This window comes from Cinclus cinclus, chromosome 3 (genome assembly GCF_963662255.1).
Source record: "Cinclus cinclus chromosome 3, bCinCin1.1, whole genome shotgun sequence".
Classification (NCBI taxonomy): domain Eukaryota; kingdom Metazoa; phylum Chordata; class Aves; order Passeriformes; family Cinclidae; genus Cinclus; species Cinclus cinclus.
Genome location: NC_085048.1, coordinates 55,217,302 through 55,278,249, shown reverse-complemented (window position 1 = coordinate 55,278,249; position 60,948 = coordinate 55,217,302). Strand labels below are relative to the sequence as shown.

Below are 60,948 nucleotides of genomic sequence, written 5' to 3'. Positions count from 1 at the left end.
GGCACTGCCAAAACCCAAACTCTGCAGTGGAAGCAATGCCCCCGTGGCACCCCTGGCAGTCCAGTTTCTGAAGCTGACAGGGAGGCAGCTGTCAGATGGAGCAGTTACAATGTCTTTCATCACATTTTTTCTTGCTAAGCAAACATCGACAAAGGGCTTATTGTGCCTGCTCTACACAAGGAAAAGATGTTGAGGAATTCTCCTGTCTGGAAATACTGCAAAAGTTACCAAGTTTCTACATCTACCTTTCCCTCCCATGCTATCTGCAGGCATTAGTGTATTACAACAAAATAAACAAGCAAGAAAGCCGTCAGAGAGCACAAACAAGAAGCCTGCAGCACTGCCAGAGTATACAACAGTGATTCCCACTGGGGGTAACTTGGACAGCTTGCCTGATGGAGGCAGTGGGTCTGCTGAGAGCACTTGGAGGCTCTCCCACCAGGACTGGGACAGAGCAGGGCAGGCAGCCTCTACAGGCAGCTCACCTGCACCCACTCCAAACTTTCCCTGCCACTGCTGCCACGGAAGCGAGTAAGGATGGACTGACTCCCAGCAGCAACCAAAATCAAATCTTTGACTCAATATAGCTGAGACAGTCTCAGTTTTTCTACAAATAATTGTCACAGAAAAGAGGGTGGGTTGCCCTGCATTTGTTTGTAAAATACCATGTGCATCTTTGCCATGTGAAGTCCTGGTTCCTACTGTCACAGGCCTTTGCAGGGCTGCCATGGTTGTTTTCCTGTCCACTGCTTCTCACCATGACTTGCTCATAAATTGCAAGAAGGAAGCGATGCTGCGTGTGTGTGCTCAGTGCCCTAACTTCAGCTGACAGAGCAAACACTTCGAGCCCTCCCCTTCAGTGCGCCTTCTCTGCTAAAAACCTGTGCATATGAACCACAGGAAGAGCAGGAAAAGATAGACGGGGGGGAAAGAGAGAGCGAGACCCTGTAAGGGAATGGGTAAGGAATGTGCTTGGAACTGTGCATAGATGTTTGATGTCTCAACTACTTGTTAAAAGGCAAAAGCAATACTTCCGACAGACGGCCCTCCCCTCGCCTGCAATAGGCTCCCCAGAATAGCAACAGCCCGTGTCACTGCAAAGGGCAAAGCCTTCTGAAATAGCAACAAAGTTGTTCACAAACCACTTTGTGGTTTGCATTTGGTTTCAGCCGGCTTTAGGAACTTGTCGCCATGAGGAAAACAACCTGCCCTTTTCTGGCCGGCCGGGGAAGGACCACAGCCGTGTGAAGTGCTCCCGCCCAAGGTGCGAAGGGGGCAGTGATGGTACCTGGGCAGAGCACGGGGGATCTCGGCCAGCAGAGGCAGGAGATGGGAGCAGGCGAGGATGAGGAGCGCAGCCGGGGCTCCCGGCTCTCGGCTGCAGCAGGTAAGGAGGCAGGAGCTGCCCGCTCGGCTAATGCTCGGGGCTGGGGGAGAGCGGCCCCGAAAGCCGAGGAACCCTCGGGACACCCCTTCTCAATTTCTGAAAGTGCAAGAGGGGAACATACGGGTAAGGAAGGGGACTGCCGGCTTCAGTTTTGAATGAAGGTTTGTGTGATGCTTTCCCTAAAAGGCCTCAGTCCTCCTGCTCGTGTAGGTGTTGTCTGTTTTTTAAATCCTTCTCCTTGATGAAGATCAGCCGTCTGAAATATAGGAGAAGGTGCTGCCCTGTAACAGCAGTGATCTGGTCCTTGCACACTTAGGGGCAGTTCAGCCCTTTTCACCGGAGTGAGTGGAGGGGGTCCTGCACCTGCCCAGGCCCTCCTGTTTGTACTTCCCTAGCATTTCAGGAAGAAACAGGGTTTCTGTGCTGACACCCTCAAAAATCAGATGTAACATTGATTCTGCCAAAAGTTTTTAAGTGCAGAAATGGAATTTCATAGCTCTTCTTTGCTGTCCTACCCAGCCAGTTTTTCTCAGTTTGCAGCATGGTTTTGCATTTTCAAACTCATTCCCAGGTGATGAAAGGGGATAATGCCCCACAGTCAGGATATTTCTCAGCTGTACCCAAGCAGGTCAGGAGGATCATAAGCCAGAAATGACTATGTCCCAAGCAGATTTTGTTCACTTGGAGCTGAATGAACTGATTAACACAGGAACAATCAGAAACCATACACAAATGCTTTGTTGGAGTGTAGTAGTGATCTGTCAGGCAATGTCTCGTGATATTGGAATCAGAGGTTAGCCAAGAACAGAAAGTCAGTAGTTGTGCAGACATATTTAACATTGCCTTAGGGACTGAGGAGAGCAGTGCAGATGGTTATAGGATAGCAATAAACAGATAGCAAAGTTTCTGCAGCACATGGGTTAGGGTTAGAAGAGTATGTGCAAATTACACATCTGTTCTTACCCAAAAATTAAAGCAGCAACCTGAGAAATATATAATTACATAGTTGGAAATTAAAAAAAACTTGTTGATTCTTACTAGAAATGAGCAAAAAAAACCCGAATGCCATTTCATGTAATGAGGGGATAGGCTGCCTGTTGATGTAATGAAATTACACCGTAGAGCAGTAAGAGAGGACATGGCCAGGGTGGGTCTGTCCAGGGTCTGCATTCCCTGTCTTTCCATCATTGTCAGGGGGCTTTTGTTCATGACATTTAAATATTGTTTAAAAAGTACATTAATTTGGCTTATGCTGTACAGAGTATTCAGTGCTTCCCACCACTGTAAGGTGGTGGAGTTTAGATGAGTGGTACATCAGTTTCCTTCCACCTTCTCTTTTCGATCAATTTACGAAGTATTTTGGTTGGGTTTACCTTTCACACTTGGGTGGGAGGAGTCCCATTTTTCAAATGCTTGTGATCCCATATGGCCCTGACATTATTTTTGGTTAAGTTAGTATTTTCTGAGATTTTCCAGCTCTGCTTGCAATACAGCTTTGTCCCAAAGCTGCCATTTGTTTCATCCTGTAGGATCTTGTTGGGTAACTGTTTTTGATCCCATGCCAGACTCATAGAGGGACAGGTATCCTAGCTAATAGGAGAAATCCACCTACTAAGCAGCTACTGGATCTAAAGAAACCTCAGGTGTTGAAACAGAGCAACAGGGTAACATATATCTCTTTGTACCAGACAACTGGATGAGATATAGTGACTGTGGCAGCACAGCAAAGATCATGATAACATGAAAATGGGAGAACTACCTTTTATGAGAAGCAAAACCATGATTTAATTATGCAGCAATTCCCTATACATTCCATCAAACGTTCATCCTTAAAAAAAAAATGCGATCCTCATGCTATACACTTCAGCAAAATCATTCTTTAATGACAGTTTGGGAAATTTATATACTACATCCCTTGAAAGACACACTTTTGTATGTCAGCACTCAGATGGAGAAGAAATATGTTATTAGAGATAGCTTAAAATATTCAACAGCAGATGCTGTAGTTTTTAAATTTATTGTAGGTAAAAGTAGATGTCTACTGAACAAAAATAAAATATGTTCCATGCTGTGGATATATGTTTAGGCAATACATTCAACTCATTAGGGTTTTCTACCTGTACTTATTAACCAATGGTTGAAAGAACTTGAATTCACTTTCCAGATATCTAAATAGATAAAAAAAATTGCAAGGATTTGAAGAGCTTTCGTGACAGGAAAATACTTTCCTTTCCTTCCAAACTGAGACATTTCTCATCTCAAATTAAATCAAAGTAAACAGAAGAATGTACCATGGTGGAAGAGATTGTTGAGTCCCCTCCTATCAAAATAGATATATTTGCACAGGTTACATAAAGTAATCTCCCTTGCCCCCTCCCAGTAGTTTTCTATATGCACACTGAATGATCTCCTGGGAGAAAGCAAAGAAAATCTACATCACAGAAATCTCAGTGTCTGGACCAATGTGGAGCGTGGTATTGCCAAACTGAGCTGGAGAGGGCTCCTTTTCCATCTCTCTCCCTCCCATTAGGTGGGTGAAGAGTGGTGTTTCCCAGATCAGCCTGCTTGCAGATGTTCCCTGGCACTGATCATTTACCTGTAACGCTCATAAAATACATGCACAGACCAAATACTGTGCCTTTGGAAGGACTGTATTTTCCCAAATATATGCTTGAAAATAAGTAAAGGGGCACACCCTCACTACTTGGCCTCGTCCAACCTCATTGTCAGTACACTGTGCTGCTGTACTACAGCTGCAGATGCTCTCCTTTTCAGGAACCAAGCATAAACACTTCCAGCGAATGTTCTTAAAGACAGGTTTGTTTGCCAAGTAGGGCTGCTTTTGACTTGAACAACAGTTGTGAGAAACCACTTTGTTTACATGGGAAACCAGAGAATAGACTTTCCAATCACTTGTCACATACCAGCCACACACTCATTAGCCATGGTGTTAGTGGCAGACAGAAGGAGAGAATTCTCTGGAAGCTATCATTAAAATATTTTATTCCCCTGGGCTGTATACTGCCATATGTTTTGCTGGCATCTCATAAAAATAAATGAAATATATATAAAGAAGCTTTTCATAAAAAAAAAAAAAAATTGAATGCCTAAGAGCTGCCAGCAGCATCATTAAAAGTGACACTTAAAAGGATTGTGAGTACAACTACTGCAGCATTCTTTATCTGGAAATGTTAAAGCAAAACATATGCTGAAATCAGAGGGAATTTTGCGTAGAGGAAGGCCATGAAGGGAAACTGAGCATTGATTTCAAGGTTTAACTCAGCAGGCAGTTCTGAGCAGGCAAGTTTTGGGTACACCAGTTAAAACAAAACCTCAGGGTGATATAACAGTGTTTTTCAGTGGAATAGTGCCTGTGAGGGACAAGAGACACCAAGTTAACTACTGACTTTGCTGCTGCTAATGCAGAAGGACAGCGTGTCTCCCCCTGCATCACATCAGGATCTGCTTTTAATTTGGGGGTGCTCTAGTTACAGCCCTCCACTATTTCTGTACGTCTTGGGGTATGTATCACTGGGCACATGAAGAAGGAAACTAGCTGACCCAGTCAAAACAAATGAAATATACATTGAGACATTGATCAAGTTGCTCTACTTGGATAAGCAAGAAATAAATGTGCTTGAATGCTCCCTTATCAATTCCTAGGTGTCCAAGCTCTACATCCAGCTTGTACAGACTCTCAGACTATAAACAAATAACCATCTCAGTTTCTCTGATCTAAGGACCACAGTCTAATGTGAGCACAGTCTGGATTGTAAAGAACAGTGCTGGTGGTGGACTCTATCAAGATATTTGATTTGGCACTCTCATTCAGAAAATGAAACCATACAAAAATGATACTCCAGCATTTTAAGAGTTAAGAGCTGTTCAGGACACAGACTTCAAAGTATCAATAGGTTACACTGTCCATGCTGCTGTGTTTCTGCTGAAGAGCCTTAAACTCAGTTTTTCCCCTCTGTTACTTAATATTTTTCTTGGTTTATTGGAAGAAAATAAGAACAAATTATTTAAACGGGTGATAAAAGTGATGGGTGATCAATAAATGGGATATGTCACTGGCTGAATGCAATTTGGATGCCTTGGCCTGCTGACTGCAAGTGAATGTGCTGCCTGGGGTTCCTCTCTGCTAACTTTAGACATCTGCATCTGAGCAAGCTGCACAGTTTCCTTTTATAGTCAATGGAGGGAAGTAGGCATCCAACCTGATTCAGACATCTAGAAGTGCCTATTGGTCTCAATTGGTTACAATCCAGAGATGATGTAGATGTCTCACAGTTAGGTAAGTTGAACTCATCCTAGGTATTTTAATACAAACAAATGTAAAGTGATTTGCATTCCTCATTAGGATGCAATGGGGCAGGTCTTATTAAAAGGCAGGGAATTGCCTTGGAAAGAATCCAACCAGAAAAAAAGTAGATTTTCCTGAAGGATAGCCAGAAGATAAGCTTGTATAGGTATTTGTGAGAATCCTTGGACAAGTAGAGAGGGAAATGTCCACCAGGACTGGGAAAATCATGTCCAGTTTCTGTTGGCACTATGTAATCACTGCAGGAGTACTGGGTCCAAATCACAATTTACTGGAGAAGCTGATGGTCTGGAAAAAGTTCAGAGAACAGGGGTTTGAATACTTAAGGGATTGGTGAACTTGTAAAGCCTCACAGGGTAAGTAGCTGAAAAGGAGATGTCTATGAGATGACTCAATGACAGACTCTATGTTTGTACTTGGTGAACACAGTTAAGAGTGGGGAAATGGAGAATGGGATCTGATGGCTGGAAATTGAGGTTGCAGAAATCAAGTTTAGAAATAATTTAAATAAATGAAGTTTAGAAATAATTGGGATGACTTATTACTTAAGTCATAGGTTTTTAATCGCTAGCCATTTTTAAATCAAAGCTGAATGTTTTAGATCAGCCAGTTCAGATGAAACGTAATTGAAGCATGTCTGAAGGATTATATTGTGCTGTTTGTGAGTGTCAAACTGGATGAATACAATGCTGTCTACTCCATAATATATAAACTGAGGTAAAGTCCTATGTTGAATAAATGTGGCTCAATGGTATAAATTACAGAGCTATTCAAGAAAGCACAAACATTAGCACTGAACTCTGATTACTGTGATCAAATTAGCAGCTTAGTTTCTGATATGCTCACTCCTTCAGTGCAACACTGTGTGGTTATTAGCCCAGATTTCCAGCCAGGAGTAATTGGAAGGGTGTATTCTCCAGATATAATAATATACAGCAAGCAGACAACTCAAAAGTATAAATTGGAAGGAGAAATTATGTTTTGAAATGGTAAAACAAATATTGCACATGTGCATTGCAGGATGCAGCACAAAGCAGCTTAGCTGTAGTTAGCAGTACTTCCATCAAAGTACTGTTCAATGGGTGAAGGAAGTACAGCAGGACCTAACCCACGCTTCTATTTAAAATAAGTGAAATGGACTCAGATACTGCATCTATAAAGGAAGAAAAAGCTTTAGGAACATTAACAGATATGGACAGCAGCAACATAAAAAAGATTGTTCCCTCACTTGAGCATTTTGCAAATGTGTTTCTAATGTTTTCTTCAAGATATCCCATCTCCATCCCAACAGATCAACCACCTGCCCCCACCTTCTGAAAGACTTTCACAATAATCCCATTTCCCCTGTGTCCTTGTGGCCCATCAAGACAAAACCATGTGCTTCTCCCCTGTCTCTTATCTGTCTCTGGTGTGTCAGTCACACCAGCTCAGCAGCTGAGTGAGTTGAGGTGTATTTGGTGCACTCAGTATCTCAGGGCTGCTGTAGTTTGGCTTCTGCTGTTTGGCTCAAAGTTAGGACAGCTAATAGGTGATACTTCTCTTAATGGGCTTACACATCTCCCCTGACCCCCGAGGCATTGCTCATATTCACAGTTATACTGTGCTACCCTCCAAAATAACCCCTCTGCCTATGGAGTGGCTGCAGGGTGGGATGGTGAAATTGTTTGCTTCTGGGAGTTGTTAGGAGAACACAAGGTGGCTTGGGGTGCAAATGTGCCAGCGATGCTGCCAGCAGTTTAGTAGGGTATGTGGCCACATACCAGGGTCTGGGCCTGGGCTCTGCACTGTTTACTTTAGCTGTGCAGATGTACTGCTAGGGCTGCTCTCCTTCTCTCTATTCAAGATTTGCTTTTGAAATGTAATATCCTCTGTCAACTGGAACTGATCCTCACCAATGTGCTCAAAATTACTGGTGAGGAACTCTGAGCAGTCAGTGTGATCAAAGAGCCTTAGCACCTTAGAAAAATGAGCTAAAAATAAACGAACCCTCTGTATCATTTCCAATTAGACCATATACCACTCATTCCAAGAGAATTAGCTAAATATGGAGTCTGTTATGCTGTGAAAGCCACCTCTCCTCTGACATGTCCCATTTCTCTAACTAACTGCAAAATCAGAAGTTGATTTACTCTTTTCTATTTGTGTGGCAGCCAACATCATTATGTGAGGAAAACCATGCTGGGAGAAAGAACGAGACCAACAATAACAAACTGATATATTCCTCAAGGTTTAGGGTGCAAAAGGCTTCACAGTTAGTGGAATATGATCAGTCAAATCTATCTTGTAACAATAAACAATGAATCACAACTGTATAAAATGAGTTTGTTTTAAAGCGGACATTCAAAGGCGTATAATCTGCATTGTTTTCATCATCTGTTTCTGATTCCTGACATTATGGCTGTCAAAAGTGATGCAAAATATTTGATCAAGGTATTCCAAAGAGTTCAGAGTTTAGACATGAGCAAAGCCTAGAAAGTTCATGAGTTTGCCTCAAAGATCAGTTTCCCTAGAATATCCCAGATATCTGCATCAGCCGGGTGCTCACTGAATAAGTCTCCAGCTTGGCAAAATAAAAACAATGGTACCAGCAGCCTTCATGTCATCCTCAGGCAAAACAAAGGAAATAAGTGGTGAGGGAAAACTTGTTATTTATTTGAGCCAAGGTTGAAGCAATTTGGCCAATAAATTTATGCTTTCCTTGTTCATGCTACTCTAGTTGTGTGGATGAGACTTCCTCAGTTTAGGAAAAGCACTGAAAAGTCTCAAGACAAAAATTGCTTTTTCACCATTTCTTTTTGCAATAGTATTCTGAAGCAGAAGGTTTAATTATTTAGGACCTGATCAAAACTTTGTTGACTTCTGATCTGGAAGATGAGGGACACAAAAGCATTATAACTAAAGATTTTATATTAATTACTTTCTTTCTTTTTTTCCTTTTCAGAAATAGCTTTTCATGTAAATAGCTTTTATGTCACCATTGCTGCTGGATGTGCATAGTACCTTAACTGCTTTGCCTAAAGGTTACAGATAGATTTTTTTTCAAAACTGGTATATCAAATTAAGTTATAATTAATTATCAGAATGCTGCAGAAATTGCTTTTTCAAGGTGGCTTTTTTTTGTTGTTTTATCCTCTTATTTCAGGTTGTGGGACATTCACCTTTCTATCTTCTGCCATTGCTGCTGTAAGTGGACTTCTGATGGGCTATGAGTTGGGCCTTATCTCCGGAGCTCTTCTTCAGATGAGCAGCATTTTAACACTCTCTTGCAAAGAGCAGGAAGTCATTGTAAGTTCCCTGCTTTTTGGGGCCTTATTTGCATCCCTTACAGGTGGGTTTCTCATAGACAGATTTGGAAGGAGACTTGCTATTATTATTGCATCTTCTCTACTTGTGGCGGGGAGTCTGATTTTGCTGCCCTATGAATCATACGAGGTACTCATTGTGGGCCGGATTGCCATAGGAATTTCCATATCGTTATCATCAATTGCAACATGTGTGTATATTGCTGAGATCGCCCCACAGCACAGAAGGGGCCTCCTTGTATCATTGAATGAACTCATGATTGTGATAGGCATTCTCTTTGCCTATATTTCAAATTATGCATTTGCCAGCATATCTCATGGCTGGAAGTACATGTTTGGCCTCGTGATTCCATTAGGTGCTTTGCAAGCTATTGCCATGTACTTCCTGCCACCAAGCCCTCGGTTTCTTGTGATGAAAAATAACGATGAAGCGGCGAGAAAAGTACTGGAGAGGCTACGGGAAACATCAGATGCTACTAAAGAGCTTACTGTGATTAAGTCTTCCCTGAAAGATGAACATCAGTATAGCTTCTTGGACCTGTTTCGTTCAAAAAACAACATGAGGACCCGAATGCTGGTAGGACTCACTCTAGTGTTTTTTGTGCAAACAACTGGGCAACCCAACATTTTATTTTATGCATCGACTGTTTTGAAATCAGTTGGGTTCCATAGCAATGAAGCTGCCAGCTTGGCTTCTACTGGAGTTGGAGTGGTTAAAGTGGTCAGCACAGTCCCAGCCACGTTTTTTGTGGATCAAGTTGGAAGTAAAACTTTTCTGTGTGTTGGCTCTTCTGTTATGGCAATATCGTTGGTCACTATGGGCTTAGTGAACCATAACCTACGTGTGAATTTCACCAAGGTCTGTAGAAGTCAGTCTCCAGAGGATTTCTCTCTCCAGAGAAACTTCACTGTCACCAATGGGAGTCTCAAGGACATCTTTTCCAGCATGGCTTCAACAGAAAGATTGCTATTTGATGTACAAAGCCCAGATGTTGCCAGGACAGGAGAACTGAACAGGACTGCCCTGGCAGGAGGCAAAAGCACAATAGGGTCTCACATGGAAAGTGGGGAGGTTCCTGTTGTCCTGAAATGGCTCTCACTGGCCAGCCTGCTTGTCTATGTTGCTGCATTTTCCATAGGTCTTGGACCAAGTAAGTGTTTAATTTTTCTGACTGTTTGCAACTTACTTTATTAAGTGCTGGGATGACTTGCCCGGCTTGACATTAGGCAGTTCCTAAGTTGGGCAAAGCAGTGTTGTCTGCCAGTATGTACTGGTATTGTCACAGACTATCCTGATAGACTTGGCACATACTTTTTAGGAGGAGGTCCTGCCCCTTTAGGTCAATGACCTGATCTCCTTCCATTCAGTGTAATTAACTGGTCCCTCTTCAGTCAAGAACTGCTGTTAGCAAAATTACGGAGCCCCTGGCTATCTTTCCTGTTTCTAGCCTATTGTGTCCTTACACTGGGAAGTTTAAGATATAGGCGTTTGCTGCTGCTAGCTCCCAAACCCAAGGTAATGATAAGCCCTTGACCTCTGTATGGTATGACATCATGATAAATCCACAAAAAAACAGACACCTGTCTGAGACCTGCTGAGGCTCTCTCCCTCTTGCTGTGTAGTAGTCTTTAGATATAGAAAACACCTTCAAGGGATCATAATTCACAAGCAAGCTGTAGTACTATTGCCACTGCTTGGGAGGAACAACACAAGTGGGAGTACACAAAGCTGTGTCACTGCACAGCTGACACTGCACTGCTGCATCTGCCATCACACTCGCACGAGTCCCACTCTCTCCTGAGGAGAGCTTGTCGGTCATTCCGAGGGACTAGAAATTAAATCTCTCAATTTTCTTCTGTTTTGTTTCAACAGCACTTGCATAATATTGTACTCTGAAGGGGTTGACTTTTTAAGTCACTCTGCAAAAACCACATGCACAGTCCATTATTTATTAACAGACTTTATGTGCTTTTGCACTCGGTTCAAACTTGCCTTGCAAACAAACTGTACTCTCGTGTACTATTATGATAAAAAGCTTGCCACAAGGATACAACCCAACAATTGCACTAACAACTCCCCTGCAGTATTTATTTATTTTAAACATTACTCGCCAGGAGAGCAGTGTGAGATAAGCATTCATTGCCAGGGCTGCAAGCTTGACTGTGTTATTACAGAATCATTCCTTCCCTTGAAGATTGTCCTGGGGCTGGATTCTGCTTTCTATGACATAGGTTCAAAACCAGGGATGAAACCCTGAGAAGAAAATGTTTCAAAACTTTTATTTGGCTGTTTCAAATACATATTTAATGACCCATGGGGTGGGGTCACATGTTCAATCTTGGCCTCCTGCTGAAATCTGTTTTCCTGGTGACCTGGCTGTAAATGGGTTCTTAGTCATTTGAGTTGGCCTAATATACAGTTAATGAGAACAGTGTCTATTTTCTTGAGGGCTACAAAAACTGACCTGTTTTCCAGGCTGATCTGAGAAGTCTCTGAGACCAGGGCTTGGTTTTTTGACTTTTTTCCTGACTTGAGAGCTTAAATGCTTTCAAACAGAAAATGGGAAAGAACAGGCACCCTCTTATCTCCATCACGGAGAAATCATGTATAAAGCCACTGTGAGGTAATTTATACTGACAGATGCATTTGCACAGCAAGTGAAGGCCAGGTCTAGCAGAGATACAGGTATTTCAAATTGCAGCTAAGTCCTTTCAAGGCATTTTCCTGTCTGTGAAAGTACACTCTTTAGTTAAAATTTACAGCATATAGAAAATGCAAGGGTTGAAGAACCAAGAGATTGCTGAAATCTGCAAAGGATCTATTGTGCTTAAATAGTCTGGGTTGCAATGAAGGTTAGAATTTGTGTCTCATATACAGCCTACAACATCTCCTGTTTGGAGCCCTAGTGCCTAAATGTGTTCTCAAAACCTAGCTTTCTTACTCTCAGTGAACCTTTCTTAATGTAAAGAAAAAAAATGAACCACTCTGCTTATGTAAAGTAAATAGTTTTAATATTTATTTATGTTATTTATCTCTAAATCTGGTCTGTGTTCTGGACCAGACTGCTCTTCATTGTCTACTCATCAGTGGGAAGGAGGCATGGAGGCTGCACTTGCTGGCTGCTGTGTCCAGGCAATGCCTGGGGCACCTGGAGACAAAAGCACTGTAACCCCTGCACCACTGTATTTTCAGAAGGAAACTCTCATGCTCCATGCAATGCCTGCCTCCATGCAATGGCTGGCTAAGGTGAAGGTGGTGTTGGGGATGTCTCTCTTTGTGGATCAAATCAACATCTTTTGAACAAGAGCAGAGAAGATCTTGCTCTTTTCCTTTCATGCCACACAACCATTTCTGGAACAAATTCATCCACTTTATTTGAGTCCATGCTGCATTATGTTCTGTGGGAATAAAAGACGTTTTATGTAGGGCCAGATGATACACTCTTCAGAGGACAGATCATACAATCTGAGCTCTAGCGTCTTCTTCTTAACTACTTTGTACTTTTTTTACCTTTTTTTTAATTGTTGTCAACGAGATAGTTACAATCCAGATTAATGTAGCATTTATAAATGTATTTTTCCATTATTTCTCTTTTGTTGACAAATTACATAAGCTAGATTGATTTTTTAATGAACTATACATATGGTAAATATATTTATTGCCTTTTGTCGAAGCACTCAGGCAGCACAGTAATGAGCATTCAAAAATAGACTGTGAGAGATAAAAGTCACTTTTGCATTACAAAAGAATTCACAGACTAGTAAGCATCTACTTAGTCAATTTTTTGTTTCTGGGATGCTCTGTATTCATATCATCAGCCTTTACATGAGATAAAAGGGGTATTTCTTCTGCTGTGTTTCAGTTTAATTATGTTTGATGAACTGTAATTCAAGTGCTTGTTCACACTCAATTTCAGACAATTATGAGGACGTTTTGTAGATGCAACAAACGAATGTTGCATCACACCACAGAGCAGCACATGCCATTTCTCTTGGGGTGTTTGCAGAGGCGTTCAGTCATTAGCTAAGGGGGGCTTGCTGGACACCCATGTTTGTCTTGGGTTACCCTTTGTCTGTGTGTCAGAAAGAACAAACAAGGATCAGCCATTCTCACGAGGGAATGATGCCTGCAGAGCCCTAAATAAGCCATTCCTGGCTGCCACGTGAAGGGTGAGGAGTGCAAGAGGGGCTCCTCCTTGTTTGTAGCACATGTTTGTGAAGAGAAGCATCAAAATCTGCTGTATGTTGACAAGGGAGGGACAAGAGAAGTCTGAGCCTGGCAGAAGAACTGCTATGCCTTTCAGGGGGATCAGTGAGTGCAGGCTGATGAGACGAGTGTGGTGTGGAGGTAGATTACAAATTCATCACCCAAGCTAAAATGTGATCTCTCAATGTGACTCTGGAAATCAGTTTCACACAAAGGACACACAGAAATAATCTAGTCAGGGCTATGACCATGCATGACCACTTAGTAAATGACACAGAATTAACTGAAATAATTTCAGAGCATCTCATTTACCAATTGTTTTGCTCAAACCACTTGAGGGGTAAAAACTAGAGGTCCTTTCTCATAAAGAGGTATCACTTCCTTCATTCACCACTGTGTGTGATACATGTTGGGACGCCAGAACAAGGAAAGCCATGTTCCAGGGACATCAGACTTATTTTCCAAAATAAGGCTGTAAGTATAGGATTCCTATGTTTGGATGGAGCATGTGCAAGAGAGTTCTCTTGGTTAGCAAATGTAGGGCAGCTGTAGCCTCTCTGAAACAGAGTGGGTGCCCAGAGCTTTGCTGCTCTCCTCACAGACCTTATGAACAAAATTCGGATTGCACCCATTACCAAAGATGTTTTTCTGCCTTGACCATTTTCTTTTGCAACATTTGTGATCAAATACTAAATAGGGACAACTTCCCCTCCTATTTCCTGCATATCCCCTGAGTGAGATGATCTCATCAGTAAGTAGCTAGAAGAAAAATAGTAGCACCATACACAGGTATGCAGGGATACCATATGGTCTAGAGGCAATGCTTTTTATCAAATAGAAGTCAGAGCATCTCCAACAAATCCTAGGCTGAGAAGCAAGTAATGCAGTCTGAGTCTGGACCAAACAGAGCATATGTTTTCCCAGTCTGAATTTGTTCTTGCAAATGAAAGGCAAGTGAGCAAAACAGGACTTGGGCAGTACCTCTTTACACATGTCGTGGGAGTGAAGTTCAAGGGAATCCATGAATGTCTGAGGGGTTTTTTGGTGTGGAATGAGGAACACCTTTAATGAGAGAGGAATGTCAAATATGTGCATTTGGACTGCAATGTATGGCATTGATGCCTTGCACAAGAACTCTTACTCTTTGAGTCCTTTAAACACATTTTTGTGTAACTGCAAAAGCATTTAGGCAGTTGGCCAATGAACTTTGGGATAATCTGCTGGAGCAAATCACATCAGCTCTGCTGGCTTCATGGCATTTCATGCTGAGCATGCAGATGAAAATCTACAAAAATACCTACAGCTGGGACTGAGGGGCAATTTCATGACATTAATCATCCTCAAAACCTCAAAACTTAGCTGTATAAAGTCCAAAGGTACTTATGTCTCTGCCAACCTGTGACAAAGATGTTCTATTACTTCATGTCCTAGAGCAGCAGCCAGTTTTGTGTGGCTCTTCAAAGCCAAGGGATAAACTCTAGAGCTCTTTTCTTGGAGACAAACTCCTCTTTCAGGTGACATCTCAGAGCTGCAGGGATGCCCCGGGCACAAGCACTTAGACTTCTTTACACACAGATTGCTGTGGCCACAACATACCCAAGGCAAGTCAGTGTCTACAGCTGGAACAGTGTTTCCTGGGTTTCAGGATTTGGCACAAAGAAATACCATATTTACCTATCCATATAGATATAAACCTCAAAATATATGTTTAATGTATTTACGGTCAAGGTATTAAGTGTATAACCAGGTCTTGGAAGAGGGGTTTAGAGCTTACTGCAAACCCTGATTTTCCACATTGCTGTTGCAGTCCCTTTGAAGCATAGCTCCCACGAGTGGGTGCTTGTAGGGTTGACAGTATTTTGGTGTTGCTAAAAACTTGTTAAAGAGTGAAACTAAATCTCCACAGGAAGCCTTCTCAGATTGGGACATAAGGGCCTCTGCAGCCATCTGCTAGCCTTAGCCATCAGCTGAGTATTTCTGACTGGAAAACTGGAAAAAAATTATGTGCTCATCAGTCTTTCTTCTTAGCTCCTGAAGTGAGCACATTACCTACAAAACAGGAGACCAGCTTGCTGCTGGGAACAGCATACCAGTGTCCAGGGCTGTGAGGTCCAGACCCTCAGTGGATGCAAAGCATATCTGCAGACCATGTACAAGGAGAGGGCAAGCACAGGACCCACAAAATGGGGACATTGCAGTTTTGGGGACATTGCAGTTTTGGGGACAGTGCTTCCCCCCAGGACATCTCTCTGATGGACTCTCAGCCACTCACTCACGGCCACCTCAGACTAAAGCTCCTCCTGAATTTGGGGATCCCTAACATCTCCCTTCTCTCATTATGTGGCTGCAGAGGCGCTTACAGCAGGCAGATTCAAATTTGCTGGAGCAGGCACAAGAGAGGATAAACACAGGTGAACAAACCAGAGGCTTGTGGTCACTTCAGTCACTTCCTTTATCCTAATGCAGGGAAGGGTGGCATACCACCAAGCCTGCCTTTGTGTTTTACTAGTTTCACACTGGTTAAATTCCTCCCACATGAAAGACCCAGGATTGTTTCTTTGTGCCTCCCAGGCTGGGTTCCCCCAAGGTGAAGGGACTGTGGTCTCCAGCAAGCCCTACTGTGATGCACCACCTTGATGCTCTTGGAGCTCTCTGTGTGGATCATCAGCCCTGGGAGGAGCAAAACCCATGCAGAGAAGTTGGTAAAGACAAGCCCCTAGTGAGGATGCACCTTAAGAGCAAATTTTTACTGAAAGTGTAGTTTAGGATGATAGATGTCCATTTCTAGTTTAAATTTAGACAGATTTGCCTATATTGAATATTGATCCTATATGAATCATATATTGAATATATCTCAGTTAAATTTATATCAGCTTGAATGAACGTTTTAAAACTGAGATAATTTGTACCTAAAATGGAACAGATGTTTCAATGTGTCTGGGAATCCAACTGATGCAGGAGCCAGATTCCTCAGATTATCAACAAAGGCTAATATTTTATCCACCAACGGAGGGCTTTCAGACCCCTGCTCTCTAAATCAGGGCATGGTGTGAATAAAATCAAGGTTGTGGGTTCAACCCCCATTCAATCCCTGTATGACCCACTCATTTAAAACTTGGACTCAATGATCCTTGTGGGTCCCTTCCACCTCAGAGTATTCTGTGAAATCTGTGACCTTTCCTTTGGCACAATACTCCCTTCCTTAATGGTGATTAAAGGAACTTTAGGATGACTGGGAAACTAAATTAGACAGCATTCCACACATAGTGTGCTTTCACTTTTGGTAAGCCCTGAAGTGGTCATGCAGTTGGACTAGATGATCATTGTATGTCCCTTTGTACTGAACTATTCTATTCTATTCTATTCTATTCTATTCTATTCTATTCTATTCTATTCTATTCTATTCCCATTTAAAAACCCGCTTGTTTTCTCTACATCTTATTGTGAGCTGTTAGAGTAATTTAAAAGCAGTTTTAAACCCATGTTGGGGAAAGTGGGGAAGAAGGATCAAGCAAGAAAGATCCAGGAGGTTGGAAGAAAGCTCAAGGGTTCACAATAAAAGTGAAATCCATAGAGGTGAAGAAGGAATTAAATCCATCTTCAATCCACCACCATCTTTCTTATACAATCTTGTGTGGTTTGTGGTGGTCTGTCTCTATGTGTTTCATTAGAGGCAAATTTAGTCCCTTTGACTTTGGTCCTGTGATTGTTAGATTAACTGGCTAGCTGAGTTAAAACATGATTCATTAGCACAGTTAAAGGCTGAAACTTTTATGTGTCTTTCACCTCAGCATTTCACCTCAATGCATCTGTAACAAAACCCAGAACAGCTGGTTTGACACATGACACTGTACAGCCCAGGGACTCAATCACAAGAGGTCGTATCTCTTGCTATCCTGACAATCCAGATTGCATAGGATGCTTTTTCTCTTCCCCTTAGTGCTCTTGGGCTTAATCTTGGCCACCAAATGCTTGACCTGAAATTGGTCAAAAAATTGTGTGGGAATGAGAACTGTCAGTGTGGAAATTCTGAACTTTCCATGGTTTTAGTTGGCTGTTCCTGTGTTTTGAAATATTGTAAGCTTAATGGTTTTGCACTGTCTTGGAAAACACCGGTAAAAAATATCAGATACCTAGAATTCACCTCAATATCTCCTACATTAAAGCAGTAGTTCAGGCTTTTAAAAGCATGTAGTCATATTAATTTATAGTGCACAGGAATCTGATGTTAACAGACATTCATGCTCAACATTGCCTTGCATGACATTTGTTTGCAATGTTTTATTTTTCATTTTCTTTATTTTTCATTTCCTACATTTTTCACAGCAGTTTTGGCCTGACCTTAAAATTCACAGAAATTAGAAGCATCAATTTTATGGTTTTTTATGGCTTACTCTGGAAAATGGGATAGTGGCAGGGACTAAATCAAGTATTCAAAACCAATCAAGTGCTTAAATGCTATGTTGGAATTTAATCAAGATAATAAATCTTGGGAATATGCCTGTTTCACTGAGAAACAGTACAGAAAGTCCTATTTCAGATAATAAAAAATTATCTTGGATTCTTTGTTTTATGACAAGATCCCTAGCACTGTTTGTTTGTACTGAATTATCTTTTAATACATGCATCCATGTGGTTTGAATATGACACTTCACGTGCTTATCTGGTTCATCATTCCTGTGCTATTCAAATGCTGCTTCACACAGCCTTTATTTCACACAGTGTCTGTACTACCAAGCTGCAGCAGAAAGACAGGGAATACCAAAATGAAAAATAAAGCAAGGGCTGTAAATTGCCCACTTCTCCCTATTTCCTTGCCCCAGGTAAAGTTTATCTGAAGCCTCTTGTTAACATATTAGCTCTCCCAGGAATAGGTTTGCCTTTTCAAAGGCTGATTGGTAGTAGTGAAGTGCAAGTCAATTTAAGATATTTTTTGATAGCTGGATGTTTATTAAATTGCAGAAGGTGCTTTCTAAAATATCAGATGAATAGGTTTGTCTTATTTCACTGGATAAAACCTACAAATTTTGGGAGGCTTTTGTAAATGTCAAAAAGGTCATAAGAAGGAAAAATTGATTTTGCGATAATGAGACATGGGAATGTGAGTGGGAGCTTGTTAATTGTTTCATTATGTTATTATATTTCAACCCCAAGACTGAATTTAAACTGTATATTGAAGTGCACCTGCAATCAGAGGCATGATTTTCACTGACATTTATGTTCCTGTTTGTAACTCCAATATGTTGATGAGGGAAAGTCTTGGTGGATCAGGCCAAAGGCTTTGCCTTCTGAGAGACAGAGCCCTGGCTACTGTGAAAAGAGGGAGAGACCACACCATGCCACAGCCACTCTTCCTATGTCTCTGCAATGACAGTGGTTCAATCAGCTGTTGAAAGGTAGGTGACTTCCTGTGGTTTGGCATATTATGTTCCACTTAAAGAGGGATTTGAGTCAGTATCCTGAGCGTGGTGCTCTGCGTATTGTAAATATCTCTTTACTAATAGTTCTGTGTTAGTAAACCCACTGACACAAAGGTACTGCTTAAGAAAAGTGGAGCATGTGCTTCAAATTATGCAGTCTTACAGTTTAGCTCATATTAGTTTCCTTAACCATATTCTAGGAGACAAAACTATTGTGATACTGAAATCTGTGAAAAAGTTTGTAGGTCATCTGTCAAGCTTCATAAAATCCAGTTTCCTTAAGGAAAGAGGGCTAGGGAAGAACATTCTAGGGGCAAGTTGAGCTTGGGCCAGCTTTGTGCAGAAACTAAAACTGTCAGTAGAACTTCATGTGAAAAGCCAGTATTTCATTTCACTCATAAAGTTCATGAAACAAAAGCATGCATTATAAAGTATGAGAAAATAGTTATGCCGAAAAGGTGAAAATGTGTAATCAATCACATAACTTACTGGCGCTGCTGAGGAAGATGGGACTATCAGCCAAAGCACAGAGTGTGCTAAGTCAGTGCATGAAGTCAGGAGACTGCTTCTCCCATGGCATCCAAGTTCGTGTGCCACACTGAGCTCTGGGAGGAAAGCCAGGAATATTTTCTCAAAGGGAGAGGGCACACAGGAGGGCACTCTGCTTCTGCTGCCTTTGAAAATCAACCCTAAGTGCAGAAAACTCTTATGGAAGAAACAGAACTAAAAAACATTTTGTGGTGGTTAAACTTAGAACCTTCCTACCTTCCTCCTCACTGCCTTCCTCCAGCAGCAACCAAAGCAAAGCATGAACAGCAGTTTCCAGTGAGGAATTTAACCTGAATCACCACTCACTAAATAAGTCACTGTTTTAAAACATTGCTTATCCTTTCTACTGGGAGTTTTGTGAGTCATGTGCACAAATAAATCTGTTCTTCAAGAGCAAAGGCCTAAATTGCCCCCAGTTGCTGTGTCATGATAGGTTTTTTTTCCTGTGCAACCCCTCAAAGACCACCAGTAGCTCTTGGGTACTGGAAACAGGTTCACTTATCCCACCCAACTGGGTAATTTCTCCTCTGCATACCCTGTAGAAGTGAAATATGTGATAAGCTTAACTAATTCACATAAAACTTCCTCATGAATTAGGGCTTCTGGCTTCTGCAGTCATTCCTCTGCAAATGCCTCAAAGGATTATCCTGGATTCAATATTCTGAACAAATAAACACCTGAAAACAGGAATACATATTTCAGGTTTTAATTAAAAGGCCTTTTTATAGATGGCAGTATGTGTTTTATTTTAATAAGCACATTCTCCCTTGAAAGTTTGTTTGATTTTTTTCCTTTTTCCTCTCTTTTTTTTTTCTCCTTTCTGCTGCTCTGCACATTGCTCTGTCTTGATAGGAGAATTTGAGTGTCTACATAACAATGGATGAGACAAACGGTGACTGTGATATCCAGTTGCAAACAGAATTGTCATCTCACACATTAGTTTGAAATAGCTTTTCTTAGGGTACCTGAAAAGAGGTACAGACTATTACGTATCTGTCAACAGTAAGGCTATGATGCATTCTTCTTTTTTAACTCCAGCTGGCAACTAAGTACCTCACAGCTGCTTGCTCACTCTTTCCCCTGCCCTTTGCCCACTAGGGAGGAGAATTGGGGAAAAAACAAAAGTTAAACCTCATGGGTTAAATATAAGATCAGTTTAATAATTTAAATAATCAAACAAAAAAGAATAATTCTAACTATAAAAATTATTATAACAGTAATAACAATAACTGTGATGAAAAAGGAAGAGGCAGAGAGAGAGAGGAATAAAAACCAAGAAAAACAAGTGATGCACAGCACAATTGCTTACTTCTCACTGACTGATGGCCAGACTTTTCCTGAGCGAAGATCAGTGGTTCCCAGCCAACTTTTCCCAGTTTATGATCTGAGCATGATGCTCTGTAGTACAGAATATCCCTTTGGCCAGTTCCTTTCAACCGTCCTGGCCATACTCCCTCCCACTTTCTTGTGCACCTGCTCACTGTGTGTGGAAAACTGGGTGTGGGAAACTGAAAAGTCTGTGATTTAGGGTAAGCACTGCTTAGCAGCAACTAAAACATCAGTGTGTTATCAACATTGTTCTCATACTAAATCCAAAACAGCATTGCACCAGCTACTCAGAAGAAAATGGACCCTCTGCCAGCTGGAACAGGACAATTCTACTGGTATATTTTCTGCTGAGCTCTTTTGTTGGGCAAGATATTCTACAAATCTTATTAATTAAGGGAATTCTACCATTTCTAGATCCTTATGTATCTATCACTACTTGCCCAGTAATCCTTCAGATGAGAATCGCCTCCTCTAAGAAAGCTCCTTTGTGACTATTACTGACTATTCTTTCCAGATGAAAATGGACAGTAATTGAGGACCACTGAAAAGAAATTTAAGAATATATAGAACACCTTGCATTTAAAAGGAAAGCCCATATGACCCATAGCAAATGCAGTGCAGGCCTGCAGTGGTGAGAAGGTAAAGGGAGGAAGGATTGCTAGGAAAATCAGATGTGAATTGCATCTCACTACTCTCCTTCTCAAGTGGCCCAGAGTACAGATGATGGAGGTAGTGCTTTGGAATCAGTATCTTCCCACAAACCCCTTCTGCTGCTCTATCATATACTGGAGGAGGCATGAGTGATTTCAGTGGTCCTCTGTGAGGTTCCTTAAAAAAAAACCACATGGGAGTGCTCAGCCTGTCTATTAGATAATGATGCAAACAGTGGGCAACAGTTTTTCATACTCTGATACAGCCTCAAAGAAAAAAGGATTAAATCCCACTTGTCCTAATAATGTTACTGCAAGAAGTCAGCCTAGAGGGTTAACCATTAGAAAGAGAATTGTGGTGTACCAGAAGAAACAGGATTTAGATTTGCCACATTGCATCAGCTCCTGGATCATGAGTGGCATCAGGCATCTTGCACCCAGTAATCGGCTGCTTGGAGAGAAGAACCTTAGCAGCCATAGAATTAAAGTACATGTTTATTGCCTTCATCTGCAGAGATCAGAATGAAGCCAGAGGCATGAGATTAGCTGAGAATTCTTTTGACTCCCCCATGTCTCAGCAATACAGCAATTCCACTCCTTTTAATGTGCACATACAGGGTAGGACTTGACCCTGTCAAGCTGGCTCTCTGCTGGCAGCTTACATGCTCTCCAAAGCAATACAGCTGCTCATTTGCTCTATATTTGCCAGCTAATAGTTTTGAGCAGCCACTTCAGTTTCATATTATGAGGCAGAGCCAAAGATGTCTCTTGTTAAGCAAAGTCATAGATTTTTAACACCAGTCACAATCATCTACTTTGTCCTCTTGCACTAAACTGTGGGCAGAATTTAAGTCCACTTTTTGTGTGTCATATCTCCTTAAACTGCTTTGGAGAAGGACCAACTCCCTTCCACCTTCTCCTTTTCCCAGCTTAAGCATCCCTCATTGTGCCAGCCCCCCAGATGACTTTCATTGACTCTGCTGTGAAGGCCTTTGCCAGAGCTGCATTATGTGGATGCAGGGAGCCGTGCTGGGACAGTGCTGGTGTGTGACATCAGCACATGTCCCCCAAGCCCAGCTTTGTCCCAGTTCTGCGTGTCCTCACAGGCACACACCTCATCACCACGCACACTCTGAAGGCTTGTGTCATCCCCTTCGATGGCACAACGTGCCCTTTGAAATCAAGACCAGCTGCTGCTGAACCTGGCCTTTAATGGGAAGTGCTTGGCCACCTGGCTATTTCTAGTAATACCCAGCAAAGCAAGAAGCCAGGAAAATGAAAAACCTGTTGGGTTTCACAAGCCTGGAATAAAAATCTGGTCTTGGCAAAGCCAGTCATTTATCAAGTTCTGCTGTCTCATGGCAGCTTTGCAGTGACTTGTTTGCATCCTTCTCCAGCTCTATTTGTTACACACTCTTAGATGGTCTGTCTGTGTTACTTCATGTTACTACAATCTCTTCCTTATCCTTGCTTTGTTAACAATCCAGTCCTCCTTTTTAAAAAAATTTAAAATACTTCTGCCCACTTTCCTCCTAAGATGTAAGTCCAACTAATTGATTTCCAGAGTTTATACCTCAAACTTGAATTCTTTCAAGTATTACAATGGCCATTTTCTGAATCTCACCATAAAGAATTTGATCTCACGCAATACAGGTACAGGGGAAAAAATGCTAAGCAACAAATGAATACCAAGGGAATCTAATATTTCATTAATAAGAGCTGCTGAGCAGCTTCCAATTTGCTTCTACTTACTGGCAGGAAAAGGTCAAAACAAGGACATTTTTAATTCATGTACCTCACTTGAATGTTGAGCACCCTGAAGCTCATGGCATTTCTCAGTTATTCTCAGATTTTTCTGCTTCTCTGGTGTGAGTATGTTAATTTCTCTTTTTAAAATTTATTTAAAATTTATTTACTGTATAGAAGTAAAGTAAGGAAGTAAGGAATAAAGGAAGTAAGGAAGATGTCACATGAAGTTTGAGACATCCCTTTGTCCAGGTATGAAGTACATTAGTTTGGCCATGTTGGCTAAAACAAAAAAATCCACTTAATCAGTGTGTTAACTTGCCTCCAACCATATGAACCTCTAGCCAATAGCAAGTGCTTCAAGACAATGCAGAAGAAGAGGCATGCACAGTTGTCCATTTGCCTATCTGTAGTTTAGAAAACATCAAGAAAAATATTGAGGAATTATTTTTACTATTGTGAGCAATAGTTTTGGATGGATCTTTTTCCACACATAGGGAAAAATAATGTTTTGACACCCAGCATTTAATGATTTAACTGACCAATATTTTTCATATTGGAAGTATCTTGTGAAAGTCAGCTCTGTGGCTGCATTGTGTGAAAAAGCATATCCTTCTGCCTCACCTAACTGCTGTACCTGGTAATTGCACTTGGATTCTCTTGGTCTGTATCTTTTAGAATGTGACTAAACCCACTGCTCTTCTATCCCAGAACACTTCACCAAAGCTCTTTGAGACTGAAAAGCACAGTGGCTCATTCGTTTCTAACCCCGTGTTCCTTACCTCTTTCAGAATGCCATGGTTTTCCTTAGGATTCTTCTTCAAGACACTGTACACTAATATCCCCCTTCCCAGGGGGAAGCTTTATCCTAACTCCAGCTAGGAGCTTGGTCTAGCAGGGCGATCCATTCTTGCATCTCAGTGGAATGTTTTCTTTAATACTGGGATGTCACTGCCTCCAACCCTGGCCTCTCATACTCTCAGCCAGCACACTCAAAACACTTGGCTGCCTGATGATACTGCAAGTAACATTTCAGCAATCATACTGTGTTGTCTTTGTCTGGGCACAGTGTACACCTTTTCTAAAGGCACATTCCTATTTCTAACAGTTTTCTTCATTCAGTAGTTTATCTGTGCTGAGCTATTTCTCATTTATTTGCTTGTATGTGTATTTTAAGCCTTCAACCATGTAGTTCAAACATTCTCTGGAGCACCACTGAAGCCCTTACCCTGATCTTTATAGAAATCAGGCTTATGTTAATATCGTTCTCCTTTCAAAACAAAATGTGGTACGCTCTTGGCTTTTCCCTTTCTACAATATTGAATTTTAAATGTTATAAGTGGTGTAACAGAGCATCTTGGTCATGGTTGCGTCTTGAACTATCCAGGCTCAGCACTGAAGCACAATTTGCCTGTTTTTCTCTCATTAAATTAAATTAAGCAAAGTGCTAAGAGGAACCACAATCTCTGGTATGTAAAATGTACTCCCAGCACTGTGCTCAATTTTACAATTTATTCAGTCTTAATGGGACTAGCTGAAATCTTCCATTACTATTCTGTTTCCTGCTTGTACAGCCCCTGTGACTTTGTTTAGAGGTGGATGTCACCATCCTGGTCATGGGGCTGTTTATTATATCTGAATCCTCTGCCCTTTCCACTTGGGCAAAGCATATCAGGCCATCTAGTTTCTGTGATATTTAATGAAACAGTTAAGCTTTCTGATCCAATGCAGTATTTCTGTCTGCATTTGCGGTGTGTTCTTTTCTCTATATTATATCATAATAGAGGACCATTAAACTGCACAATTTTTCTTAACTGCTGTCAACACACAACATTCTGTGGGTCAGCAAAGGTGAGTTACTGCCTGCAGCAACAAATGCTCAGTTGCTGAACTGAGCACAGAGAATCATGCTGTCCAGCCCTCAGCCTCATCTCTTATCTGCATCTGACCTAGGGATCACCAGCTCTTTTCCCACCCATTCCACTAACACCAGCCAGGGGTGGCCAGAGCAGACACTGAAACCTATAGTGTGTGCAGTTTGGTTACTATTGTAGCATCCTTTGGAAATACTGCTGTATTGCACAGCAGATGGAGGGGTGGGGGAGGTGGGGGGTGGGGCTGGAGGGTGGTATTTGGATCCTCTTTTCAAGGACAGGCTGATTTCCCCTGTAGAATGCCACTGCTTAGGCTGGTGAAGCAGAGCACATGGGTGGCTTGTCAGCAACTTGGGGAGCGTGGAGGTTCAATTTCTGCAGTGTTGTGTGCACAGCACAGAAGGTAGCAGCAGTCATGAATGGGAGCCTGAACCTGGCTGCTGGCTTCCCCAGAGCAAGTCACATCCCTGTCATACCTACAGCAGCTGCTGCTTTTTGGCAAAGGTACAAATAATAAACACAATCCCAGAGAGGTGCTAAAAGCAAAGAATCGATGGTTATTGCTGCTTCAGCTTGGGGAAAGGAGTAAACAGACTGTAGTGTCAGATTTCTACAACTGCTCTTTCTCCCCTGGGGAATGAGCCTATCCACTCCTTGCAGATGAGCAGAGGTCAGGGCCGTGCCAGTGGGTGTAGCTACCACTAGCAGATATGAAGAACAGTCCTGATGTTTTGGTGGCATCTGTCTAAACTAAATAAGTGGTTGCAATAAAAGCAGCTAACCACTATTACAGCTGATGCAGATCCTCGAGTATTTTTGGTTTTTAGCAGGAAAACAACACAATTCAAACCTCCAGACAAATTATCAGTTAGGCTGAAAGGGCCAGTCTGTCACTGGAAAACTGCATGGTGTTGGAGTTGCTGCAGTGCCACACATTTCAGCTACAGCATGAGCCATCCTCCAGTGCCCAGAACACTGCTTTGTTCCTGGGGGTTGGTTCATGCCCAGCAGAAAGTGGGTTTGGATTCTTTCAACCTTTATTTTAATTCTAATGTGATCATAAGCATCCCTTTTGCACGTTTTTGATGTGCAACAATTTTTGCAGCAGAGCTTGTGTGCTGGCTGGCAGTCCATCCTGTGGAGGTGAACTGCAGGGGCTGTGCATGCACACCTCAGGAGAGCTCCTTTGCCTCTTGCTTACTTGCTGCTTGACTTTTCAGGTCCTGAAGTGTTGTGACTGACAATACTAGTTTCAACAGCCCTGGTGCTCAGGGTGTGCAAAATACAATCAAGACATCCCCATGGATGTGCTCGGGTGCAGGGCTAACTGGTTTGGCAGGGAAAAGCATCTGCTTGAGAAGTCAGTTCACTTCTTTGCTCCACAGAATGCACCAGGTGCTTCTTTACAGCAACGTTTGTCTTGCCAGCAGCAAGTGTGTTAAAGCTCCATGTGATCCAAGTTATTAAAAAAAAACCAAACCCCCAAAAAAAGAAACAAAAGCCTCTCTATGGCTGCTGCTAGATGTGGCATCTGTGTTATGGTCACTTGACTATGCCCAGCAGGGTTAGGCCATTATGAAGTGTGGTCTTGATTCTCTGTAATAAAATTATCACTCTTCTGGGTCACTCCCATGGTGGGACTGAAGTTTTTGTTTGTTTGTTTGTTTTTTCTTTAAAAATATAAAAATCTGAGCCAAATCTGCAGAAAAACAACTAATTCAAATTTATGGTACAAAGAAATCTAGAATTTGCTCAGATCTGCTCTGTTGACTCTAAGCTCGAGGGTTTTTTCCCATTTCAGCTAGTCCTTTTCAGTTTCCTCCTGGAGCACCATTTTTTTCTTACCTTTACCAGTGCTGTCACACAGGAATTCTATAAGCATTCAGAGGGATAGTACAGTGTGAAACGCACTTAGACATACAGGAGCCTATTTTTTAAATGTACCTTTTAGACTGCCCAGTGCAAGTGTTCTGGGTAAACTCCCATCTGTCATTTTGCAGAAATAACAGCACAGATGAACAATTTATAATGGCTATGTCCAAGGGTCTGAAGACACAGCTCATCCAAGTGTACCTCACTGCTCCTGTGCCAGTCATCTGCTAACCCACAACCTCTCCTAATGCATCTTACTTGCCAACAAAAGGAGAGGGTGGAGCAGATTTTTGGCTGGGTTTTGGGTTTGTCTGTGGTTGGGTTTTTGTTAATTTGTTTTCTGATAATCAGGAATGGTACAAAAACATGTCCTTTTGTTTATTTTTTTTCTTTTGCTATCAAGGTGATTACACAGCCAGCTCTTCGTGTCTGAATTTGCTTTTGTGAGCTAGCAGCACCAGCATTTAGATCACCTGTAGTGTGGTGTGGCATGATATGAAGGAGTCAAAAATCAGTCCCTCTCTCTTCATTTATACCTCAGCAATCTCATTTATGTGGAGCAGAGAGCTGGAATAGCAAGCATACTTCAGTGTGGCAGGTTGATTTATAATGTGGCATAAACACACAGTGCCCCTCTGGGGCTGAAGATTGCTTTGGTTTGCTGCCTCACTTCCATTAGTGTTATGTCACTCGAGAGTTATTCCATCAGAACTCACTTTCATACCCAGATGTGCAGTCAGAGCTCACCTCCCCAGTCCAGTGCCACCTGTCACTGGCTCAGGCACCCACTGGGCAGGGATGAAGGGATGGTGACCTGAGGTGATGCTGATTGCTGCACATGCTGCCTGCAGAGCATGGGCCCTCGCAAACCTAACCCCCTGAAAATCAACTTATTCTTTCAGGTGGCCTCACCTGACTCAATGGACTACCTAGATTTATAGCAAGGAGAGCCATCCTTCCAAAGGAACATTTCTTTTCCTTGTATTTCAGTGTCCTGGTTGGTCCTGAGTGAAATTTTCCCCGGTGGGATCAGAGGACGGGCCATGGCTTTGACATCTAGCATGAACTGGGGTATAAATCTCCTCATCTCCTTGACATTTTTGACTGTAACTGGTAAGATTTCTCTGTGTCCTTCCAAGTTTATATTCTCCTAGTGGGCAAAATAAGTCTCTCTTAAGCAAAAGTATTGCTAAAATTGCAGCTGTGAAAGCCCAGGAGAGAAGATCTCTGCTTAGCTGTCGGTGTAACTTCTCCAGTCTCACCACATATTTGTGCCAGTAACTTCAGCCTCACAGTGCTGGCTGTCAGACCAACATCACATCAACTCCAGAGGCTGTGAAACTCAAGTCTTAAAAACACCACTGCCTTGGTAGGCTGAAAATACGTAATGTTTAGGATTAAGTCTTGCACGTTCTGAAATCAATGCGAGGTCTGTTCTAGATTCGACCATAGCTTTTCTGGTTGGAAATTTTTAAACCAAATCCCATTTAATTCATTCATTTTCACAGGAATGTCTTGGCTTTCAGAAAATTTTCTTTAGAAAAAAATGTCTTTGTGAGGTAAAAGTCACGTTTTAATATGAGAAAATAGACTACCATATATGACTTTTAATGTGATGGTAATCAAAGGGGAAGGTTAAATTCTGATACTGAAATTTGTTGATTAGCAAATTTATTTTTCTAATTCTATATAATATGAGGCTTTGGAAATTTTAGTTTTCAGTTGTATTGTGAGGAAAATATGTGCTGAAAATCAAAATATATAAGAGAGCAGAAATTACAGATTTCCCCTAAGTCTACATTACTCTTGACCAGAGGCAGACAATCAACTCACAAAATGTCAAGGTAGTTTTCACCCTGCTGGGTGAGATTTGAGAGAGATTTGAAAATGAGTGTGATCCATTACTAAAATGAGCTTCACATTTGTGTTTTCTTTCTTTATTTCAAAAAGAAAAGAAATTAAAAGAGAGAGAGACAGAAACACATCCTCCATTCTGAGTACTATCTTAATTAAAATTAGGAAAAATATTACAGGTAAAGTTCACTGTGCTCACACTCTTACTTTAATTGTATCAAGGGTCTTCTTCAAAGGGACGCCATCCAGTTACTCCCACTCACTGCCCATCAGTTGGCATCACAGAACTGCACTCCTGAGCTGCACAAGCTTTTGGACAAAACCAAATGAGAAAATGCATATTATAGGCAGTCCTGCTGCCAATACTTGGTCCTTGGATCAGACTTGAGTTATTCCTAAGGAAATGTCCCCAAAACCACCTAGTGCAGACCTCAGGTGTTCAGTGTCAGCTGTTTCACCTGGAGGTTTCTTGTCATGCAGGGTTACTTGTCAATGTCCATCTCACCATTATCCCAGTCTCAGTTTCCAAGACTGAAAGCCACAGTAACTCCCTTGTCTTAACTGGGTCTAATCTGGATTTATGAAAGTGTATGTACAAGAAAATATGCATTCCTTGTCTGTGGCAGAAAGGCAGGATTGGGAATTCTTCTGTCAAATGAATACACATGGAGGTCACAATGGCCAGCAGTGTCTGCACCTATGTGCTGATGCAGGGGTACCAGCTGGATTAGAAGCTTCAGCTGCAACTTTCAGCTCGTGACACTGCTGACAAATGTCTCAAGTCTTCTTAGCAGGGAAAAGGGCTAAGGGGCTGCAGCAGATGGTTGGGTTTGTATACACTTTACTTTCCAGGGGCTGCAGAGTGCATCCCTCGGCCTGAGGATCTACCTGCCCCTGGACTGTAGGCTCAGAAAACCACTTGTTCTTGGATGGCCCCATTAGGAGTTTACTCTTGGATCACTTTCTGGCACCCATGACTTGCAGTGGGAATGCTGGGCACTGACAGCTGAGGAGGATTAGCTGGAGACAACTGTAATAGTGTGAAAAATGCTTGGATTTGCTCCAAGAAGGAATGTGCACCAAAACCAGACACAGGCAAAAATTCAAGGCACTCATGATTCCCACTGCCTTCCCACAAAACAGTAACAATGGCTACTCACTCTCTTCATCCAGACTGATTGCAAATAAAATAAACCAATAGGTTCATGTCATGTGGGCTAATATGAACTCATTAATTTTCTTTCATAAGGAGTATTAGAAAAAGCAAAGCCACTCTTCTTTTTTTATATATGTGAGCTAAGAATAGCAGCCTAGCTTTTTTCTAACTTATCCTGTGCATTGGGGGCTGTATCCTATAAAATACAGCAACAGGAAGAAAAATTGCAATATTTGAAAATTTAAAAATACATGTTTTTTTCCTTTGTAGAGCTCATTGGCTTGTCCTGGGTGTGCTTCATTTACACAGTAATGAGCCTAGCATCACTGGCTTTTGTTATCATGTTTATACCAGAGACAAAAGGATGCTCTTTGGAGCAAATATCCATGGAACTAGCCAAACAGTAAGTACCAAGCATGTGACTCCACCTTCCAAGTGCCGGAGGGACAAAGCCTTTCAACACCACATATTGAAAAAAACGGAAACTTTGTGGGAATTTTCCGATTCTCTCAGGGCTTGAGCTTGCACGTGTTGATTTCAGTAGCCAACCAAACATTTTGTTGGTGCTGAAGGACCAGTCCTAAAGGTGAGGTGGTTTTTGAGCACCCCTTTGAGGAACACCTGCATCCAAGCCTGGCTCCCCAGCACTTTTGCTGTCTGGCATTTCTGGATGGGAGGGCAACTCTGATCTTGCATTTAGGACTGTGTGTTTTGGGTTGCATGCAGAAAATGGAAAGGAGGTATCTTGTATTTCAAATTGGCTTTTCCTGGGTGTCACTTCAAGGTTCCATTTTCAAGGTGAATTTTCATAGCTGTTGTAGATGAGTTTTTTCTTGTGTCTTTACTGAGTGCTGTAGACAGGTGAGGGTCAGTCTCTTCTCCCAAGCAAGCGACAGGACAAGAAGAAATGGTCTCAAATTGCATCAGGGGAGGCTTGGATTGAATATTACAAAATTTTTTTTTACTAAAAGGGTAGTAAGGAAGGGGCTTCCCTGGGAAGTGGTGGAATCAACACCACTGGAGATGTTGAAAAATTATCTAGATCTGGTAATTGGGGAACATAGTCTCATGGTGAAGATAGTGGTGTTAGATTAACAGCTAGACTTTCTAATTGTAGAGGCCTTTTTTGACCTAAACTAACCTACAAGCCTAGATACTTTATTTTGTGACCATCTTAGTATCATTCTGTATTAGTATTTTTTAGATTACAGAAGAATATTTGCAACTCAGCCAGTCTTGAAGGAGCTTGTTTATGGATTAATTAGTTTACAGACTAACCACTGTTCTGCTGCTGGCCTTGGGCTGTCCCTTCCCCTCCTCTTAGAGAAAGACATCCATCCATCCATCCATCCATCCATCCATCCATCCATCCATCCATCCATCCATCCATCCATCGACCCACCCATCCATCCATCCATCCATCCATCCATCCATCCATCCATCCATCCATCCATCCATCCATCCATCCATCCATCCATCCATCCATCCATCCATCCATCCATCCATCCATCCATCCATCCATCCATCCATCCATCCATCCATATCCATCCCTGCCGGAGCCGGCGGTGCGCGGGCGCTCCGGGCGGAGCGTGCTGCGGGGCCGCCCCCGCGCGGGCAGGCGGGGAAGCGCAGGCAGCCGCCGGAGCACCCCAGGGCATCCCGGAGCATCCCGGGCGCTGGGGTGGCTCTCCGGGGTGCGCTCTGCCGTCCTGCCGGGCTCCCAGCCCCGCCTTCAGGGGCAGGCGTGTGCCGCAGGGAGAGCGCTCTGCCGGCTGCATGCAGTGGCCAACGCGTGCGGGGTGTTGTGCTTCTGCAGGAAATACGTGAGGACGCGCTTGTGCGGGGAGAGCCAGCGCAGAGAGAAACTGGTGCCGGTGGAACTTGCCAAGAGAGAGAAAGAGCAGCTCTACTAGACGCGGGACAAGCAAAGCAGCCTTCACCAAACGACTGATTAACGAAAGAAAAATGCTCTGTGACGTTCACACTGTTATGGGACATGTGATATTGTTATACACGAGATACTCTCTTTTTATTTCTTGGTAGAACTTCTTTCAGTGGCAGTTTACAGCCAACATTAAAGGTTGTTATAGTTTATAACTAACTGGAAATCTAGGCTCTGTTTCAAACCAGCATCCCTCAGATCCCCTGAGGTTACTCACTTCTTGCATACAGGAGGTGAATGGAAACTGGAATGTTGCACACAATTGTCCTATTCATATTCAATGCGAGTCCAGTCTGGATGAAGTGCAAAGAAGAATCAGGGTGCCAAGGAGAAGAAAGAGTCTCACGAAGGATCCTACCAAAGACAGGTCTGTTTACGCTAGCAAAAATGGGGCTGAAAAGGGTTAACAACTCTCTGTTAGTAAGTTAAGGAAAACAATGCTATGGAACAAAAAAAAATAGACAACTATGGAATGCAAAAGATGACATTAGAGCAGAACTACTGGATATAAACTTTTAATAAATTAATTTAGCATTCATCTTAACAAGATTTGAAAAAGGATCTTGTTCAGCTGAACTTAGTTATTTATAACACAGAGCACAGTCAACTTGCAAGAGGAATTTTACATGCATTTTCTCTGTAGGGCCAGAATTCAGTGACCTAGGAAATACTCCTCAGGAAACGTTGTCAAATTGTTTAATGTGGAACATTGAATGCATCACTCTCTACAACTATCTGAAAAGACATTCAAGCCAGGTGGGGGTAGGCCTCTTCTTCCAGGCAGTCAGTGACAGGATGAGAGGAAATGGCCTCAAGCTGCTCCAGGGGAGGTTCAGGCTGGGTATCTGGAAGAATTTTTTCACTGAAAACATGGTTAAGCAGTGGAATGGGCTGCCCAGGGACGTGGTGGAGTCATCATCTCTGGAAGTGTTCAAGAACAACTGGTTGTGGCACTTAGTGGTATGGTTTAGTTGGTGTGATGGTGTTTAGTCAAAGACTGGACTCGTTGATATTGGCGCTCATTTCCAATCTTATTGATTCTATAATTTGCATAATCAATTAATCTAAACTGACCATGACCTTACAGAAGAGGAGAGAAAGGATTTCTTTGGCCTCTCATTTCCAGGAAAGTTGGAAACTGAAGGTACCAGAGTTGAAGCCAAAATAATTTTATTTCTCAACAAAGGGCACTCTAGACTTTGACTTTTGGACTCAGAAAGTGAGAATTGTGTGGTACATGACAGCACACGGGGAATTCAGGAACCGTAGTCACTGCAGATCATAAATTCTTAGTTATTGCTCAGCAAGTGTATCCTGAAGTACTCAACAAGCCTCTACAAAGGGTAATCCGTTTGGATCCCATAAAAGAACATTGGTCTTTTTTTTTCTTAGCGGGTTAATAGATGTCGTTAGAGTGATCAGTAGATAAATATTTATTAGCAGATAAATGAATGGTTCTTTGTTTAAAGGAAAAAAAAAACAAAAACAAAGCATGCTTTAAAAGCATGTTGACTGTCTCTGTAGCCACAAAGTGGCATTTCTTCCAGAATTTCATTGAGGCAGCAAGACTGACAGAGCCAGCTGGAGTGCAGATACTAGTTTGAGCTAAGCACATGATCCCACTTTATTTGCTGTCTCATAGCATTAAAACCACCTGACTGTGTTCTGCACTGAAGGAAAAGTGAGTTACTGACACAGATAAAGTTTTACTTCTGGCAAAGCTGATCAGTTCTGATCAGATTCTCACATGATACTGATACTGACATCACAAATTTATATGAACAAATCTAATTAAGACAGTGAGTTTATGTTCAAAACCTGAAAACAAACTATTGAAGCCAAGGCTGTTATTTGCCTGAAGTCACTGAAAATTTAGCTACCTCAGGATGAGAGCCTTAATTTTATAGCACTGATATCTATGAAAATCTCTTCACCTGCCTCATGTTTATGATGGAGGATGGTTAGCAATATCATGCATTCTACTAAGTCAGATCCAGAATGAGAAATATTAAAGTGGTTCTGGGTAGTCTTTCAAATATGCTGTCAATATCATTCTTACACTAACAGATGCCTGGGATTAATTCCAGTAATATTTACTACTACTACTACTACTACTGTATTTTAAGACTATATTGCAGGAAGTTAATCCATTTCCTGATCCTGGGCTTTACCAGGTAGTGGACTATTTGCATTTCCTTTTGTGTCCCCATTTGCTCTGGCTCGTACTGTTTTCTGATAGCTGCCTCTAGATAGCAGATGTTCACACATACAATCCAAGCCTGTAATGGCTTTTAATTTCTGTTGCACTGTATTTATGAGAGGGGCTTCTGCAAAATCTTTCTCAGCATTGCAGCTTCCCAAACAAACCTCTGCTGTAATAAATTTTCTGAATGTTCTTACAAAAATAAATTTAACTTAGAACATACCATATAAACTGTCTCCCCAGTTCACAGGTTTTGGAATCATTGGAAGCTCTTCTAAACTTTTCCTATGCACACCTACTTAGTGCAGAAAGAAATAAATAAAAGTGCCATATTCCCGAAGAAAGAACAATTTCGATATTGGTTTTACTGATGAGACAGTGATAGACCTCCAGATAACTTCTAAAAGTGATGATGCTGTAGTCAAGGATTTTAAAAATCATTATAGCTACAGTCTCAATTGTAGTCCTACAGACTTAACCTTATATAGCCTATAAATGTAGTCATAATTGTACAGTCTTCCATAACAAAGCCTGCACATCTGATGACACAGAGCTGGCACTCACTGTCTCATCAACTATGAAAATATAAGGGAAAAAAGGGAAACATTTTACAAATCATATCCCTGGGTCTCTGAAGCACTCCACAAAGGAATTTGTCCCAGATCTAAAATTATTCAGTATCTTCATCAATGGACTGGATTACAGAACAGAATATGCTTATTAAATATGCAGGCAACACTAAAAAAAAGACCAGGTTGAAATTCAGAACTTCGCAAATCCATGAAAAAAGCAGGACACAATTCTGAAAACATAAGCACAGATTTCTCTGGTAACACTAACTGCAAATCAGAGAATGATAAAATGGTGCTAGCAACTGCAGGAGAAGTTCCAGTAGCTGTGACAACCCACAAGCCAACAATGAGTCAGAGTTATCAATCTACTGCCCTTAGTAGGGTGTATAAATAGAACCAACCCTTCTCTCTAAAGAATGTGAAGTTAACTTTTTTTGGCACTGCCAGTGCTACGGCTGAGCACTGTGGGGAGTTTTGCATGGGATCTACATGGAGAAACTGGGAACAGATCAACAGTGCTCTAGGAAACATGGTCACTGAGGAAGAGATGATTGGTTGACAGGTACGTTTATCCAAAGCATTTCTCCCCACACTGGAGATAAGAGCCAGCATGCTGGGACACACTGTCTGGCCTGGATCTCTATTGAGGATGCAGGAGTTGGTAGCGAGAGCCTGGGTGGAGGCAGCACATCACAGCAAAGGGACAAATGCTAACTGGTGACAATGGGAAAGGGGCTGTGTGTGCACACAGTAGAAAACATCAGCAGCAAGGCCTATTCCAAACTGAGGTGGGGACCTACCTATTTAGAGCAGTAGGAAAAGGAGTGATATCCCTGAGAATAACCATACACCACCAGATGCCCTTCATCATCAGAGGTTTTAAAATGTAGTTTTCACAGTTTGAGGCTCCCTTAGAGCTTGAAGGACAGGTGGGCATACATTTCAAGGGATCTTTTATTTCTATTATTCTCTTCAATACTACCCTGCAAGTTTGGTAGTGTGCTTTTTGGCTCTGTTATGGATTGTTGCAAAGGCTTCAAACTGCTAGCATGGATCTAGGCAGCAGTTCAAAAGAACCAGTGCCCATTTTAATACATTGCAGCTCATTATTAGCTTTCATTTTTGTTCTAAGAGACAGATTTCACACTACATGGCAGTGTTAACAAAGCAAAATGTTCCTCTTTCTCCACAGATAAATTTAGGAGACACATATGGTTCATAAAAGCTCCAGATATTCACTGGTAGCACTCAAGAGTTTTGCAATTTGATCTGAAAAGGCAAGCCTAATCAACAATAGCTATTGTAGTTCCAATGGCCAAATCCTCATTCATCAGTTTGGGACTACACTTTGTCCCTCAAAACCCATTACAATTTTGTTTATTGTTCAAATACCTTCTTTGACTATACGCAAAATCCTTATGTCAAGAGTTTGCATTTGATACAAGCTGGAAAATTTAGGTATAGCAAACTTTGCTACATATAGTGTGCTATATTGAATTCCCTGACTGTTGAACTCAACTAATCCTAACTTCATGGTTATAAGCCCTCTTTATAAGTTCAAGAAGTGGGCCCATGTGAATGTCATGTGGTTTAACAAGGCCAAGTGCAGGGTGCTGCACCTGGGTCCAGGCCAACCCCTGGTATCAGCACAGGCTGGGGATGAACAGATCGACAGCAGCCCTGCCCAGAAGAACTTGGAGGTTCTGGTGGATGACAGGCTGGACACAACCCAGCAACGTGCCCTTGGATCCCAGAGAGCCAGCTGTGTACTGGGCTGTCTCACAAGCAGCCCGGTCAGCAGAGTGAGGGAGGGGATTCTGCACCTCTGCTCCTCCCTGGTGAGACCACACCTGGAGTGCTGCATCCAGCTCAAGGTTCCCAGACACAGGAAGGACATGGACTTGTTGGAGTCAATCCAGAGGAGGCTACCAAGATGATTAGTGGGAGGAAGCACCTGTCCTATGAGGAAAGGCTGACGCAATTGGGATCGTTCATCTGGAAAATAGACCTAATTGCAACTTGCCACTACCTGAAAGTAACCTATAAGAAAGATGGAGAAGGATTTTTTACAAGGGCATGTAATGACAAGACAAAGAGGAGCAACTTTAAACTAAAAGAGGGTAAGTTCAGACTAGATATAAGGAAGAAATTCTTTACTGTGAGGATGGTGAGGTACTGAACAGGTTGCCTGGAGCAGTGGATGCCCCATCCTTGGATGTGTTCAAGGCCAAGTTGGATGGGGTTCTGAGCAGCCTGGTCTAGTGGAAGGTGTCCCTACCCATGGCAGGGGGGATGGAACTAGATGGTCTTGAAGGTCCCTTCCAACCCAAACCATTCTCTGACACCTACATAGAGGCTTTTATGAACATACCACTTACGACTTATGGCAAAGTTTTCTTTCTTTCTTTTTGTTCTGAAGATTCGGTGAAACATTTTCTATACTACTCCTTCCTTTACATATTTTCTGCGTAAAGTCACTATGGACAGCCCCAAGTCCTACACCACCCCCTCAGGCAGATGAAATCCATCATGCCAAGCATTTGCTTCCTCCAGATGTTCTTCCACCTTTCTTTCAAAGCTGTGATTTCTGGTACAGTAAGAGCTCAGTTTACTATTTTTAGCACCCCCTAGGACTTAACATTACCTGCAGCATGCAAGAGCAGTGTTACTTTTCTGTTCAGTGAGATAGGGAAAAAAGACATACATACATTTATACATATTTATTGTATCTTTTTAAAAGTAGCATTTGCAGTTACTTTTAAGCATTCACCTCTCTTCTGTTTCAAATGTGCACTTATTGAGAGAAACATCTACTGGCTTCCAAGTCCAAGATTAATACCAATAATAATAATAATACATGCCAGAATCAAGCGTCATTGCTTGTTGGCAGCTCCTGTCATCAAAACAGTATACAGTAAGAAGAGTGTAGAAAAGGTCTGTATTAATAATTCAGCAATAGGCTGGGGCTGGATTAGAGTGACCACAGCATCTTCTCCAGTTGAAGCACAACAATTTTCCTGAAGTTCACATTTCAATTCTTTTCTTTTGCATTGAGTAGGTGGACAAGGCAGTTGTTTTTTCTACAGTAGCTTCATAAGTTGATAATGTAATTAAGCTATCAAAAAGTGTCCAAGGGAGGGCCACAAGGGTGATGAAGGGTCTGGAGGGGAAGCCATATGAGGAGGGGCTGAGGTCACTTGGTTTGTTCAGCTTGGAGAAGAAGAGACTGAGGAGAGACCTCACTGTGGTCTTCAACATCCTCACGAGGGGAAGCAGAAGGGCAGGTACCGATCTCTTCACTCTTGTGATCAGTGAGAGGACTTGAAAACAGCATGAAGCTGAGTCAGAGGAGGTTTAGTACAGGTATCAGGAAAAGGTTTTTCACGCAAGAGGGTGGCTGGGCTCTGGAACAGGCTCCCCAGGGAAGTGGTGACAGCACCAAGCCTGACGGAGTTCAAGAAGCATTTGGACAGTGCTCTCAGGCACATGGTGTGACTCTTGGGGTGTCCTGTGCAGGGCCAGGAGTTGGATTTGGTGATCCTGATGGCTCCCTTCCAACTCAGCATATTCTACAATTCATCTACAGGAAAACACTTGCTGTAGACTTTTATATTTAGAAACGTCTTCCCTTCATGCAACAACAAGAAAATACTTGAAGTCTGGCATGTAGTTAAGAGAACTGGGAACAAACCAAGTTTCATCCTCAGATAAACATACGTTAACTACTATAGATTTCAATCTAACCCACACACAGTTTTACACATACTACAAACAGAAACAGAAGGTATCAATAAAGGACTATTCTTACATTGTTTCAAATTAAATTGCAACTATACAATTTTAATTGTAATATAAAAAGGGAAGGAACATAACAGAACAGGTATGAAGAGAAATATTTTCCAAACTTTTATTTGTGCACATTCATCAGGTGAAAAAGATAACTTTTACAGCTTCTTTGGTGCCCAATATTCAGCATACAAAAATGTAAAAGACTATTCACAAATAAAACACAAGCTCAAGCTAAAAAAAAAAAAGTCTTAAAGGTAGTGCACATCGTGACAGCTTTGCTTATGAATACACAGAAATTACTGCAAAAATAAATAGAATGTCTTTTTAAAAGCAGCAATTTCATATCTTGTAAACTTCTGTTTTTACAATACAGCACTGTTAAGAGTAAAATCCAAAAGAACTGGAGTCTATACTGTGGCCACGAGCAAGTAAAAGAGTCTGTATTCCTCTGCTATGGTTGGTCCAGTTTTCCTTTTTGCTTTTAGTCCAATGTGCAGCAGTCTTTGAAGGTGCTCGGTTAGGGAACCTAACCATCAAGTGGTGAATTACAAAATTTATTTCCTGCTTTCAAACACGAATGGATAAATCTGTTCCACAGCACTGGCAACAGCCTTTACGTTTGGCCCTGAGGGACAGTTAAAAAAAAAAAAAAAGAAAAAATGCAGTAGGAAGAGAAAAATAATGGAAACAGAAATTAAAACAACAGTACCTTTAAAAAAAACTTAATATTATTAGCAATCACAGCTTCATACCACAGACAATAAGTTCTCCCCCATTTCTCCCAACTTGACAGTTTTTCTCTGATCACTTTTTATGTGAAAGTCTTTTCTTGCGAATAAATCTGCAAGATGTTCTACATTTGTCAATGGATAGATTACAGTTAAATAATACTGTCATTTAATTTCATAACAACTTGGCTGATTTTCAATTTACTGGCTTAAACAGCCCAGAGAAGAGGCTGAGTGGCAGAGGTAAAATAAGTTCTTTTACTTATGTCAGTCTTCTAGGAATTCGTATTTCTTCAAGCCTAGCTACTTTTAGCTCTTGCTTTAGAAACCTACCAACAAAAGCTACTGTTAAATAATGCTGGATTTAACTGACGTACATTTCAAACAAGGTTATTTTAGGTGTGAGAATTATAGACCATTACTTTCTGTCCCTGGTTTTGCAAATAGCTTCATCGTTGATCTCAGGACAAAACGTGCAAGCCAGGTTTATCATCCCAGGATGAAGCATATGAAAGGTTATCTATGAGTATCCAGGCAAAGAAAAGGAAAAATGACCTAGCAATGCTTTCTGCTGGTACCAGACCACTTTACACAATGAAAAATTAAGATTGCAAATAAGTGAGCAGTAACATGCCAGAAGATATTAATTCTGGATAGAGGCTTGGTGATGCAGATAAAGGAGAACAGCAATTTCTCACATGCTTTGATGAGTAGGAACTCAAGAGTTTTTATAACACCACTTCAGACTTCAAAAGTTTCTTCCACGTATAGAGAACTGTTTACAATGACTCCCAAAAACAGTAACTTAAGCCTAAGTTACTTAAGTAATTATTATTTTACATGCTCAGTCAGAAAGCAACTGGACAAGAATAGGATTCTTCCTATATTTTCAAACTGGTATAGTGAAGCACTCAGCTTAAAACAAGCATGGTGAAAGATACCAGTCTTTTAGGTAGATACTGCACCCTCCTTAATTTTGGCTGCTATTAGAAAAGAAAGTTCTCAGGAAAGAAGAAGCCTTCAAAAAGTAAGAATATGAGTAGGCAAATAGTTCCAGCAAAAAAAATGATACTCTAAGTGTGAAGAGATGTAAAAACTGGGTCATCATTCTTGGGCATATAAGAGAAGGAAAAAACAGACAAAACATCACAACCCCCCTAAGCAACCGCCTCATTTCTCATTTTGGAGTCAAAGAAACAATATTTCTTTCTATTACATGCTAGTAATTTTTATTATCTTTTATGAAAGTAGCGAAATATTTTTATATTTGTCCCATAAAAAGAATCCACCTTTCTTGTTTTTCTTAATATTTCTAATTATGTATCTCAAATAAAATTTCCTGAGTCAGAGGTATTACAAGTACTAGTACTAGAGAAACATGAATCTTTAAAAGAAACTTCATCTGAACGCACTTGAGAAGGAGTGCACTAAAGCAGAAAAGTAATTTAAAACATTTTTAGATAAGAAGTGTAAGACTCTGGACATTTTTTTCCTCTAGAAGAGAGGCAAAAATCAGGTCTGAGTTAATTTTCAAACTCACTGCAACAACTAAACTAGAAGGATGCAAAAATTCTATGCTTACCATCTTTACCTTCATATTTGAAAGGAAAATTCTGAAAATATTAAAGTGATTTTGTAAGCAGTGAAGTAGTAAGAACCTTGCAGAGAAGCTGAATCTCATCAGGAGGCTGACAAGACATGCTGAGAGCTTTTTATTACTGTAGTGATACTAAGGCTTCTTATTTATTTTAAATTTAGTTTCCAGTTTTGGTAAGACTAGTTGCACTGTTCCAAACATATACTGCAATCTTGAAATACTTTTTAGCCCTTCTTTTTTAGATTACCGAATCTGATGGAAGTTTGTCTCCTTTAGAAAACACTGCTTCCAATATCTTGTCGGAAATGTTCTGCATAAGTACATGCATTTGTAAAGGAATTAAGATGTGAAAATAAAAAAAATCCTTACCCAGCTTCTGAACCAGTAGCTGAGCTCTAACAATTGCAAGACATAATTCTCGCTAAAGTGATACACAATGATTTTTTTGGTTCTGTAACATTTAAACTTTTATTCTCTGAAAAACATGACTTCTTCTACCTAGACACTGGTGGTGGACATCTCACAAGCAAACAGAAAAGAGAATGAAAAACGAAAATGATGAAGAGAGAGGAAATAAATGGCATGGCCTCTCCAAGACCCAGGACAATCATGTCTCTGATTACATGGGAAAAAAATCACTGATGCCTGTGATTCACTGGTGTTTCTCTTAGCTGAGCTTTAACAGAAGACAGCACAAGTCTGAAGAACTGCAAATATTGGTGAGCCTCATTTGTGACAAAATGCTATGCTATCTTCTGAGTTTCCATAAATCTGCAGTTTGGAAATATGTATTTATGGAAGGGATGTTAATGCTAAATGCAGTGTAATTAACACTACAAATGGAAGAAAAAAGGAAGAAAATTCAAATGTTTTAAAAAACAATAACTACCTGCATTCTTAAGTGCTATTTTACTTTTGGTTTCATGAAAAAAACAGACCATGTACATTCAGTCTAACTAATTTTTTGAACCTACCAATAATAATGCTTCCTCTACAGCTCTTCCAGCACTTTCACTCAAAAACAAACTAGGTGCAAGCAAGGGGAAACTAAATCTTGTCAACATTACCTTTTGATTGTTTTAAACATCTTGCTTTCCCAAACCTACTGGCTCTAAAGTTAAATATTCCCAACAAGTTAAATATTTATTTTTTGACATTAAAATACCTGTAACTGTGATACTGCCTGTGGAAAAAATCTGTAAGGTAGCTCTGAGAGATTTTATTCTGTAACACACGGCAGGATGAAGTTCTGGTTCATAACTAGAAAACAAAATGAAAAGTAAAAAAGAGAGATCTAGAAATGAAAAATAAAAGCTTAAGGGAATTCTTTAAAGTCCTACGTACCTCGCATGAGGTCTGTTATTCTTCGTAAATTCCGGTAATCTGATCTCAAAGGGCATGTTGCACACTGCTAAAACATTCACAACTTTAAAATCTGTGAAAATTACCTTTTCAAAAGAGATGGGAAAAAAAGACATTAGAAATTTACTTTACAGCAAGTCAGATGCATTGGTTGCGCAAAAAACACAAGGCTACAACTTAGAATATTTTCATGAGTCAAAATTAGAACCTTGAGATGGATACCTTTCCAGCAGGCATCTAAAGAGTACTTAATGGACTCAGATAATTTACATTATCCTTCTGTGGTGGAGTAACTGCTGAACTAGATACCTCACAGTTGTATCATGGTCACTACAGCAGTATGGTTATAGTACAGTTTAAGGATGAGACACAGAAACTCAACTGAAACTAAACACCTCCCCACTGAAAAGAAACTAAATTTAACAGCTCATGGAACATCAGAGTAACCAGAGAAAAAGCTTAAATATTGTTGCAAACTTCTTTAGTGCCTTGATGCTATACACCAATTATATTAGAGCTAAGAATAAGAAAAAAGGTGACAACTGTTTTGCTTTAAATGTCCAGTGGCCAGTAGAGCAAACTGGTTTTCTACTCTAACTTTCTGAAACCCAATTCAAACTATTTGAGTAACTTTTAGTTATTCTTTACCACAGACATTTTAGATGACAACAAAATAGCCAACAGACAACCACCATACGAAGAAACCACACTGCTGAGAGGTCAGTGTTGGCAGTGTCACTGGGGAAACTTTTGCTCATTTTCTGCAATTGCCTAAAGTTTAAATGGCTGTTCTTCAATCTGTACTTTTTAGAAAGATACTAGAAATATATTTAGAAAGATAGTTAGAAAGAAGCAACTTAGCCTCAAATCAACTTAATCTTCAAGATACAAACTCCTCACTTTATGACAAAACTTGGTGTGTCCACCCTGAAGTACTGTGCACCTCACTGACAACATTCCATTCCAACTTCAAAGGGCTGGGTGAAAAGTATACATTTGTGACAATAGGATTGTCACACTTTTGCTGGGGTCTCTTGCAGCATTACCAGCATAGGCTGTCACCACTGCCTTTATGTACTATCATCAAAAGTAGTCTCTCCCTAAAAATGACAGCTACTGTGTCTATTTAATTGTCTGTCCCTAAACTGAACTTGCAGGTAAACAGCACAACAGACTATCAGGAAGTTTTAGAGTATCAAATCATGTCATTTTAAGTGGTTCATGTTGCTGTTTTTCAACCCTTACTATAAAATGCATGTGGTGTTCCTGACTGGTAATGCTAACACAAACTCAGATAAAAGAGGGTGTTTCCTGCCCTAAGTATTTTATTTGGCTTATTTCCAGCTGTGAAACATGACAGTGCAGGAGGACTTTTTTCCTTCCTCTTTAATTTAAGAGGCTCAAACTTGTCCTTATTAAGATGGAAATGTATCTGCTATTCCATCAGAAATGAGAGAAAATTATGTTCAAATTACAGTAAAGATTCAGCATTTTCCAAATAAATATTTTGAGATATTGTAAATTCTATTCTAATTCACCCACACATCTGTGGGTGGTTTACATATTAAACAAATTTTGTTGTTCATTATCCAGTGAAGAAGCACTGCTCTGAGCTGCCAAACAAAAGTCAAATCCACAAAATAAAACATCTTCTCTTTAACCAGCATCTGGAAAATGTATTCCGACACAAAAGGGGCATCTGAGAGAAAACATGTTAACTGCTAAATCATTATGCTCTCACTTCTTTGTTTCTTTCTAAAAAATGAACTACCAGCATTGCTTGAGTCAAGCAAGTCCTTTTACATCAGAATTACCTGAAAACCTAGTTTCTGTAGACTACGAGCTAGTCGTCTGGCACCAAATTTAGCTTCTTCTTCACTACAAAGGAGAAAGGAAAGGGTCTAGCATTAACAAAAGTATACAGTTGTGCACACACACACAATAGCTACTCAGACTACAAAATGAACTATTATACAATGTAGCATATCAACCATGATCTCAGGGACAGCTTCTCTTCATCCTACTCTAAGTATTACATTTCAACTAGATAGACATTCCAATGGAGTCCTTCATGCCCGTTTGAAGAATATCTTAGCACTTGGCCTCAGCTGAAGTGAGAGACATGTTTTAATCATACATGATTTTAAGTGCCCTTAACAGATAAATAAGATCATGGATAGTCTGGAGTTAACATCCTGAACAATCCTCTTTAATTTTGGAACAGAGATCATAGACAGAAAGCATGCAATTTTACTATTTTACCTTACCTTATCCTTACTTTGAAATGCAGATATATCTTAAAGGAATTCAGCTCTTAAGAGTTTACTGAGTGTCAGATCTATCTGAACTGAGAGCCTGCTTTTGCTTCTTTCCAGTCCTTCAACACCGTAAAACTTGATTAATTCAGGTGGGGTTTTGTGAAAAAATAAGAGATATCCTCAGGAAAGGTCATCCCTTCCCCAGGCTCAAATTCTAGCTAAACACACAGAATTCTTAAAGACTGCTCAAACCTCTTTTGGATTTTCTTAATAAGGCAGTTTTCCCTCCTGCTCTCCCAAGAAGGCTAAAATGATGTTTAAGATTTCAACACTGAGACAAACACTTCACACAGAAAACTTCCTCCCAAATACAAAGCTTGACAAGGATCTACATGTGATGTAGATCTACAGTGTGAGCCAATCTAAGCAGCAGCAAGTACCACCTCTTCTTCATTTACAATGTTGTACATTAAAATGCACAAGGATTTAGACCTAGAGAAAGAATCTTCATGAACTCACCTTGTGGCTCCTGTGCAAATAACTTTTCCTGAGGACCAAATTGTGGCCGTAATCCTAGGTTTCCTAAGCTTCATTAAAACCTTCTAAAAAAGAAAAGTAGAACAATTGGAAATTAGTAGTAATTCAATTTCATACTGGGAAAAAAGTTACCTGTTACCCAAATCAACTAAAGTTACAGTGAAACTCCCTTTAGTTTTGATAGGCTTGAACTGCTCCTTCACCTCTTTCAGTAATTAAAAACCCTAGCTCCTGAGAAGAGCAAAATAAGCACCAAACAGCCAGTGACTCAGTGTACACAAATGAAGGTATTTTTCACTATAAGCACCATGCTGATTTTTTTCTTATTACAGTGATTTGACATTTCTGACTCCTTATCAAGATATATTTTCTTGACACAGACATCAAATTTTGGGAGGCAGAACAGACCCTGAGGTGTAGGAGGCCTCATCACATACCTTGTACCCAATATTCACCTCACCAAGTGCTGTCTCCTGACACAGCATTTCATCACTCCCATTACCATACAAGTAGTGTATTAATGACTAAGTAGCTACAGCAAGAGAAACAGAGAACAAAAATTCTGTTTTTCTCTATCCACCATACACAGGTGTTAAGCAGAAGAATGTTCAGCTTAAGGAATATTTCTAAAAACAGATAACTGAAGTATGCTAAATCTCTTACCCCAACATCACGCTTGTATATCACATTTGCTCCCTCTAATGCAATCTTCCTCAAGTTTAAATGACATCTTGTTCTAAAAACACACACTACATTTGTGATTAAAATGTCCAGTGCAACATCACTGTCCGCATCCATTGGGGTGATTTACAACTCAATTTTCCCACCAGCTCACCACGAAGATCACATCCTGAGAAGCAAAAATGGTAAAATTAAACATACCAATAGAAAATTGCCTATTAATGCCATTGTATACATTTGCCCCTTAAAAAAGATGAGAAGCAGAAGTCACTACACTCTGACTCATTTAACAGTGTGAAGGGAGGGGGAGGTCTGCATCCTTTGTTCTAGAAAATAGGAGCTAACTTGTTCAAAACCATGTTGCCAGACTTAACAGAAATGAATGTATTGAAGTGCATACACACACAAACACACACACACACATACATATATATATATTTTAAATTGCCAGTTAATTATGTTACAATTCTTGCTAAGTATATTAAGACACTGTAAAGATTACTGAAACTTCTTCCATAGCTCCAATGGATAATCTTTCCTCAGCTTGTTTGAGGACGTCATTAGACACCTCAGGAAAATACACTTCTCTGACTGCTGAAGTTGATAAATCTGAACAGTTTGACATTTGTGTTGGAATGGATGAGCCTATGAATAACTTTGAACTAACACCAGTTACACAAACTGCAGTCTGTAGACAGCCTGCTACCACAGCTTTCCCATCTTCACCCAGCACTCTTGGCCTACCTCTCCCAATAATAGCTTAAAGCAAACTATACAAAATGTCCTGGTGGCAGCACTAGCCTGGGCTGACCCTCTGCACTGCCCACAGGAAGGCACTGTACGGGCAGTGAGATGGAATGTTTCTGAGAAAAAGCACGGGTAACTGTGAAGGCACAGGGTGGCTGCCCAGTGCATACACTGCAAACCTAAGGCATCCAGGAAGCATCCAGGCTGCCCATGCACATCAAAGGTGACACTCCTCACACACACCTCAGCTGGGAAAGAGAAACCTAACACCAGCAGCTGGGCTACCACTCATCCCAGCCCAAGAATGCCTGACATCTCTTCTGTAACCATACAAAGCCAAGACAGCAGGCACCTCAAATAGATCTCAGGTAAAGAAATGAGAGGGGACAAGAGCATGGTCACTGGTATACAGTGAAAAGGACTTTAACATTTTAGCAGTATTTAATCCAAAATAAACAAAAAAGAAAGCAAAGAACAAAATCAAATAAAAAACTGTCACACATGTGAAATGCTCCACATGGTCATTGCCATGGAAGAAGCAGGACACCATGCATTAAGAACAATATTCCTAACAGACTATGATGTATTTATATCAATTTAAATGTTTTTGCCTTATGTTCTATATTAGAAATCTTCAAGATACAACATTAATGTTATTATCAGTGTTTTCATTTGACTACACCTTCCTAAACATCAGGCCATAGTCTGTAATCAAGAACTCAAGGTGCCTCTTTGACTACCGCTCACTGACAACACAGAAGTAACAAACTACATGCAGATATGCACAATGTACTGGGTCAGCTGCTGTGTTGGTTATTTCTTAAACTCTGCAGCTTGTTCCATGCTGAAAGAATTATTCTGTAATTATTGGTTTGTCCAATATAAGAAAAGGCAAGATGGATGATAACACAGAAAAGAGATGAAGAAACAGCAAAAGGAAAACAGGAAAACCAAAGGTTATGTGGGGGGGTGGAGGGAATGCAGGCAAAGAAGAGAACAAACAGTAACTAATTAGTACTCCCAGATCCCTTTTCTAATCTTTTTTTATTGAACAAAAAATACATGAATCCTCAAAGTCAGAAATTACTTATTCCATCTGGTTTTGATGGACTACTACAGATTGGGCAAGTAATTTATGGCACCAGATCCAAAGATAGCACATGTGCAAATTTTGAATGGCATGCAGGCAGGGCCAGCACGGAACTGGAACCCGTGGCATCTTCAGAGAGGCATTTGTTTTTCACCCTGGCTCCAACTCCTGGCTCTTGCTGAGTTCATTTACTGGAACCCAGAAAAGATTGTACACAAGATACCTCCAATAGATACCTCAGCATCATCTCCCTACTGTCAGTGAACATCTGCTGGAACACTCAGCCTCTACATTCTGAAAGAACATCAGCATCATGCATAACACCATTGAAAGGTTGCTAACATCTGAGCAAACCATAATACTGTATGATAATGTCCCCATAAAACATGGCTTATCTTAAAAAGATCCAGGGAGAAAAGTCACGTGCTCATTCAGAACAAAGGAAAGTGGTTGAAAAGAGAGAAAAATTACAATTTAAAAAGAAAAGATCTATTATTAGGGCAAAAAGGCAGCTGTGGAGCTGTCAGTAAGGATGTTTTCAGCAATTACAATGTATCTTGGTTGTAAGTACAATCTACTTGCATAGATATTAAGAGGAGGCAAATTACACAGATGACAGCGGTGTGCCCCCATTTTAATTAGCCATGTTCTGAAAACTCAAGACATCAGATCCTAAAGGAGGGACTTTTTAACTTGGAATTCTATATATTATGTCCATAATTTTGAACACACCCATTCCTATTAAGCACACAAATACAACGTTAAAACTCTTCCAACGCATGAATGGGAAAGACTGGGTAAACCAAAATGTTTCTAAGCTTGGATACTCGTGACCAAACAGTAAGCAAGCCTTAAGGTACCACAATCTTTGATTTAAGCATTCATTTTAATGTCTCACAACTTACTTAAAAAGAAGGAAAAAATAATCTACAGAGAAGTTGTCCTCTTACTTTTTCTTTTGGAAGCCTTAAATAACTTCAAATTCAGAGGAACCATGAGAGCAAATGCAACTTAAACTTTCTTTAAAAATACATGGACAACACACACACACACACAAAAAAAAAAAAATCTGAGGAACGTATTTACAAAAGTTATCTAACAAAGTCCAAGAAAGAAAGATGTTGCTCTTATTTACATGTATCTCTAGCAAGCATGACCAGCTGGAACATTCTGATCCTCCTCTTTCCCAGCTGTCTATTGTATTCTCTGCCATTCATACACACTACCTTAGCTCTGACTTATTTCCCAAAACCTCAATTTCTGCATATCTAGATATTTTCTGCAAAATGAGGAAAATAATGCTCCTTACATATAAGTCTATTTATATTCCATACTTATGCAGTTATACTTGCAGAACACAGAGGCTGAGTAGAAACCAAACATCTGGTTCTCTCCAGTTCCAGATTTGCAAATGTTTAAGTTGATTCTATTGAGCTCATCTTAGGTTTTGTTGATTAACTTTGTCCTTTGAAGGTTCTCTCATGTGAACTGTAGAATTTTGGCAAAATTTGAAATCTCATTTCAAAAATTATTGTTGCTAATTATTAATTATTAATGCTAATTTAATAATAGATTAAATTTGAAAATGATTTGTCTACTTGTGCAGCATTTTTTTTAAATTATGCACTTCATTTGACTTTCTCCAACACAAGAAACTAGCTAGCTTTGATTTCAAGTTGTTTTGCATCAGTGTAACACAATATGTCCCAACAAGAGGAAACAAATATAAATACATCTCTACAGAGGTTTGAATCATTTTGTTTCATTAGGGAAATTTTAGAAGATCGTTCTTTCTTTTCAACACAGATTTCAGGGATACATGTGGAATATTACCCTAAGAGAAAAAAAAAAACAAACCAAAACAGGAAGGAAAAAAAAGTAGATAGATTAAGCACCATAATTAACACAAAAATAAAAACAACAACAAAAGCTAATGCAAAGATATTTGACACTGTAATGTATCCTACACTGAAACCAGAGAAACTCCACAGAATAAGAAATACTTTGGAGGGAGGAATGAACACTCAGGTTCCTAAAGCATTACCTCTACCTCCACTGTTAGAATCATAGACATACTATTTTAGATACTCTATAAACACATGTGAAGACAAAATACCCTGCATGGAAATCTTACAATCTTAAAAAAAGCCAGCACTCTGTCTTCAGAAAGTTCCAAACCAACCACAGTACCATCATCAAATAAAGAGGAAAGTCACTTGGGATGGGGTATATAAACAAAGTATTATTTTAAGCTCTTGACTACCTTTGATCCAAGAAACTCAGAGCTATGAAGGTAGATGGGGGATATCTAACAATGGTTATGTTAATGTCAGAACAGTTTAATAAACACCTTTTTCACCAACAGTCCAAGTATAAGCAACTTTTACTGGTTATTTTTAACCTTTCTCCAAAGCAGTTCAAGAACTGACCAACTCCACAAACAATTCCAACAGTGCAGCTGAAGGGATATTGGTCACTACTGTGTCAGTAGACATTTGTCAAACTAAAGTCTGAAAGGCATCTTTGAAGAAGTTGACATGAACCTCTACAGGATGTTTCCGTATGAGAATGGAGAATAAATAAACCCTGTCAGGAATGGGGAGAGACAATTCCATCCTTCCACTGAAGATGTACTTTTAAAGATTTGTGTTCAGCTCCAGGAAACAGGTCCATATGAAAGGCCGGAGGTGACAGACCTCTGAAATCTGCTTGAATCCTTAAACACATATGGTGTCCAAGAACCAAGAGCAACATAGCTACTACTGTCTGTGCAAAACATCCTCTGCTCCAAACTTCTTTCTTACTTCCAGCCACAGAGCTAGTGGGCACGCTTTTACTTTCTGTTGCAGTGGCAAATTAAACTATGCCTAAAGCAAAAGGCCATCTTGAAGCTACTATTCCCACCTTTCAGGATTTTCAGAGTCATGACCATTTATATTTTGGGGATAAAATCTTGAAATACATGCAAAGTCAGTATCAAAGCAGGGATTTGTTAAATTAGATCCATGCACAGAGTCATAATATCAGCTATATCACAAGCAAGTAGGACTTCAGCCCTGCTCTTGGATAAGTCTACTGCATCTCCTTGAGGTCATCCAACACAAATCCACTTGCAATAATAAAACCAAACAGTGTATAGAGCAAGACAAGAAAGCATATTTTAAATAATTCATAACACACCATTATCCTCAAATCTTTCTCTCATCAAAAGGTCCATTCATATTCAAAGCAAGATGCACTTGAACTCAAGTTTGTGCCATCTTTCCCTCAGAACATTCAGGAATACTTGAATGCCAAGCATCAAGAAGAATCCGTTTGGTCTTGATAATACGTGTAAAAGCATCGTAAGCATGACAAAAGTCTGAACTAACAGGTTAAGTGGCCATGCCAAAACGATGAAATGTCGTAAGTAAAAATATTCAGCTGTAACAAAACATTTTAAGGCAACGGGTAAGCCTCTCACCCCCTCTCAGTCAAACACTTTTACCGTTTGCGCGTCCCAGCTGAGGAAGCACGAGCACCCTTCCCTATTCCCGCTGCTGGGAATCTCACTGTATGCCCCACAGTCACAACGCTCTGCTCAGTAACTATTTCTTGCCCCCCCAATCCCAGCCCGAAACTTCTGTGGCCGGCACGGCACAAACAAAGCGCAGGCAGCAGGGCGGCCCGGCCACGCCGTGCTCCGCCGCTCGGCAGCGCCGGCTTCTGCGGGCATCGGCTGCCGCAGGGCACGGGGCCGCCACAAAGCCCTCGGGGGCGGGCGCGGGCCGGCCGGGCTTCTCGGGGACAGGGACGTTCCTCCGCAGGATGCCCTGCCCCTTCTCCCGCTCCCTGCCTCGGCGGCCCCGGCCACGCTCACCCTCCCGCCCCGGGCGCGATCGGCACCGCGGCGGGAGGCACCGGCAGGGCCGCGGCGGGGCGGGGAGGGCCCGCGCCGCCTCCCTCACCTCGGCCGGGCAGCAGCGGCGGCGGAGAGGGGCGGGGGCTCAACGGCGGCGGCGGGGGCTCCCGCCAGGCCGGGCCCGCGGACCCAAGACGCGGAGAGGGGGAGGAGGGGGAGTAGAAGGAGGAGCGCGGCCCGTAGGCGGGCGGCGGCCGTTACCGTGCGGGAGGGCGGCGGTCAGGGCAGGGCAGGGCGCGGCGCAGCGCGGTGCCGGTCGGTGGGTGCCGGTGGCCCGGCAGCGTTCCGGGTGCTGGGCCGACTCGCCGCGACAATAAACATCCCCCAGCACCGCGGGCATAGACGCGGCGCGGCTAGAGCGGCCGCCGGAAGTCAAGGCGGCGGGAGGGGGGGAGCGAGGGGGCCGCGCTTGCCGCGCTTCCGCTGTCGTCCGCCGCCCCCGGAGCCGCGGCGCTCCCCGGACGGGCCCGCGGCGCGCCGCTCCGCACGGAGTCTAGGAGCGGGCCTCGTCGGAAAGGACGGCAGCGGGTCATCTCCTCCGACCTCCCTGCTCAAGCAGGGCCGTGCCACAGCACGTGGCACAGGAATGTGTCCGGACGGTTCATGAGTATCTCCACTGAGGGAGACCCCACAACCTCTCTGGACATTCTGTTCCAGTGAGCGGTCACCCGCACTGTAAAGCTCTTCCTCGTGTTCAGCTGGAATTTTCTGTGCATCAGTTTCTGCCATTGTCTCGTGTCCTGAAGCTTGTAAAACTGATAGCAAGCGTCAGCTCGAGCACGTCCAAGGCAGCGCCTTAGCAAGCCAAGCCGCTGGAAAGCTGATGCAGTTTGCAGCTCGGTCCTTGTGAGCACTCGTGGCCCGCACCAGGCCTTTCTGTGAGGTCCTGGCCTGGGCACCTCTCTGGCTTGCTGCAGCCCCCTTGGTCTCTGGCCTGGCTGCTCCACACGCACTCTGACCGAACCGAGTGGTCAGCGTTGGTCTGACAGGAGCCAGCAGGCACTAGGGCTCGCTGCAACAGCATGCTGCCATACGTGCATTGCTGCTCCATACACGCATATTGCACTACAGCAGAACTCTGGTCACTGTCTCTTTGTCTTAAAAATTATTTTAGTTTTGGTTTGTTTTTGTTGTTGTTGCTGTTGTTGTTTTTTGAAGTGACTTTATTTGGTACTGAAGGGATAGTCCACAGCAGTAATAACCTGTGGGAGCTTGGTGTATGAGCAGACTGCTCACCCCAAGTGAAACAAAGATATGAACAGGTGACTGAGAAGTCACAAATATGCCCAAGTCCGGCAAGTGTGAGTTCTGCAAGGCTCTCAGTATTTTTTTTTGGTGATTCTAATGTTAAAACTACTAAAGTATAAAGACTGCTGCTTTGAGCTCATTCAACGTGCAAATCTTTTCATCCTTGCAAAGTGAGCACATGGTGCATGCTTAGAGGGCAGAAGGAATAGGACATGTGGATACAGTGGGAGTGCCTGGATGGCACTGGTTCTCTCTGTCCAGGACAGTCCCCTAAATCTGGCATTGTCCCACCTGTGCTGTCTAGGGAGTAGAGCCTATGTGATGAACTACCTTTCAGCTACACTTATATTTTCTCTTGGAAAAGTTGTTGTGCTTCACATGGGAGCCCAGGAATGTGGCTCATTAAGGACTCGCCACCCAGACTGAGAAATTAAGTAGATGCCAAGTTGACTTCAGATTTATCAAGAATTTTGGTCTTTATATGAAAATTATATAAATGTATATTTATTCGGGTGTAGTGCAGAGTATTCACTGAATTGACCATTTTCTGAAATAGAGGTTCTGTAATTATGTACTTTGCTTATGTGATGTGGTAGCAAAATAGCTTTAATTAGGATAGGAGGAACGGTATGAAATTTAAATTTTGAATTCTGCAGAGTTGGCGTGTTTTCTTCTGCTAGATTCAGTTTAATCCTTGAAATGCATGACTAGGTCTGCTTGTCAAAAATAAGTATTTCAAGTTCTCACTTCAAATCAGCTGGGAGTACGTGGTTTCGCTCTCCTGTTCCCAAGCTGGCTTCACACTGGCGTGGGGCAGCGCTGCCACCCTGTGGCTTCCTACAGACACGGATCCACGCCTACCCACCGCCTTCGGGTGAACACAGGCAAGTAAGGCAAGGTTTTGGAAACCAGGATTCATCGTTCACTAGCTCTGCACGGTATCGCCAGCATTTTTACAGAGTGCCTCACGGCTGGTCTTGTTCTTTATGGGCTTTTGGCTCTGAGTCATTACAATTACACAGGCAAAGTGGGATAGAGTGCTGTTATGTCTTCACTCTGACACTTTTTTCAGGTCACAACAGATGCTGATGTATATTTTTTTTTCTGAATAGCTGATCACAGTGGCAAATTATGAAGAAAATCTCTATAAACCCTGATTTTGCTTGAATTCTGACTAAGCTTATGTTTTTTTCAGCATAACCTTAAAGGTCTACAGAAATTCAAAACAAAATGTCTTCAAGCATGCACTACCACTGTCTATCTCCAAATACTTCCTCTTTTCAGGGTGTAACTTTCTAGCACATATTCCTCAGAATAATGCAGACATTCCTGGATGTTAAGAAAATTATTTTTGCTGATGAAAAGAAGAACCCTTATCATTTCAAAGTTTTGACTGCTTTGTCAGTCTGAGCTTTTCCTGTTTAGACTAGGACATGTTCCGAAGATTGCATCTTTAGATATATATTTGGAAAATGTGCAAATGTAAGCAAGTAGCTATGATCACATAAACGTGGAATGCAAATAAGGTGATTTGCCACCTACCTAATTTGACTTGTAAGTTTATCAGTTGTGCTGCAATTTTATTCTATACCTACCTAGTTTACAAAACTGCTTGTCGTCTTGCTGCCTTCTCCTCTTCCTGGTCTCCATTCCTCCATGCAACTCTAACTTGGCTCCATTGCTTCCTCCACTATCCTCCTCCATCTTGGCTGAGATGCCAAGGATCTGGATCTTCATGAGGTTCTAACTTACCAGATGCTGTATAACATCAGACAGAGAAGGCACAGAGGCCATTTCTGACACTCTCACTTCCTTACTGCATTATTTCATTCTCCTAAGCCTTTATTTTGCAATCCCTTGTTTGGGATGTAAAGAGGAGATGGAGATGTGGGGAGGGTGTTTCCTGTGTTTGGACGTTCTGCAGCATGGAATTGTCAGCTGCTTGGGACTATCAGTAAGAGTGCAGTGAAAACAAGGTAACTGAATTTTAGGACACTGCGCATGTTTTTTGTTCAGTAATTACAGCAGTGACACTGAATGAAGATGCAATTTCATTATGTTGTTATTCAGCTGTAGCTGCAGGTTTCTGTAAAAGGAAATCACTCATCTGAAGCAAATTACTTCAGACTGAAGCAAATGCTTGGTTATCTGGATTTTTCTATTTTTACAGGATTAACTTTCAATCAGATAAGATCCTGTGCAAGGTAGACTATGGGAAAGTGTAGAGGGGAGAGAAGAAAGCTGGATGACCCCCTGAGGCAGCACACAATGAAGGCTAGCTGGAGAGTTTTATTCAGCTGCGTTGTAAATACTGTGGTGTCTGATGGAAGACTGTGTTAAAGTATTGGTGTTTGAAGAGGAAGTACCCAGGAGCAACTATTGTTGTGGATATTCCATGGAAATGGCCTTTATGTGAAATGGTCATCAGCTACAAACATGATACTGCAAGTTAATAATGAGACATCTTCCAGACTGGCAGCCATCATGGAATGAGGAAGAAGTCAGTCAGGGAGGGAATCCGTTGCTCCAGGGCTTAATTTATCAGGTGAAACAGTAAACTCAGCGGTGCCTTCTCACATCTCTCTGATGATGTACAGTATGGTAACTCATGCCAGCACTGTTGAACAGTTACCTCCCTGCTGTAAGTGGCACTTATACCAGCTCCACAATATTCAAACATTGTTTTATTTTATAATGTGTATTACTTATATGTTTGTTTATAGAAAAAATATAGTTACTACATAGTATGTAAATATTTGTCACATTTTTATATAGTGTGTATATATATTGCATAGTGTGTATATCTGTATATTGCTTAATATATATTGTTAGGTATACTATTTAATATAAAATAAGCATATTTAGAAAATGGTAGTGAAGTACCTCAACATTAAAGTCCAGCTATCAGAATGAGACTTCTCTTTAGTAAACTTTACAATAATTTAATACAGATCTGTAGTTTCAGCCTCTGTGACTGAATGGTATTTACAGATTATGCATGCTGACTTCTGTTGGCAGTAAGAGAGAAGCATGGTGAAAGTAGAATCAGAAGACTGAGTGTGAGAGAAATGAGGAAGAAAAATTTGTGGGAAGCTAGTAACATTGGTTCCTCAGCAGCTTCCTTGCAGGGCTGTGTGTATCTGTAGCCAAACTGAGGGTGCTGGCCTTGGCTCCCCCCTTGCTTCCTACCCCAGAACAATGTTAAGCATGTATAGACATCACCTACTGGCTGTCTGAATTCTTCCCATGGATTTAAGTAGAGGAGAATCTCAATTCCAGATCTTGGCATGAGGTTAACTTGATGCTAATTGGCAATGGTGAGAAAAAGATACTGTGAGGGCATATGTCAAATGTTGGTGTCAGGCAGCTCAAAACTCAGGTAGAGGAGGTACTGCAGAATTAGGTAACAAATGAACAGAGGTTTTCAATGTCATAATTTAGAGTATCATATTGTTTAAATGTCATGTTATGTTTATTCTTGAACTTGACCTCTTGCTCCTAGTGACCTTTAGTCTTCATATATGTTACTTATGAGATACAAATAGCAAAGAGGGTCCCCACTAAGAATTTTTGTCCCATAAGAGAAGAAAGCAGTTTGATCTAGAAAACAAGTGGGAAGAGCATGAGACTGAGGTGAGACAAAGGCATCAAGTATCTCAATTGCTGTAGTTTCTAAGGCTGCAGTGACACTGATAAATAAAACAAGGCTGAGGCTTATCTTTCTTTGTGCTTGGATTTTAGAGGGATCCTTGCTATGTCTTTGGCCTGTCTAATTTTTTCCCAGAAAGTATCCAAGCAGGGTTTTGGAGTAGCGTATGCCAGGATCTGTTCTTAACATTGGCGAGTAGAATAAAACTCATGTCTGTGTAGATGTGTCCCCAGCCACAGCACTGACTGTTGAAGGCAGAGCATGGTCCATAGCCTGGTTTATCTATTCTAATAAATATAGATATAGATACAGATATATAGAGATATAGAGATAGAGATAGATATAGATATAGATATAGATATAGATATAGATATAGATATAGATATCCAGCCTGAGTGGATCACTCCCCACACCTTGCTGATTCCTATCTTTGTACTGAGTTCAAGGAGCAAACAACCCTAGTGATTTCAATGTGCCTAGGAGAACAGCCCACAGGTTTGTGCATCAGAAAAGCTGGTGCCCTAAGCCTATTCCAAACTTACGTGTGAACCTTCAGTCATTTGTCATCTATTTTTCTTCCCACCTGTATAATGATAGCGGCCTCCTGTAGAAAAACGTTTAATCATGAGGGGACAGCCAAATGCTGCAAGATGACTCCTGTCTTCTATGTACTTTGTGTATTGACTATGAGATGCCAAGAGTGTAAAAGTCCCTATGTAAGAAAAAAAAATATGTTATTAGTGAGGAAGAACTGTTCCCATTCTGGTCACCTCGGCCATCACAAAGCATCACAGGAAACAGGATGCTGCAGCGAGAGGCCGTGCTGACACTTCGACTGCCTGTCCCACATGATGGTCTTTGCCTCTTCCCTAACAGGGGAGGGAAATGCCGCTGCAGCAGCCTGGGAAACCATCCAGGGACAGTTATCTGTGTGAGCACATCCCTGGGAACTTTCTTTGCCTGTGCCCACTCCTCCTCCCCTGATGCTGCCGCGCAGGCTTTCACAGATGTTCCTCCCAGGAAAAGGCAGCTGCAGCTCTCAAACTCCTGGTTTCCATCTCCCCGGTGGTCTGGCTCCACCCGTCTGTGATGGAGCTGCTGCTAGTTCCTCCCTTCCCGAACCCGTCCTGCCACAAGGACTGAGCTGTAGTAATCAGAGGAAGAGGAATTATTTTATGCTTTTTCCCCCCTTTCTTCTTGTCGCCTGGCTGTTTAGCTATACCCTTGCTTTCTTTCCCTAGGTTTTCTGAGCCTTGTTTCCTAAACAACTTATAAACAACCAAGAGAAAACTCAAGACTGTAGATAATCCATATTTACAGTTCGATATAGTCTAATAGTTTACATGACAGCCTGAGGTCTAAATAATATTTTGAGGTTTTTTTCTTTGCTCAAGGAGAAGAATGTCTTAAAATTTAAATTGAAGGAAGGATCTGAACTGGTTTTTATTTTCTTGCTTTTTTTTGTTGTGATCTTTTTTTCCTTGCAAGGAGTTTTAGAGGGTGGTGTAACTGAGTGAACACATGCGCATTGGCTTGAAAACATGTTTCATCTGTTTACAAGTTTTAGTTTAAGGGCAAAACCCTAAGGCAAGAAAATGCGTCATCCCTGGACTGTTGTGACCCTGGGGTATGTCTGTGCTGCATTTGGGAAATGGGATGACTTGCATGCCTGGGCCTACTCAAAGTCAGTTTTATACTCGGAGACACCAGTGTCTGAAGTGAAACCAGTTACTTGCAGAACTTGGCTGGTTTTGCAGTCTGCTAACTACAGTTCTCTTGAAGGTAACACATGGCTTTTCCCCATCCTTCCTGGAGCATAACTTTTAGGTCAAATGGCATCATTTTTATAGCATCTCAGAATTTCAGGAATTCCCCAAGCCATACACATCAGTAGCTTTGCAGTGCTAGTGACGAAAAAGTGCCTTATTACTGGTTGTGCTACTTCCTGTCCATGGACTATGCTGGGCTGAAAAGCATGAAGCAATCAGTGGTTGAATAGTGAGCACAAGATAGTATTTACCCTGTGGGCCTGAATTTGATAGCACAGCCTTAATATGGGAATAGTCATGCTACATGGGCCAGCAATGAACACAACCAATTTGAATCTGACTGTTGGGAGAAATTCTGTATGGAGGATTTTCCAGGTGTGTATATACATAGCAATTACAGGATACTTAGTTGTTTGCTGCGACAAATTTCAATTTCATTGAAATTTAAGATCATGTCAATGTAACTGAAATTTCTTTTGTAATCCTGTCCCTTTTGGGAGACTTTGGAAGACTAATCTGCATTCAGATATCCAGACAAAAATTAAAACACCTGGCAATTTTATCAGATTATACCCTCCATTTGTACACCAGATACCTGTACATTTTATTCTCTTTTAGAAAGTTTATAACCTGCAATTAGCTATTGTATTTTGCATATTTTAATTTTTTTAAATTAAAATGAGGGGAAATGACAACAGGATTTTGGCAAAAAATTGCCTTTTGAAAAGTATATGTGATTTGTTAAAAGGAAGCAAGTTTTTTTCAGGCAGACACAACTGAGGGGTTACAAATACAAATACATCAAGCAAAACAGTGCTTGTGATCTTATCATTATGTCCAGGATTCAAACCAGCTTCCCTACAGAAGAAACCACAGATTCTCTGTGTCTTTTATTTTCCGAGGTGAGCTGGGAATTTTGACCTTGGGGGCACTTTAAAGAATAAGCTATTTTGCACATGTTCTCCTTATGCACCTTGAAGTTTAAGGGCGCGACCAGCACTGTGGCCTTGCTGCCCCAGTCAGTGCCCAGAGCAGCGCGGTGTTTTGCAGGTGTCTGCAAAGTGGGTTTCTTGCTATGCTGATGATGCTTCAGTCTGGCAGATTTTCATCCCAGTGAGAGGATAAGATAAGCCTAAAAAGTATTTTCTATAAGGCCTTACAGACTGTGAGAGCTTCTGCAAAGGAGCACGATGTCAGCACCAAACCCAGGAGCCTGAGCACTGTAGTTGGCACTGCAAATAAAGGATTTGCTAGTCTCTAGCTGAATTGAAAAATGGTCATGAAGTCGCTTGATTGAAACTGGTTTCTTTACAAAGAAACAAACAAGCAAAAAATACTGGTATTAAAATTAAATGGAACTACATGACTTTTATAGAGTTCTTATCTTAAAGCATGTAGGGCCATAAGCAAGTTTTCTATGAACTTGTGTCCTGTGACTGAAGCAGCATTTGGAGCTTCATCTGCAGCTGACACTCTGCTCTATATGTTCTTGTATCCAATAAAGGCTGAGCTCATGTTGAAATCCTTCCATTAGTTGCAAAACTGATAGACTTTTTCTTCACTCAGCTGCCTGCTTTCACACACACACACACATAAATATTAAAAAATTATAGTAACTTAGTTATCTTTGAGACCTCTGTCAAATCTAACTGAAGTTAGGCAATGAGTTCAAACATTACTAGGAGGGAATGTATACAGACACACAGCTGCATCTACATTCATGTAGATACAGAAAGATAAACCAAGTCAACTTTTTTCCACATGAAAAAGGGATATAAGTATATTTTGGTAAATATTAAAATGCATGACTTTGTACAAAAAAGCAAGAAAGCAAACAAAATATTTTCTTTAAAGTCATTGACATCAGTATTTAAACCTGTTCCCTCTTTTCCTTAGCACATTTGTGAGTTCCTTTCAAAAGTATAAATTGCTTCAGTCAGACTAAACATACATTTTCTGTTTGCAAATATTTTGCAGTAAAATTGCACTCAGCGGCAGGGTGGAATAATTTCATTCATTGTTCTCCTGAAGTGCATAGTAGAACTCTTAATTCATCTAAGAGATTTGGGCTGTTGAAGCCAGCTGCCAGCACTGTGACATTACTGTCAGGTCTGTACCCTGTACACAAGTGGTCAGTGGACCAGGAGCTCCCAGCCACATAAATGCCTCTGGAAAATATGTTTACTGTCTTCAAAATTGAGATAAAGCCTCTAATTGTTTTACAGTCAGCGCAAAGTCATTATTTACCTTTCTGTGTACTGCTGCTTGCTTTTGTTAATATTCTGTTGCTTTTTGTTTCTTTGTTGCTGAACTCTTGCACAGAGGCAAGGACTGAGGAAGGTGCAGGATGCTCAAGAACCAGTTTAGTCCCCAAGAGACTTGCAATGTAGACTGCTAGACAAAGAGAACAGCAGTATGAGAAGCAACAGTGTCTACTGCCAGTGTGTACACAGTAAGCATCTTCAGGACTTCCTGTTCCTGCAGCTTTTGGCGCATGGTTACAGCTGTGTTCCTCATACCCACATTTCATGGGGTACCATTGTATTCTTCCTTTTCCTTTCTTCAGTGTTGCATTTCAGGTGGTGAATGAACACTGCATATGGTTAATTAGGTGGGAAGATGCTGAGTGCAGTTAGCAAGAATTGCAAGACAGGGTGACAAAGAATCGTGTGATAGAATATTCAGAATTTAACTCAGTTTTATTCGTATCTCAGATGCATATCAATTTCTGCTTTCTAGAAGGAAATCACCACCTTGCTATGAGTCTTGACCAGGTGTTAGTATGGATTTAAGTTGAGATTTTGAGTGGTTAAATCCAATGATTAGTTTCAATTCAGTGAGTAAATTTAGAGGTTAAAATGTGTGTTTGCTGTATCAGTCACCTGCACTCAGCCTAAGGCCAGGGGGCCTCTATTCTGTCTCGCTTTAACAGACCAGCAATTCCCACTGAATTTCCCAGTGCCTGTGGCAAAGAAATCAGCAAATTAGCCTGTTCAGCTGTGGTTACCAGAGCTGCTCATCTCTTCAGCCCCTGTGTGCGAGTGCACGTCTCACCTGGCACACTCCTGTCCACAGCACTGAAGTTGTGCATGGTTAGGCCAGGCACAGAGGTCTGCGCTTAATGGTGTGGCATGGAGGTAAAGCTGCGCAAAAGTGAAATTAAACAGCTCTCCCCTTCACAACCATTAGGATGATACAGCAGCTC

At 41.3% G+C, this 60,948-nt stretch overlaps 2 protein-coding genes across 3 annotated transcripts; one reads left to right on the top strand and one right to left on the bottom strand.

Moving 5' to 3' along the window:
* The first annotated feature begins 1,281 nt into the window (after window positions 1–1,281).
* Window positions 1,282–31,583, top strand: SLC2A12 (solute carrier family 2 member 12). The gene is made up of 5 exons (XM_062488833.1): window positions 1,282–1,387; window positions 8,854–10,164; window positions 27,651–27,773; window positions 29,941–30,073; window positions 31,487–31,583. The coding sequence occupies exons 1-5, from the start codon at window positions 1,282–1,284 to the stop codon at window positions 31,581–31,583; spliced, it is 1,770 nt and encodes a 589-aa protein (XP_062344817.1).
* A 6,687-nt stretch (window positions 31,584–38,270) lies between these two features.
* TBPL1 (TATA-box binding protein like 1) lies at window positions 38,271–51,295 on the bottom strand. 2 transcript variants are annotated; one of them, XM_062489989.1, is made up of 7 exons: window positions 51,279–51,295; window positions 45,322–45,508; window positions 44,641–44,723; window positions 43,678–43,741; window positions 41,846–41,949; window positions 41,667–41,761; window positions 38,271–38,801 (listed from the first exon to the last, which is right to left on the bottom strand). In XM_062489989.1, exons 2-7 carry the CDS (start codon window positions 45,454–45,456, stop codon window positions 38,731–38,733), a joined length of 552 nt encoding a protein of 183 aa, XP_062345973.1. In that variant the 5' UTR covers window positions 45,457–45,508; window positions 51,279–51,295; the 3' UTR covers window positions 38,271–38,730. The 2 variants fall into 2 exon arrangements, with proteins under 2 accessions (XP_062345973.1, XP_062345972.1); XM_062489988.1 differs by lacking the exon at window positions 51,279–51,295 and adding an exon at window positions 50,664–50,728.
* Window positions 51,296–60,948: the final 9,653 nt, after the last annotated feature.

Bases quoted from the DNA above. Each gene is read 5' to 3' on its own strand.
- TBPL1 (XM_062489989.1), bottom strand. From the start codon at position 45,456: ATGGATGCGGACAGTGATGTTGCACTGGACATTTTAATCACAAATGTA. The intron at 43,742-44,640 runs GTGAGTTCATGA...TCTCCTTTGTAG, and splicing joins ATTTGCACAGGAGCCACAAG to TGAAGAAGAAGCTAAATTTG. The intron at 38,802-41,666 runs GTATTTTAATGT...ACTGTCCCTCAG, and splicing joins AGGCAGTATCACAGTTACAG to GGCCAAACGTAAAGGCTGTT.
- SLC2A12 (XM_062488833.1), top strand. From the start codon at position 1,282: ATGGTACCTGGGCAGAGCACGGGGGATCTCGGCCAGCAGAGGCAGGAG. The intron at 1,388-8,853 runs GTAAGGAGGCAG...CTCTTATTTCAG, and splicing joins CCGGCTCTCGGCTGCAGCAG to GTTGTGGGACATTCACCTTT. The intron at 27,774-29,940 runs GTAAGATTTCTC...TTTCCTTTGTAG, and splicing joins GACATTTTTGACTGTAACTG to AGCTCATTGGCTTGTCCTGG.